Source organism: Amblyomma americanum, chromosome 2, assembly GCF_052857255.1.
Source record: "Amblyomma americanum isolate KBUSLIRL-KWMA chromosome 2, ASM5285725v1, whole genome shotgun sequence".
NCBI lineage: Eukaryota > Metazoa > Arthropoda > Arachnida > Ixodida > Ixodidae > Amblyomma > Amblyomma americanum.
The window spans coordinates 116680572-116752660 of NC_135498.1; the positions used below are offsets into that span (position 1 = coordinate 116680572).

Here is a 72089-nt window from a genome sequence, read left to right on the forward strand (position 1 = left end):
CTGCGATGAAGCCGATGGCATTTCCCACGATCGTTTACAACGCTCTTGCAGCATTCCTGTAAATGTAAATGAACTTGATCACAGACTGTCTGTACGCCGCCGCTGCAACTGCCAAAGTGACTGCAGTGCACGGGAACGACGTCCCCCTAACCAAGCCTATAAGCCGGCAAAGAGACTCAAGGCGGTGAAAACATATTGTAGCAGAGGAAACTCCGGCCGTAAATTGAAAGACGACGGTTCTTCTGGATGGTTGGAACTGCGATGAATCCGATGATATGTCCCAGGATCGTTAACAAAGCTCAGGCAGCACTCGTGTAAATGTAGATGAACTTGATCACAGATTTTTTGTACGTCGCCGCTGCAACTGCCAAAGTGACTGCACTGCATGGGAACGACGTCCCCCTAACGAAGCCTATAGGCCGGCCAAGAGACTCAAGGCTGTAAAAACAGATGGCAGCAGAGAACACTCCGGCCAGGACATGAAAGACGGTTGTTATGAATGGTTGGAACTGCGATGAAGCCGATGATATGTCCCGGGATTGTTTCCAAAGCTCTGGCAGCATTCCTGTAAAAGTAGATGAACTTCATCACTGACCCCAAGTACGCCGCCACTGCAACTGCCAGTGACTGCACTGCACGGGAACGACGTCCCCCTAATGAAGCCTATAAGCCGGCAAATAGACTCAAGGCGGTAAAAACAGATGGCAGCAGAGAAAAATCTGGCCAGGACATGAAAGACGGGTTTTCTGGATGTTTGGAACTGCGATGAAGTCGATGATATGTCCCGGGATCGTTTCCAAAGCTCTGGCAGCATTCCTGTAAATGTAGATGAACTTCATCACTGACCGCCTGTACGCCGCCGCTGCCACTACCTAAGTGTCTGCAGTGCACGGGAACGACGTCCCCTGACGAACCCGATAAGCCGGGAAAGATGCACCAGGCGGTGAAAACATACTGCAGCAGAGGAATATCCGGCCAGGACGTGAAAGACGGTAGTACTGGATGGTTGGAACTGCGATGAAGCCGGTAATATGTGCCGGGATCGTTTCCAAAGCTCTGGCAGCACTCCTGTACAAGTGGATGAACTTGATCACAGACTGTCTGTATGCCGCCGCTGCCACTGCCAAAGTGGCTGCACTGCACGAGAACGACGTCCCGATAACGAAGCCGATACGCCGACAAAGAGGCTCAAGGCGGTAGAAACAGATGGCAGCAAAAAAAAATCCGGCCAGGACTTGAAAGACGGTTGTTCTGGATGTTTGGAACCGCGATGAATCCGATGATATGTGCCGGGATCGTTTCCAAAGCTCTGGCAGCATTCCTGTTAAAGTAGTTTACCTTATTCGCTGCCACTTCCATGGTGCCTGCAGTGCACGGGAACGACGCCCCCCTGACGAAGCCGATAAGCCGAGAAAGAGGCTCCAGGCGGTGAAAACATGTGGCAGCAGAAGAATATTCCGCCATGACTTGAAAGTCGGTTGTTCTGGATTGGTTGAATCTGCGATGAAGGCGTTGATAAGTCCCAGGATTGTTTCCAAATCTCTGGTAGCACTCCTGTAAAAGTAGATGAACTTGACAACAGACTGTGCGCCACCGCTCCAACTGCCAAAGTGATTGCTTAGGTAATTACGATATTGATACTTCGCAGTCCGCATACTGGGAAACTAACTGCGCCGACCGAAGGGTCCTCGTGGCGGCGCTGGCGCAAATCGAGGGGACAGTCCTGAAAACATATATATAATAGCTCGCAGCTGTAGGCGTTGAAGGCGCAGTATCCGAAAGAGGAGTGCTCCTGTTCTGCTTCGGGGTAGCGGCTAAGTACATGGCGGCGTAGCGCTAGTTGGCTCAATTTCTCCTTTCTCAAGTTCTCAAACTGGCTTCTTGCTCCTGCTCTAGGGTGATTGGGTGCAGGATGGAGGATTAATGTCTACTACTTTTCGCGGCCAGGCGTTTTCTCTTGGTTGGCTTCTGTTCCTTACGACCAGCTCACAATTCATGTCTTTTTCCGCAGAGGTATTTCCATCAATCCTGTTTATTTAGTGTCATGCAACGGAGGCGCGGTCCGGTTGGACAAACTGAAGGCAGTAAAGACGGCCCTTCAAATTGCGTCGCCTTACTACATGCGAATCACTGATGTGCGGCAGTTCGGCAAGGGTGGTATCTTTTGCACTTCACGGGACAGGGATTGTGTAGAAGACCTGTTAAAGTGTACCTCCTTCGCCAACCACCCGTTGAGCGGATTCATTCTTCATCTAGTGTGTTCCAAGGGCTTAGTCCGAGCGGTCGACTCTCGACTGAGCACTTTGGAAACGCTTGGAAACCTCTCGTCTGCAGGTATGTATCAATGTCCACCGATGCAGCAGCATGGTCGACGGAGTAAGAATTCCTGAGCAGTCCGTCGTAGCGACATATCAAGGAATTTTGCGCCCTTCAGAGATAAAAGAAGTGTGGCCATTGGCCTTTCGAGTCGAGGCATTAAATGCTCGGCCCCTTCGGTGTCAGAACTGCTGGAGATTTGGCCACAGCTTGAAACCTTGAAAACCTGGCTTACGTTTTTGTGCATGTGGAGAAAGTCATGGTAGGGGCGAATGTCTCGAACAGCAAGAGGAATGTTGTTTGTGTGGTGGTTCCCACTTTGCTGATTTGCCTGACTATTCTGCACGAGCTCAAAGAGTTCAGTGCTCAAGCTTACGTATTGATATTATTGATATCAGTATTGATATTTTGTCACCTCCTTTATGTATTACAATCAGCATGGCTAATTGCATTAGTTCTCGAAATGTATTTTGTTCAAAGGCTAAGTTATATCTACTAGTCAACACTGGAGCGATGATATTATTAATGTACTTAATTGTGGTAATTTTCATGTAAATCGCGTCACGAAATTTAGAATTCTAGAGGTTATTATAGACATAAATCACTTTACTTTAATCAGTGGGGAAAAATACCATACTTCAAGAGATATTAGGGATGCAATCTCGAGTGGGAGAGTAAGCTGTACCTGCGTGGTCAGGTTCCCCAAAGGAGACAAAATGCATAATAAACGCATTAGATAGATCAGTGCCGCTTACATCTTCATTGTTGATTTTTATCCTGCTAATGGTGGAATGAATGATTGGTTTAATGATGCTATTTAGTCGTTTCCATAAGAGTTCTACGTTTTTGGATGCCTCATGCAGATAGGTAGCAAAGTATTCTTCCTTAGCAACATTGAGCTCTTTATTTACCTTATCTCTGTATGTTTTATGCGCTTGTAATATTTTTATGTCCTTGCTTTTTACAAATTTTCAGTAAAGACGGTTTTTATGTTAACTTTATTGACCAGGTCACCGGTTCCCCACGGTTTCCTTTCACAATCAGAGAACAAAGGACCTTTCTTTAATTTCATGACGAGCAAAAAAGTGATTCCACCGGCTGTCAACCCTGAATCCCTCGTTGAGTCCCCTGCTAACATTGCCAAGGCCTTAGATGACATTGAGTGTGGCCTAGACCTTCGCTTTACATCTGCTCTAATTCCTCCAGCTATATTCACAAGCGCCTCAAGTGATTTTATTTAGGTCTTTTTGCCTGAGCTGTCGCAAATTATTCTGCGCCTATCCCTAGGAGCTACTGGCCCCGATAAGGTCACTTAATCTATGATCAAAATTTTGTTTAATGAATCTCCTGAAGTCCTATTGACTCTAGTTAACCATTCTATTAAAGGCACCTGGATACCCCATAAGTGGCGTCTTGCTAAAATAGTTCCGTGGCTTAAAAAAACAAGCGGAGGGTTTTCCTTTTGACAATATACGGCCTATTTGATCAACGTAGAAACAAGTGAAATTCTTGGAAAGGCTCCTGCTCAGCGGTGTCATGCCTTTCATTTCTGCGAATGCTCTCTTGAATTCGTGTGAAATTGGTTTCAGGCCGGGCTGTTCGATTCGGTGTGCTCATACTGACACCGAGAGCAGTATTAACTAGCTGGCAACAAAAAACAGTTTGCAGCGGCTGCTACTTTCGATGACAATAAAGCCGACGAAAGCATTGAGTACTCAAGGCTGTTACTAAGAATACAGGAACTTAACTTCCTAAACTATTTTGTAGGAGAAATGCGCATTGTTAGTCTTTCCGATCCTCTACATGGTCTATAGAAATCACATAATTGCTCAAGTTCAGACGGTGAAGTATCTCGGAGTAATATATGACACTACTCTATCCTGGCGGAGAACACATTGAGCAAGTTTCTGCAAAATGAGTCCGGGCCATTGGCATCCTCCGCAGGCTTTGCAGTGCTAGGTCACGAATGAGAAGGCACACACATATACTGATTTATAAAATGTACGTGCCCCCATTTTGCAGATAGGTAGTGTTTTATTCGCAGTAGCTCCTGCCTATGAACTTCGGACTCTTGGGGTCTTGGAGCGTCAGGCGCTGCGCCATATCTGGGGCTTCGAAAATATATGCCGAATGCCTAACGGCGCCTTGAGGAGCGAATAACAGATTTATCAGCTAAGTTTCTGCTGTTAATTATTCAATCATTTCTAAAAATTTACGATTCGACTCTTCACGCCTCAAGTACTATATTTCTTTGTCAACCAGCAGTCTTTTTTTAATGCCGCCTGGTGACGTTTGCATACTCCTCAGATGTGTTGCGTGCAGTCTCTCCTTGATACCGCAAACATGAATTTTACAAATGTCCGCCAAATGCATAACAGCTCACCTTGTGTCCAGATTGCATTCAATAAACTTTTCCCACCGAATGCAAAGCTGCAGCCCTTTCCTCTCCTTCAGGGTTTGTTCCAGGGCCACCTAAGGTCCTTTCTCTCTCGTATACTATTGCTACCGATGCCTCGCAGGTTCGCGAAAACGCAGGCGTGGGAATTTTTTCACCTTCACTGGGTTGCTCCTTTTCTCTCAGTCTACATTACTTCAGTCCAATTTATTTGGCTGAAATATTCGCACTAATCCTAGCCTTACGAAAATTATAAACTAACGTTTCCCAAGTCATGGTTATGCCGGACTCTGTCCATTTGCTCTTCAATATCCTCACCAACTGAGTCTCGAACATTACGCCTCATTAAGTTCTTGATTCCGATCCATCTAAACTCGATAAGATTGCCTTGGCTACCAGCGCACGTGGGATTTGACTTAAACGAGGTTGCAGGCTCCTTAGCAATGGCATCTATTTGCTTCCCAATTATAGCTGTCTTGTCAACCTGTGCATATATACCTTCGGGGAGGTTTCGCAGGCACACGATATTTCAGGAATTTGCTGCCTCGGCTATTACATCATCTCCCGCATATGACCATGTTCCGCATCCTTGGAGTAGCAAAGACTGGCGCTCGCTCAGACAAGAGGTCTCTTTCACGCGTTTGCGTTCCCGGGTTCCTCCGCTAACTTACTGCCTTCAGAGATCTGGCGTAATGGTTTCCCCACTGTGCCCTTTATGTGCCCAACATGAGACAAAAGATCACTTCCTCCTGTTTTGCCGCCGCTTCTTTTATTTGAGGAGGTGCCTATTGCAGTTTGCATTTCACCAGATTTGTCTGCCTGTAGACCTCTGCGGTTTTTCTTTCCATTATCGCTTCTTTGCTTGGACGAAGCGACAGGATTGCAATTTCTGCTGTGAAAAATTTTCTTCAAGAAACGCAGCGACAATCATTCTCAGTTTTTTTCTTCCCGCTCTCAGTAGGTGGGAAATTGAAACATTACAGGCATTGTATACTAATATGCACATTAAGTCATTGTCCCGACTTGGATCTCCCAGTTAACTGGAGCCCAGTCTTTTGCGTAATCCAATCTCTCAGCCTGTATACTATTACCACTCCTTTTCCCTTCAAAACGCTCCTGATTCCAGCGCAATTAACCACCTACGTCTTGGCCACTCCCCCGTAGTGAGTATGTGCCATCTTTATTTGAGGCCAACCAACCAATATTGCTTCCTATTCCCGCAGTCCATTGATACATGCAACCATTTTAGCCCTTTCAGTCAATTCCTGCTGAACTTGCGTTTTAGCGAGAGGCGGAGCAGTAGGCCTAAGATTGAGTGAGAAAAACATTAAATCTACAGAATAAATCAAGGTTAGTTGGGTGGGCCCTTATTTCAGGAGCCCATTCTCTTTTGCCGCAACTCCTGCCTGGCTGAACACCAAAGCTCGTCTTCCAGTTGTGAGTTAGACAGCGCCGCCTGCCTGTGCTGAGTGGCTGGGTTATTGATTCCCGGAATTACTGGATTGCTCGGACATGTCCATAGAAAATCATGTAGTGCTTTGTGTCGCTTTCTTGGCGTGAAATCTTTCTCATGCTCAGCGTGAAAATGTGCGACAACTTGTATTTTTATCATTGCCTCTGAATGATGCGTTCACATTGCTGTGTGTTGCGCTCGAACCATTGATTACAACTCAGGCTCTTAGTTGGTCTAGTCGGCTTATGGATGCCGACGTTGCAATAACCGCTAAAAATACGCGGACACGTAGCATGGGTCCTGTCCCATCTTCCTACGTCCGTGTCCTTTTAACCCTAATTACGACGTCGGCATTAACTACTGTTATGCTAACTATTTTTCTCGTGCTCAGGCTTTTGTGTTTCGAAACATACGATGAGCACACTTGAATAAATTACTGTTTCAGTACAAGGTGTTCGCGTCTGTTTTTTCATGCACACCACAAACCGGAGTGATGCCCCCCCCCCCCCCCCCAAGTTGAGAGTATAATTTACTATGATAAAGAAGATCAAAAGACATTGGTGTATGATGTAACTAAGCTTGTCGTTAATAAAAACCACGTAATCCGACCGGGAGCGTTGCGGCCATCACCCTGCTATACGGCATCAGCTACGCGCGCCGAACTGCGCCGTTGATAAGGTCACAAGATGAACAAGTGAAAGCAACTTCTTCTGGGCAGGTATCACAGGTGAAATCGCGCACGCTGCACTTGAGAAATGTGAGGTCAGTGATGCCGCGCTACCTTCAACCAGCGCAACGCCTTGACCGCAGCTTCAGTTGAGCGCACAATATTAAAAGAACAAAATGGTACCACGAACGCGGAAGCAAGTTTTCCTCGTGTAACGACATCATACGTCATTTTTGCAGTCTAGACGCAGAAATCTCTGATGGGCAGTTGCGCCAATAGCGGTCAGTTTTAATTGTCCCCGAACCAGTCTTCCACGGGAGTTTCAAACAATTACGACTGCTCATTTCGCTAAAATTGCAGAAGACATGTGATGCGCTCTTTGTGGATGTTTTATAAGTGATGACGCCGTTATGATTCACAAAATGTAACTTAAATGGATGCGTGTAATGCCGAGAAAACGCCCTCCGCACTTCAAGCGGTTATGTTTGACAGCTCATTTCTGAAACAACGCTGCGTGAACGAACCCACTACCGTCCTGCACAGAAAGCAAGCGCAGCCGCCGGTTTGATACGAACCCACGACAGTAGTGGGTTCGTATCCTACCGGCGGCATGGGTTTGTTTTCTGTTCTGCTTTATAATCACTTATCCTGGAATATTTACCCTATTAATCTCCCATAATGAACACCACAAAAATACATTCCCTATGCTATTTGGTTTTGGTGACTGTTCGCTTCCGTTATGTGTGTTTATGTCTAGCGTGTTTTTCAGAACGGTATCTTTTGTACCGCGTAGCATGGGTGCTCAGCGAATGACAAGACACGATTGCACTGTGACAGACCCTAGAGGGCTCAGCGCAATTTTAGCGAGGGTTCTTATTAATCTGCACAAAGTACAGCTAGTAGGCATGCGGCTACTAAGAAAAGCGTTTATACACGCTAGACCGAAAAAGATCTGAAAGTCGCTGACACTTCCGCCGAGAAGTATTCAATAATCGTGCATTTCGTTTGTTCAGCTGCAACGGAATCATGCCCACACGGGCTGGATCCAAAAACGTAGTCTCTGCTTCATGGGCTATTGGTATTGCTTTCCTCTCCTCTGCGACCCTATATGGTCATTTCCTCACAGCATCGCTTAAATTGTAGCTAAAAGGCAGAGTCAACGCGCCCTTTACTTCTCTCGGCACTCCTGCGCTACCTCCTCCTATACATATTTCGATCTGTGATAATTCACACTCCAGAAGAATGCGTTGTCGATCGAGAATTGAACTTTATGAATAACATAGTTCCCTGACCCAAATTGTCCTTCAGTGCACAAGTATTAAACAAATAACATTTTAAGAGGGTTTGAGATGAATTTCCTGGTTTAATTTATTCCAACACAGCTTGCATAGAACGAAAACAAATATATCAATGTTTAAGGTTCTAAAATAAAATTTCCGTACGTTCACTTCAGTTTTATTCTAATGTCAATAATAATTTTTACAGAAAGCAATTAAAGAAGAGTACACCCGCCGCAGCCTTGATTGCATTTCACTTCAGGGGCAAATGGCCTGACCGTTTGCACCCTAGTTTATTTGTAACATATTTAATCAGACGTTCCAATATAAAACCTTCTATCAAATAAATGGCGAAAAGAGAGTAAACTTAACTGACGTACGTGTTCCAGCCCTCACATGGTGAGTCGCGCCTTCGACCGCAGATATAAAAGGCGCAAATCTCGTTCCAGTTTCACAACAGGAACCCCTCTCGCTACTGCGTGTCAGAGCTCATCAAGACACCATGAACGCCCTCTATCTTCTTGGCTTCATCATCATCATCATCAGCCTTACTACACCCACTGCAGGGCAAAGGCCTCTCCCATGTCTCTCCAATTAACCCTATCCTTTGCCAGCTGCATCCACCCTTTGCCTGCAAACTTCTTAATCTCATCCGCCCACCTAACCTTCTGCCGCCCCCTGCTACGCTTACTTTCTCTTAGAACCCACCCTGTTACCCTTAAGGACCAGCGGTTATCTTGCCTTCGCATTACATGCCCTGCCCAAGCCCATTTCTTTCTCTTGATTTCGACTAGGATGTCATTAACCCGTGTTTGTTCCCTCACCCACTCTGCCCGCTTCCGATCTCTTAACGTTACACCTATCATTTTTCTTTCCATGGCTCGCTGCGTTGTCCTTAACTTAAGCTGAAGTCTTTTCGTTAGCCTCCACGTTTCTGCCCCGTAGGTGAGTACCGGTAAGATCATGCTGTTGTACACTTTCCTCTTGAGGGAAATTGGTAAACTGCCACTCATGATCTGCGAGAATTTGCCATATGCGCTCCAGCCCATTCTTATCCTTCTAGTTATCTCCCTCTCATGATCTGGATCAGCTGTCACTACCTGCCCTAAGTAGACGTATTCCGGCACAATTTCTAGGCTCTCGCTGCCAATTGTGAACTGTTGTTCCCTTGCTAGGCTGTTGAACATTACCTTGGTTTTCTGCATGTTAATTTTTAGACCCATCGATCTGCTCTGCCTGTAACTCGTTGATCATGATTTGCAGTTCACCTCCTGAGTGACTCAGCAAGGCAATGTCATCAGCAAATCGGAGATTATTTAGGTATTCTCCATTTATTCTTATTCCCAACTGTTCCCAATTCAGGCTTCGAAATACCTCCTGCAAACATGCGGTGAACATGCGGCATCTTCTTGGCTTAGCTTTTGTCATCGGAATGATGACATGTGAAGGGTAAGGGTTCTCGTTTTTTTATTTTTTTGTAGTGAAAGCATTTACGGAATTTGCGCTTTTCATGAAACGCGAGTGACTTGGGAACGAATTTTTACAACAACGCCTCCATCATGTGTGTGTAAACGTGCGATGACCAAATAGCAAAGCACTTGTCTAGGTCCCGTTGAGGGGCCCGCCGAAATCACAGGTTATTGCACCACCCGACTTCGTTTCTGTGTTTAACTATCGCCGAGCTGTTCAAATCATCGAGACGTTTCCACATCTTCCAGTTATGGAGAGGTGCTCTCGCACTCGTAATTGGTGTAAGGGGGATTTATGGCGTTATTTACGCCCATTGCATCGCTTACATTCGCTGCTCTTACAAAGGTCAGAATTATACTGAAAGCGTTGACGAAGTCCTCCAATAGGCAAGGACTGCAGAGCGCAGTTTCCATTTGCCTATTTTTCTCTTCGTAGATTGCTGTGCTGTAGTTAGCTTAAGTTTAATCATTAACGCCACGTCGTGGGAGATAGCGTGAGTCGCTTTGCAACGTTATTTCCTACGAAACTGTAAAGACAAAACAGTAGACTGCCAAGTACAAACAGCAGTAGACCTAAAACAGTAGACCCGCAGGGGTGTCTCAGTGGTTAGGGCACACGACGACCGACCTGGAATTCCCGTCTTCGAAGCCGACCGAGGCGGCTGCGTTTTTATGGATGCAAAGCGCTAACGCACCCGTGTGCTGTGCGACATCTGTGCACGTTAAAGATCCCCAGGTGGTCGGAATTATTCCAGAACCCTCCACTACGGCACCTCTTGGTTCCTTTCTTATTTCACCCCTCCTATATCCTTTCCCTTACGGGGTGGTTCAGGTGTCCGCAGATATATGTGACAGATACGGCGCCATTTTCTTTCCTCAAAAAGCAATTATTATTAGTATTAGACTCCCAAGGAGTTACCTCATCAACGACTCTGAACCAGGCTTATTGAAAAGAGCGTTCTGAGCAGTCCTCCAAGTTCGCAGCATTCCTCTAAATCAGACTGCCCCTTGCAACCGACGAATAAATATGAAGTTAGAAACGACTCAACAAAAGATTGAGTGTAACGTTTAGTTAAATATTAATATATGGCCGTGCTTTTGCATCTACTTAATATGTTTTATTGTACATCGCTCCAAGTTCCTGAAGGAATAGAGGTATGAAGAACAGTCGAAAATGAAACATCAATACAGAAGAAATGTTTAACCTTCAGCTGCAAAAAAAAAAGAAAGGGGCATTCTCACTAAAGGTTGATAATAGCGTTCTGTCTGAAGTATCTGAAGATAAATTAGTGATTATAGCCAATGCTGTTTATGCCCTCCAATGGGCGCCTGTTGTGTTTGTTGGCTCAGAGAAGCACATATAATTTTCACGCTGGCAATGCAACGTATGGAGTGAGCGCCTCCAGCGTTGCTGATGTGGCGATAACAGGTAAACTGCTTACTTTTCTTCCTAGGCACTCAAAAATGAGTAAAAAAATGCTTCCTTTACTAATCGGGGCGTCTTTTTCGTATTGCAAAAATACGAATTACCCGTGTATTGATGAAAAACACAATAGGTCAGCGTAAAGAATTGTATCTCCAGCCGTGCTGGATATGCCCAACTAATGCTGTAATGTCATGCCGTTATTCTGGACCAGCTACACCATATGTTCTGCATTTACGACCAAGATACAATTATAAGAACGTCTCAAATGTGCTACTACAATTTCGCTACGATAGAACAAAATGTTGCTATATTGCGAGTACTGCGCACAGCTTCCACGCCTCTGATGTTATTCATCGAGAAGCTGCAGCCAAGTCTGCAAAACAGAGTTGCCCCCCAAACCATGTGGGCACCACTTCGCAAATAATTCAACCGTCGCCTTAAAGGGTAGCCCTCATTTATATATTTCTCAGCTTTTGCCGAACTTCATTTCTTTTCAGAATCCTTACTGTGGCTTGGCAGGAAATACTGTGCATGTTCTTCTGAACTGTTTTTTAGCGTCACTAATTCGTGTAAAGTGCTCCCCGGGATTGCAACTGAAACTTTTACTCTTTTTACTGTTTCAGAATAGAGATTCCTGGCTCTGTAGTTGCGGAACGCTCTATGGTGTGCTTCCTTGATGTAAGTCGCGATGAGAGCTTTGAATGGCTGTGGTTCTCGTAGCATGAATTCTTATATCTTCATAACGAGAATTTAGAATCTTTTTATTTATCTATTGAAAAACCTGCAGCGCCCGCGAGCTTATTGCAGGAGGGGGGGGGGGGGGATGATGAAAACAAAACCAAAAATGAAGACAAAAAGACCACAGAGCAACTTAAAGAAGTACAAAATGAATACCACTGCACACATTTGCACACACTATAACAGAATATGCATAATTATACTCATAATCTTATAACACGTGTTATAGTTTTGAAATCAACTCGAACAATAAAACCCCGATGTCTTCTATGCGACTTTCCTTCAGAAAGAAACACGTGTCCAAGAATTTTCCTTGGCTATGTATGTTTGAATTTTCAGCGCCAAATGAATCAGAGCGAATTCAATTAAAACGGGGACATCAATGCGAGGAGATGTTTGCCCAAGAAGGCCGGATACTAGCTGATTACATGTTCACTTCGATGGTGCCAACACCACGGCATGGATGTTTTAAGAGACCCTACCTGAACTGCCCCTCCAGCAGCTACTAATTTTCTCTCTTCTTTTCGAGTTCCAGCTTTTCTTTTCGCGCTTCATTACACGCTGATGTTTTGTGCCTGAGGGCGTGTATGTAAATGAATGAGAATCTTAACGAGAAAACAAAAATAACGAAAAATGAAAAACTACCTAATTACTCTGCGTGGTGTAAGATGTGAAAGTTTTACAGAGAGCTGTAGTTTGTTTAACCACCTGTAGAAACTTATAGAAATTTGATTGAAGCTGCCCTATCAAGAAGTTTCACAGTAAAAGTCGAGACAGAGTTCTTGCTTGAATTTCGGGATCTGGAAAGCATCACTGCATATGTTTAGTCTTTCAGAAGGTGCGTGCACCACGCATCAGCCGTGTTTGCGATAGCGTCTTGATTATATATGAGTTGTAGTTTTCAGCGCCAGTGTCGAATCGTAATTCTGAGAACTGAGGACGCAGTGCTAGTAAGTCATTTTTACAGCAGTAGATATTAGTGCAAAGTCTCCGCGAAACACAGTGTCCGATCTCACACTCTGAAACCCTTACACTCCGGCAATCTGCGGTAGATAGAATAAACTTTTTGTTTACAGGTTGCAAGATTTCTCGAGAGAGCTCCTCAGTTCCTGGAGCCCTCTGGCCTCACACTGGCTATAAGGGTGGTCTCCTAGTGCGTTGGGGTTAGTTAGTGAACGGGAGGGACGAGTATCTGAAGTGGGGCATTTTCAGATGTAGTGATAGACCGTCGTGGGAGAGAAGGAAGATGATAGGTGGGGGGCTTGGCTCCGGATGCGCTACATTGTACAGGGAAGAGGGCAGGGTGGAACAAGTGGGCAAAATGGAAGAAAGGGAATGAGTTGGTTTGGTGTTTGTTTGGTCTAGGACCAGGCCGGCTCCCAGCCCAGTGATGTTAAAGTCATGCCGAGGGAGCGGCTGTGTGTGGGTATCGGCCACGTGCTGTGGTGGTGCGTGCCTTGACCGTGCTTCCTGGTCTTGTTCTTCATCATCAGCAGCCTGACTGTCGATGACCAGAAGCCAAACTAGAGACAATCAGTTTACTTCATCGATTAAAATATATGATTGTCTTTTTCACAGTGTTCACGGCCAAATTACTGTTATCGTTCTCGCAAGAAGTGCCTTTGCTACTACAGGGGAGATTACAGAGACACCTGCGTCACCAAAAAGGAAGGTTTAAAGAAGCGAGGAATTCTTGTAGCAGTTTAAGAATGACTACAACCCTGGCTGTTCAATAAAGCAACAGGAAAAAACGCATGTGTCCAGTTGGTCTACATTCACTAAACTACCTTAAGTTCCCATTCTCGAAATATTTCAGCGCAACTTTCTCAAACCTGGTGTTTCTGTTTGTGAGCAGGCTGTTTACATACAACTGGCGAAATAAAAAGGTAGGAGAAAAAAAAAAGAGAATACTACGAGAGCTTGCTCGAGAGATCGAGGGCTTGCCAGTTCGTGCAGGCAGGATGCTAAGATTTCTCCCGACCGGCTGTTGATCTGAGGGAAGTTTATGAAGCGACCGACTTTAAACCGGAGTAGCACTCCCTCTCGGTGATATGCTCAGCATAACCTTCCGTCTAGTGCTCTGTTGCTCGTTTTTTCGCGTTGCGTTTCGTCAGCATCGTCATAATCATCATCAGCCTGACTACACCCATCGCAGTAAAAAGGCCTGTCCCAAGTCTTTCCAATTAACCCTCTTCTTTGTCAGCTGTGTCCACTCTATACCTGAAAACTTCCTAGTCTCATCCGATCACCTAACCTTTTGCCGCCCCCTGCTACGCTTCCCTTCCCTTGGAATCCACTCCGTTACCCTTAAACACCAGCGGTTATCTTGCCTTCGCAGTACATGCCCTGCCCAGGCCCATTTCTTCCTCTTGATTTCGAGTGGGATGTCATTACCACGCGTTTGTTTTCTCAACCATTGTGCCCCCTTCCGGTCTCTTAACGTTACACCTATTATTTTTCTTTCCATGGCTCGCTTTGTTGCCCTAACTTAAGCTGAACCCTTTTCGTTAGACTCCACGTTCTTCCACGTAGGTGAGTACCGGTAACATACCGCTGTTGCACACTTTTCTTTTCAGGAATATTGGTAACCTGCTATTCATGATTTGAAAAATATGCCATATTCGCTCGATGCTATTTTCATTATTCTAGTTGTTTCCCTCTCATGATCCGGATGAGCTGTCACTACCTGCATTATGGAGACGTACTCCTTTACCACTTCCAGCCCTTCACTGCCAATTGTGAACTGCTGTTGCCGTGATAGACTGTTGAACGCTACTTTGGTTTTTTTGCATGTTAATTTTAGACCCACCTTACTGCTCAGTCTGCCTGACTGAATGATTATGATTTGCGATTCATCTCCTGGGTGACTCAGCAAGCAATGTCATCAAGGAATCGCATAATATTTAATTATTTTTCTTTAACTATTATCCCCATCTGTTCACAATTCATCTTCGGAATACCGCCTGTAAACAGGCGGTGAATAGCATTTGCGCAACTGTCTCTCCCTCCTTGCCTGTCAACCTTCCTTATTTGAATTTTATTGCTGACTTTATAGAAGACAATGATAGCGGTGCAGTTCCTATATATATCCTCCGCTATTTTGACATGAGGCGCGTCTATAGCCTGATTTTGCAATGCCTGTATGACTGCTGATGTTTCCACTGAGTCAAATGCTTTCTCACAATCAATGAACGCTATATATAGGGGGTTGGTTATATTCTTCGAATTTCCCTATCACCTGATTGACAGTGTGAATATGATCTATTGTGGAATATCTTTTACGAAATGCTGCCTGATCATTCGGTTGATTAAAGTCTAAGGTTACCCTGACTATATAAGCGATTACCAAAGTAAATACCTTGTAGGCAATGCACAGTAAGGTGACCGGTCTGTAATTTTTCAAGTCCTTGGCATCTGCTTTCTTATGAATTACGATTATGTTTGCGTTCTTGAAACCTTTGGGTACGGTCGAGGTCATAAGGCATTGCGTATACAGGGTGGCTATATTTTAGAGCGCAATCTCCTCTTCGTCCTTCAACTGATCTGCTTTTACCTGAACCTTAGCAGCTGCTTTTCCCCTTTGCATAACTCCTAATGCTTTCTTTACTTCGTCTTTGTTACTGGCGGGATGATGCATTGCTGTGCGCTACTGTCTCTATGATTAACATTCTGGTTACATTGGCTACTGTATAGATTTGTGTACAGCTATTCAGCTAGTTTAACTATCTTATCCATATTACAAATTACACTGCATTTTTCGTCGTTTAACGAATAGATCTGGTTTTTACCTAAGCCTAGTTTCCTCTTTACAGCTTTTATAGGATACCTTCGTTCTTCGAAGCATACTCGAATCTCTCCATAATAAAGTTTCTCATCTCGGCTACCTTGCACTTATTCATTAACTTCCAAGGGCTCTACTAGCTCTATTCTGCCTGTAAGGTTAGACGCCCTCATGCTTTGACGTTTCTTAATCAGATATTTCGTCTTCAGAGATAGCTTGCCGGTATACTGTCGAACCGTCCTGCCGCCTAATTCCACCGTGCACTCCGCAATGATAGCTGTCAGATTTTTGTTTATTGTATGAACATTAAGATCGTCTTGCTCTGTTAAACCTGAATATCTGTTCTGCAGCAATATCCTGAAAACTTTTATGTTCCCTCTTACCGCTAGCTCGTTATTGGAATTCCTCTGTACTAGCTTCTTCCGTTCCCTCTTCAAGTCTAAGCTAATATTACAACTTACCATTCTGTAGTCGCTACAACGCGCTTTTCTGAGGACGTCCACATCCAGGTTGAGCGCATAGTATGAGGCCGATTTCATTTTTAGTCTCACCATTCGGGCTCTTCCAGGTCCACTTCTTGTTCTCTCGTTTGTGTAAGAAGGTACTCATGATCCGAAGCTTATTTCTGTCTGAGAACTCTACCAATAGCTCTCCCCTGCTATTCCTAGAACCCAATCCCTACTCGCCTACCGCCTGGTAGCCAGCCCGCTTCTTTTCCACCTTCGCATTGAAGTTGCCCACCATTACAGTGTACTGTGATTTTACTTTCTTCATTGCGGATTCCACGTCTTCATAGAAGCTTTCAACAGTCTGGTCATCATGGCCAGACTATATATGACAGCATGTAGGCGCGTAGGCCTGCACCACCCTCAGCTTGTACCTCTTATTAAGCCTCATTGCGATAGCTGCCACCCTTTCAATGATACTATAGATCTCCTCTACGTTGCCAGCTATATCCTGATTAATGAGGAATCCTACACCCAGTTCTCCACTATCCGCCAATACGCGATAGCACTGTATGTGCCCGTGCTTTAGGGCGGTATACGCCTCACCTGTCCTCCTAACTTCACTAGCCCCATGACATCCCATTTATTGCCCGCGACTTCCAACAGCTCTGCTAGGCTAGCCTGAATAGATAAGGTTGTAGCGTTAAACTCTGCCAGGTTCAGACTCTAATGGCGGCCTATCCCGAACCAGAAACTCTTAGCACCCTCTCCTGCGTCGCAGGTGTGACCGCCGCCTTTGTCAGTTGCTCCGCAGCCGCTGGGGACTGAGGGAGAGTTAATGGGTTTTTTCATAGAAGGTTGCGGCCAAGTACTACACCAGGGTGGCCAAATCCTGTTCTGTTGAAGGATTACTTTGTCGGTTCAGTTCATCGTGATCAGGCCGCACCGCAGTCCTGCTTATGCAATTTCATCGACACTGGGAGTGTCTTTTTTCAAACGCGGTGGAAAACTTCACGGCACCGGGATTCGAGTCCCGGTCCTCTGATACGCAACGCGGACGCTCTACCTCTACGCCATCACTGCACTGTCGTGGCGTTTCCAAAACATTTGTATGTAACTTAGCTATTGTGAATAGCGCATAATTTAAATGCAATAAATACCAAGCCTTAAAAAAAACTACGGTGATTGCGCAGTTGTCTGAAGCAGCAGCCACCGGAACTGATTTCTTAGCTCTGCCGCGGGTGCCCCCAGCTTTGACGCTTTTTATTTATTTAGTGAATTCCCTCAGTGCCATGCCGGCTTTCCGCTGCAGTCCTTTAAAGTAAAACATTATTTAGGACACTTGAAACTCAAACGGGTTGCTAAAATGCGGCAAATTTGGGCTGTATAGTGGTAATCACTAACTCCCTGTGTCTGGAATGAACGATTCATAGTGGTTGCAATTTTAGTATTCTAGTGCTTCTACTCGTCCGAAAAGCGGATGTCAGTCTCCCCGAAACCTGCTTCTAGCACGTGGGCCACCTTGGTTAAGTGACGTTATTACGTCATCACAATCTTTTCTCTGCTTTATGAGAAAACTGCCCACCATGGCAGTTGAAATATTGATTAGTTGCGAGACTTTCCTCAGGAACAACATGGGTCTCACAAGCTCCATTGATGGCAGCACCTGCCATAGCAGGGCAGTGGCGCATAGCTTAATGACTGAACCTCTGCGCCAGGAGCGCAGGACTCCCGGGGATCTGTGAATGTAGAGAATGACCAATTCTACGATAGTACAAGTTTGAAATGATGCAATATCCTGCAACCTTACAGCTCATGATATATCAAACAATGTAAACTAGTTCAGGTCAAGTAAAAGCATAAACAGCCGAGATAACACCTTGCAAAACCAGGGCTTCAAGTGCTAGCGTGCGATAATTTGTGGTTATTCCAAAGCTAAAAAGCACGTGATTTTTTTGCTTCCACATTTACGCATTACGCAAACGCTTATTATCAATTCCCCACCATGCCTGGAAGAAATTTGAAGAGTAGTGCAACTTTTGCTTTTTAGCATCTCTTACTGCAACGCGGAGCGAAACTGCTGCTTTATATCCATGGTAAGAATACAGTGGTTGGGTTTGCCCTACACACTGCTGCACCGCTTTCTATACCGCAACTGCAGCGAAAATAGAAAACAGAAAGAAGATACGGCTGTACTGAACAACCCACTGTATGAATGAAAAAATTCCACACCAATGCTGCCAACAGACTTTGAATTTACAGCTGAATTTCATAACCGTATTTTTTGCGCTGCAGCCAGTTCTTTGAAGCCTCACTGAGCTGAGACCGGGAAACAAAGGTTAGAACTTGGGAATTCAACAGCTTGACTAGGTATAATTTCTACATGTTTTACTCTGCACTCTGATCATGCGGCAGACTCAGGGCAGATAATGAAAATGTTGACTGCGGTGCCACGGTTCCCGTTGGACCTGGGACCCCGCACGGCCCGGCCAGCGCCCCCTTATTAGCGCACTAGACGGGGTGTTTCTCTTAAGGCTTTAGTTTTTTAATAGGGTTTTTAATTGAGACGAGCGCTTTTTTGGCATAGCATTGTCAGCGGTGTAGTATATCGCGGCCACGGAGAAGGCGTGCGGCTCCCCGCCTTTCGTGTTTGGCTCGTGTACCTCCAGTCTGCAGAAACTACTTCGTCCCCGTCAACTTTCACTCTAAAAACCAACGGTTTAAAACGTAAATTCATAACAAGCGTGAATTCATAACAAGAGGAACAGTGCGGACCACCGCCCTCGCCCTGAGACACTGCATCTTGCCCTTCCTCAGCCCCCCTCATCAAGTGTTCCCTCCCTGGTCCTCACCCCACATTGTCTTTCCTCCCTCGCCCTCGTCCTCACTAATTTTCATGCGCCCATCCTCTCTCACCCTCAGCTTACCTAGTGAAATCCTCATGAGGTTAGGGTGAGGACGCCCTCATGGGGGCTCGCCCTCGTGAGGATGCCCACTTCTTCTTAGCTCCAAAACTTTCTTGACAGTAAAAGCCCAGACTACCTCTGAAAACACGTCGAACCCATGCAGTAAACGAATTGACGTCAGGTGTGAGCATGGAACCAGACAAGAATAGCTGTTTGCTGAATTTAGTGAGGAACCTGTGGGCAAACGAACGTTTTTACTAGTACTTGCGCATTTGCACAAGAAACGACGAAAGTAAGATTAAAGGTAAAAAGTAAGACATTTAGAAAAAGCTAAGGAGCTTGTAAGGTCGTTTAATGTGAAATTAACCACAGTTTGGCTCGAGCACCTCTGACTTCATCCACAAAATTTTTGGTTCTTTATTGATCTGCGAAGGTAGTTTTGTTTATATAACAGCGGAAAAAATTGTGCGGTCAAGTGGTAGTCGTTAAATGTGTATATCCATTGTGCGGTCGTATCTAACAGAGAGAAATTGCTAGTGCAGAATTTGTTCTGCGTGTGTATTTCCTAATAGAAAAAGAACTTTGTTCCCTATTAAAAACGTGTATGCGACTTTTGCCAGTGAAAAACTTCTCTTCGGCTGCCAATGACATATACTACACGGTAAAATGGCATGAATTGGAATACAACAAATTTAGTTTAAGAGAAAATTGCGAAAATTTGAAAAAGTGCTTTTTGCCGGAACAGGGACATTATTTTCGTACAGAGGTGTTCCTTCGTCGTGCCGCGGAACCGCGTCCCTCTCCGCTTAGAGGCGCTAGTGCCACAAACAACTCAAAAAGTATTTCTCGCTGTTGCGCACCGAGAGCGGCGCTCCTATTTGCATCTCGTTTGCGCTTTGTGTTATAAGAGCGACGACACATAACCGCGAAACAGCCTCTTACCTGTTGTCGCTTTTTAACTTCAGTGCCGTTTGACCGGTCGTGGTTGTCAAGTAGCGCCAGTGCCCTGCACTACACGCTCTCGCCACTTCCAGAAATGCATGCGCTGACAGTCTTGTGCAATTTCTTTCACATGAGCGCTGAAAGCTCCAAAATGTTATGCCTGACAACTGTTCTCAGGCAGACTCTATTTTCTCTGGCTACGCTAGACTTCTGAAAAAGTAAACCATAGACTCCTCATGGATAACCTTTCCGCGTTAAATTCCGCGTTAAATTCCGCGTTAAAGTAGCATCAGGGAATCCTCAGGGCTTTTGGCCCTCTATTTGCCATAACATATATTAGTGACCTGCCAACTGTCTCATCTTGTATCCACTTATACACCGGGATCTGGGTCGTCTACCGATTTGAATGCGATCACGTTTGAAAGTTTGAAAGTTTATTGAAAAAGATGCATAGGTAAGATGTACATAAATTGATTATTACTGAAGGAGGTCCCAAAGTGGGAACTGTCAGGGGGACCTCCTGTAATTAATTGCATATTTGAAGTAGGATAAATATATGGCAGATAGCAATTACTTAGCGGAACACAGGTGCAATAAAAAGTAAGATCTGAAATGACAGTTTAGTCATGCTAAATTTTAAAAACACATTTTGCAAACACAAAAAGAGAACATAGAACAAGCACTCAGGCAATAGAAGTCGTACACAATACTAACAGGTTTCCCTGGCGTGGCAATTGAAGGCAATTATGCAGTACATAGTTTTTCAAGTTTTTATGGAATTGTGCTTCAGTGCGGAATGATTTGATGGTTGCGGGTAGCGAGTTCCAGACAGTGATTGCTGAAAATAAAGCGGACTGTTTGCCATAATTAGTTTTGACATTCGGAAGCAAAAGATTATGTTGTTCAGCGAATCTAGTATTATTAACGTTACACAAACAGGAACCTGTAAATATAGGGAGAGTAGTGCTATTGTGACGGGCGCGATAAATTAATAAACCTAGTTTCAGTTGGAGTGAACAAAGGAGAGGTAAGATATTGAGCCGGCGGTAAAGGGGAGCACTGGATGCGGTGTATGAGCTGAATGTCATTATTCTAACAGATTGGTTTTGAAGATGACACAAAGAAGAAAGATGGGTATAGTACGTGTTACCCCACGATGATAAACAGTAATTGAGCTGGCTATGAATGAATGCATAATAAAGTGAGCGAAGAATATGCTGTTGGAAATAATAACGCGTTCTAAATAGTATACGTATACCGAGTACAACTTTTTTGCTAATAGATTTAGTGTGAAGGTTAAATTTTAAATGTGAATCAAGCGTCACACCGACAAATGTTACAGGACTTGATGGGAGAATAATGTGATTATTTAGGTATACATCTAGAACGCTGACAAGTCGTTTGTGTTCTGAGTGAAATATCATTAGCTTTGTTTTAATTGGGTTTATTTGTAAAATATTGCTGTGGCACCATTCCATTACAATTATAAGGTCGGCATTAATTTTTGATGTTAGGTCACTTAAGTTATCGCTAGAAGAAAATATGGTAGTGTCATCTGCATACAGAATGCAGTCAGTGTTATTGAGGCATTTTTGCAGATCATAATGTAAATTAAGAATAGAAGGGGGCCTAAAACAGATCCTTGCGGAACTCCTCGATTAATTGTAATTGGTTGGGATAAAGTATTCGATATTTGTACAAACTGAGTTCTGTTAGCGAGGTAATTACGTAGTAAACTAAGAGTGGGCCCACAAATTCCCAGCGCTTCTAGTTTTAAAAGGAGTATGGCATGATTGATTGTATCAAATGCCTTCGTAAAATCAATGAATACAGCTGCCGCCCAAAGTCCGTTATCAATGAAGTGTTTAATTTTGTCAGTAAATTGTATCAGTGCGAGCTCAGTGGAATAGTTAGGGCGAAAACCAAATTGATGAGGTATCAGAAGGCTGAATTTTAGAAGGTAGTTCATTAGACGGTTAACAACGAGCTTTTCGATTGCTTTACTGAAAAATGGAAGAATAGTTATCGGACGATAATTAGCCAAACTGTATTTATCGCCTCTCTTATGTATAGGAATAACTTTGCCGTTTTTAAGTTCATCTGGAAAGTCACCAGACTTAAACATCTTATTGATAACATTAGTGAGAACGGGCGACAGTTCGTGTGCAACAAGTTTAATTTTAGATGGAAGGATAGAATCTAAGCCACATCCGGTATTTTTTAAGCTGGTTATTACGTTTATAACTTCATCTGGGGATGTTGGACGCAAATAGAAAGAGAAAGGACCACGAGTGGGTCGCGTGATTTCAGCGGTAGGCGTTTTGACAAGCTGTAAAAAGAATGAGTTAAACGCATTTGCTATGTCCGTAGGGTTAGTTAAACTTCGCGTACCATCATTAATTTCTGTAATGTTGCCGTTTTGGTCCGAGAGATTTAAAAACTTAATCAATTGCCAGTTCTTATGAGTGTTGTGTCCATTTTTAAGTATTTCGTTTTCATAGTAACTCCTTTTACGATGTTTAATTAGAGAAGATAGCGTTTTTGAGTAGATTTTGAATCTTTGTTTTAAAGCGAGATTGAACGGTTGCGCTTTCACTTTGTTGTGAAGGTTACTTTTTTTCTAATAGAGCGTAGTATTCCGTTAATCATCCATGGATTTCGCGGTGCGGAATACCATTTTACCAGTGACGTTACTGTTGTGCATGCGTCAACTGTATCGATTAATTTCTTCGAAAAAATGTTATACGAAGCGTTAGCGCAGTTTTCTTGCAACACATCTGTCCAGTCAACATTGGCTATCAAATCAATAAATCTGTTTTTGTCGAAGGAGTATCTATTTGATTTTTTCGGTGCGCTTTCATTTGAGCTGTCTATAAGCAAGAATACCGGGTAGTGATCAGTTATATTGAATCTAATGACTCCGAAGGTTTGAGGTAAAAGGACGTTAGACAACACATGGTCGATGAGCGTACCGTGTGAATCAGATGCACAACGAGTTGGAACGTCTAAGAATGATGTGGGATGGTCGACTTTATATGCAAAAATATAATAATAGTGGGATGGTCGACTTTATATGCAAAAATCGGGTGTGTGCATAGGTGCCAAGGTAGCTCCCATTCTCAGTGACATTTATGTAACCCGGGTTGATGTGAAAGTTGACTCTGATCTAGCCGGTTATTGCGTACGCGTTTTCCGTTATGTGGACGATTACCGGGTATGGCTAGGTCAGTGAATCCCGAATTTGTATCAAATGTTCTTGTTGTTTTTGCACGTAATAGGTGAGGGCTGAGGTTCACACATGAACTCCCTCAAGAAACAGTCTTGCAATTTCTTGATTTATAATTGTCTTCCGAACCCAACCATGTCTGTTGGCAGTATTCCCCTAGGAGTGAAAAGCCCCTTTGAATTACAGGTTCTTTCATTCAAACCTTGTAAAAAGTGGCATCGTTACGGGATGCTTATGGCATGGCAGTAAAGAAATCTTGTTATCATAAAATGATGCCCAGTCTCTTAGGCCAGGCAGACGGTTGTAGGAAAGCTGGTTTGCCGGACTCAGTTCTCGTTTTGAGTGCAGACAAAGTCCTCCGTGAGCATAAATCGTCTGCAAGTACCTCGGGGCTGGAAAAAGGTTCGGAAGAAGGGAGAAGAAAGGTAGTAGTTATGCCATATGTCCACACACGGTCGCACCGGATTAAAAGAGTGGGGAAGAAGCATGAGGCAAAGGTTCGGTTTTTTGCACCTAACAAGCTAGAAAGAGTGGGGTCGGCGGTTCAAAAATGCATGAAGGGCGCAGAAGAAATGCTTGCAACATAAATCATGAAAATAGACATGTTCTCTTTAAGACTGGCGTAGTATCAAATCCTCCTGTCCTGTGGCCTTAACTACATAGGCCTCACTGGTCGCGGAGTTAACGTGCGGCTTATGGAACACGCTAATTCTTTAAGAAAGAAAGAAAGAAACTAACCTAGCTATGTATTGTTTCACGTGTAAATGTACGGCGTTTTTTTATGATACTGATGTCTTGTTCGCTCAGTCTGACCAGCGCACTAGAGAAGTAGCTGATGCGCTTCATATTATTAGGAAAAGTAATGGGTGCGTGAGTACACCATTTGTTATATTATCGCTTCGAGAAATCAATGTGCTACATAGTGGGTAGCGGTTCTGAAGATAAACACATGCTTTTAAAGCGGTTTCTTTCTTGTACTTGGACTAGGAGTCTTGTTGACATTGCGCATGTGCGCTGTTTTTTCGTTTGTGTATTTATGACGTGCTTCTTTCTAATAAAGAATCTGTTGTAAGTACAGCGCTGGTTTTTGTGTCTCGTCTCTTACTTGGTCCGTGTGTGTTTGCGCTTTTGAACCACCACTTTGCATCAACGCCAACTAGCCCATTGTGCAGTTCTTCTACAATTTAATTTCTTCTTGACGCTGTTTCGGTTTCTTCAGCCGAACGATGACTGTGACGTGTAGTTTGTGTTTAAGTCACATGAGGCGTAAAAAATCGGTTATATAATTGCTGACAGGTCGTTTTTTGTCATTACAGGTCTTGAAAGTGGCTGCATTAAATGTCTTAGTGAAATAAGGATACATATCATTGATTTTATTACTTGTTATAGTTGCATTATGTGACCAAAACATCAACTTGACGACAGTCGACGTTCGGTCGATGAAGCCAAAACAGCATGAGAGAAGAAATTCAATTACAAAATATATAGCCGGGTTGTAGGCAAATACCACCTGGTAATCTATGTATTTTATTATCTAACGCATCGTATGAGAAAAGCAAACACGCAATAAATTTAGGTGTCTATAGTCCTTAAATGACTCATTCATCTTTGGGTTATTCTTATTATAGATATTTATGGTTATGATGGTTACGCATATTAATAGCAAAAGAAATTTGCTGATATTTCAAGCATTGCACATTGCATCATTGCATACGGTTATGAAGCATTTCTTGGAAGATTGGAAAGTAACTCTGTGCAAATTTATTTTTATCCACCATACCGCATATCAATTTCATATGTGCGTTTCTATGTTCACTTTTACATCTGCTGTGGAGCACAGAATCCCAACAGACACCATTGAAGGCATCAACTACAGAGTGGCTGCGTTCCTGCGGGGGGCGAGAGACCGGGATGGTGGTCCGAAAGCTGTGTTGAAAGGGGTGGACCCTTCACCCCAGTTATTGGGGCTTTGTAAACAAGAATGCCCAAAATGTCTTGCAAAAACAAATAAATAAATAAGAAACTCTTGCACTGTACATAATGTCAGATATGTGGAATGTAATTTCAGTAGTAAAATGTGCACAAAAATACTGATGAAGTGAAGAAAGCCTCTCTGGATTGGAAAACTGGGCCTTAAGTCTAATTGGGTCGGTGGGCTCAAAGTCATACAGCTATGGGTTCTATATGGGTTACCTTTGTTGACTTCCCGCAAGTGTCACCTAAGAAGTCCACCGGGACCAGAAAGGGCTAGCCCACCCTGGGGGCTCAGGACAGGCTAGCCCAAAGGGGCCTAGTACGGGCTAGCCCAAAGTCATACAGCTATGGATTCTATATGGGTTACCTTTGTTGACTTCCCGCAAGTGTCACCTAAGAAGTCCACTGGGACCAGAACGGGCTAGCCCACCCTGGGGGCCTAGAACAGGCTAGCCCAAAGGGGCCCAGTACGGGCTAGCCCAAAGCCATACAGCTATGGGTTCTATATGGGTTACCTTTGTTGACTTCCCGCAAGTGTCACCTAAGAAGTCCACCGGGAGCAGAACGGGCTAGCCCACCCTGGGGGCCCAGGACAGGCTAGTCCAAAGGGGCCCAGTACAGGCTAGCCCAAATTCATACAGCCATGGGTTCTATATGGGTTACCTTTGTTGACTTCCCACAAGTGTCACCTAAGAAGTCCACTGGGACCAGAACGGGCTAGCCCACCCTGGAAGCCCTGGACAGGCTAGCCCAAAGGGGCCCGGTACGGGCTAGCCCAAGGGGGCTCGTTATGGGCTAGCCCAAGGGGCCCGGAACGGGCCAGCCCAAGGAGATCCAACGCGGAGCTTTGTGGGGCTATGCAGCAGTGTTGTAGGCATTACCGAAAAAAAGTAACTAAATCCGTTACTCGTTACACTAAAAAAAACGCGTTACCGCCCTACGTTACCTAAAATCAAAGGTAACGCGTTACCGTTCCTGTTACCGAAAAAAGTATCGCACGTTACTTTGCCTTTACTCCATGGTCGTAAATTTTAATCAAGGCGTCTTCGCTTCAAGACAATTTTATAAAGCTCATATTTCACATAATTCTAAGTTCACAAAAGAAAACATAGCTGAACTGAACAAATATACAGTAATTCTGTTACACTTCTGCTAAAAAACCATTCGCGCAAACTGTGGGGCAATAAGAAATGCTTCCATGGCATAGTTCCGGAAAATATATATTTCCTCTCATAAACATTTTTTTCACTTGAACCTCTATAATTATCGCAAAAATTCGAGTGTTTATAATAAGGTGTTCCAGGTCAGCCTCGCTCGCTCAGGAACTCAATACCCAGAAACGTAGCCGCAGTTGCAGATAGAAAGAAGCAAAATTTATTTTGAAAACAATGTTGATAAACAGCGGAAACTTTCCAATAACTACAACTTACTGTTGAATTTAAGCAACAGCTGCATTTCAAAGCTGTCATCGGACAGCTTGCCTCGCTTCTTGGTGAATACATCCGCACCTACGCTAAATAGGCGCTCGACGGACGCACTGGATGGTACTCCTGTATTCACTTTCAAGAAGAGCTGGTGAACGCGTGGAAAGTTTTCCTTCAGGCCACTCAGCGCAAAGTTACGCGGCACCAAAATGTACCGCAACAGTTCTTCATCTTCACTTGACGACGATGTGAAGGAGTTCCCAAAGAAGTCATTCTCTGTCGTGCTGGAGCTGAGGCAGGTCGCTGTCTGGATGCCCGCAAGCCGAGAAAATCTCGGCAGCTCGCTTTTGACGGTCTCGACGACAGCATTTGGCTTCGCTTCATCGTCACTCCAGGACAACTTGAACCTCGGCAGCAAGGTAGCCGCAACCACCATATCCTTCCGATTCATAACAGTGTTGAATCTGCGTCAGCAAAAACTCGCTTCAGAAAAGTTGCTTTTATCGACAAGGTGACTGGAAAGCTGTCGAATAGCTATTCACATTTGTAAATGGCACCCCCTCTATCTTGCGATATCTTACACCACCTTCAGCAGATGAAGTTGAATTAAGTGATAATCTTCAACAGCACGAAATACGGTTGTTACAAACGGAAGAGCAATAGGGGGAAATGAGAACATATACAGCATTTGGATATGCGAATCACGTTTGCATGATGTCCACAACATGAGCGCACAATTCTTCTCACTGGCTTCAACTTTTACATATTTGCGCCAACAAATGTAGTGCGACTCGAAAAGGGGCTTCTAATCGCACGGCCAAGCAGACTAGCAGCACGCACCGGAGCGGAAGAGTCGTCTTCCTCACTCCGTCACGAGCCAGGTCATGCCGCTCGGCCGCATGACGGCGCCCGCAGAATGTTAGCAGTGTGGCAATATATAAGCAGTTCATTTTCTCATAATAAGCCTACGACGTGTGTTAAAAACTGACCTCTTGTGGATGCCATCCAAGACACACTGAGCTAGAGGCCCGCAGAAGTGCAGTCACGAGATTTTCTCGTGCTCGACCTTTTTGATGAAAACATCGAACGTCGGAAGTAGGTAACCACTCTAGTTGTTACCTTGCAGGACGTCCAAGGCACAGCACACGGGCTTCATGGCCTGCAGTGTAAAAACCGGATGTTGAATTAAAAGCCGCGGGTATTATACCTGGGAGCTACATACCTTGCAGTATTCCGCTATGAACTTAGGCTCATCAGGTTTCTGCAGCCTGGGAACTCCAAGCTTAGAGAAAATAAATTCCAAGTCCTGCCCTTTTTCTAGCAAGCAATTGATAGCGTCCACAGCCATAAATGTTGAATTCCATCTTGTAACAGCCGGGTGCGGCAAGTAGATCCCGCATAGGGTTTTACGTCAGCTGCTTGCTCTGACTGTCCTTGCATGTTCAAAAATTTCTGGCACTTCCTGAACACACTCTGTTTTAGCCTAGCGTAATCCGCGTCAACAGAATCCGCCCTCGCTGCGTCAACACTTGCAATTAGGTTCATGGTGTGCGCAGAACACCAATGATGCGGTGGAAGCCGGTGTTTGCCCTCCTCCACGCTGTCGATGAGTGGACATAAATGTATGGGCTCGCAGTTCTCCTCGCCTTCATCGTCTCCTTCATCTTGACCGTAGAGCCTGTGCAGCGTGAAGCCAATGTTTAGCAATGTGCACCAGAACTCAGTAATTCACAGAGAGGGGAAAATGCTTTAACTTACCTAAAAGCTTTCAAAAAGTTCCATCCACTCTCCGTGTTCACCTTGATGACCTTTCCGTGAAGCACGAATTCACTGAACACCTCTTCAAGTGTAGGGGCCAGGCTTTCATAGTTTACGCTCCCTTTCATTCGGCGACAAGCTAAGGCCGCAACCTTTCGGTCTAAAGTCTCCGGATCCAGCCATAGAGCTGTCACTCCAAGGTAGTACCTAGAAACCATATTTTAATGAAACATTACACTAAACAAGGTCGCAGAAATACACGATTTAGAAAGTGGGCTTGGTTTGGGCTAACGCGGAGGGACAACTAATGCGCCAAATATGCATTTCTTCATCATGAAAGTGATACTGAGCGCGAAGGGATAGCAAGGGACACGATAAATGCCTTCCTTCTTCTGTTTATATTTAAACCTTCGCGCTGAGTATTATTTACACGATGAGATGAACACCAACGAACCAGCACAACGCTTTATCCTACGGACTTGTTTCTAAACAATTATCAAAAGCTAAAAGATTCACCTGTGAAAGTGAGTGCAACAGTCCGCGGTGACAGCCACATGAAGGATAGTTTGAAATTTTGAGTGTAAATTTCCTTTCATCGTTTCGAGGCGCGCATGGAAACGAGTCATGAGCATTGGACGTGTAAGAACTGTTCTTTCTGGGGCTGTTTCTTTGAGTGACTTCACAAACGATGGCTCCTCTACGACCGAAAACGGCTGCGCTGCACTGATGGCAAACTCTTCCACAAGCCCGTCAAGCCGCTCTTGTGTCATGAATGAAGTTCAATTTCCCTTGAGTCATCCGCTTGGGCGAATTTTGTTCCGGACTGAAGTGTTCTTCGCACAGTATCCTTTTTTGCCGGCATCTCAAACTCGTGGAGGCTTTGCCTCTGCAATTTGTATTTAAAAAATTAATAAGCAGTCAACAGAAACATTGAAATACCAATAGAGGGGCTGGGGTGTTGTTAATCTGCCAATATCGCCAAAAATGCATCAGTACTGACACTCAACGCAGGAAACAAAGTAAAATTAAAAAGATGGATTTAAAAGGTAGGCATACCTTCACATACCCTTTAAATTTGGAGTTCGAGGACTTTCCGCCACTCAGCAGCTTCAGTTTTGGCAAACAAAGGAGGCACTTGAAAGTGAAGTTTTCGTCTTTGCTATTCTCTGAAACAAAAATTTTACTCAGTGCAGGCCACGGCGAAGGGTGCAGAGTTGTCGCGGCCATCCTTCCAAGTTACACAAAGGCCGAGATGGGCAGACGACGTAGCCCGAAGGCGCCTCTGCTTTTTATACTCTTCCACACCTCGGCGGTCTCTTTCCCTCATCGCATGTGCCTGGCGTTTTCATTTCGAAAAGCGCGTGTTTCCTATTGTCCCTCAAGCCACCTCTTGATTTCGGGATCCCGACTACAGGTTGAATCAAGCGTCAATGCCTTCTGAAAGTATTGTTCTTAATGTCTGCAGCTCTCCACCTTCAGAAACCGGATGCGAGGAAATGGGCTAATGTTATTCTTCCATGAGGAACACGGACAAGGCACAGGTGACAGCAATTCACTTGCAGCAGTCCAGTTCTAAGAAAAGCGTCTACGTGTGGGCCGCATGGTGGACTCCGCTGCTTTCGTCAAGCTTTGAGCGGTGGCGGCTCTACCCGCCCCACCTGGTGTCAGCGCTTCTCAAGAAATTCTGTGCCATTTTTCCCAGAATCGACCATTTGCGGAAACCTGTAACTCGTCTTCTCTGCCAGGCTTGTTTTCCAACCAAAAGTCTCGAACCCAGTCCACACGCGCATATTATTCACGCGAATGAAAACTCCAGATGGTCGCATTCCGCCTGCGACAGAGTCTAGGTAGGAAAAGGAGGGAGACCGTCCTTTGTCACAGAGCTGTCGGCAGTTGGCTGTTCCTTGTTCTGAATAGAGGAGAAGAGGGGGGAGGGGGGAGAATGGAGGAAGTTGGAGCGACAGTGTTGTTCAGCAGAAAATTTTTAGAAAGTTTAGTAGAGGTAGCTTACGAGTCACAACTACCCGCACAGGAACAAAGGCCCATTTCCTTCTTTTTCCTCTACTGCAGTGCTACAGCCGGTTGACTGCAAAACCTTTTTCTGCGCTGTACCATTGTACTCTTTTGACAGCTCTCTCAAGGCCATCTTGAAGTAAACTGGCGACATTCCTGAGTTTACCCAGTACAGCGAATTTGACTTCCTTCGCTTCAACAAAGAATGCGAGAGTGTGGGCTTGGAACGAGACCTTTTGGTTGGAGAACAAGCTTAAGGAGAAACGGTCGTGCTTTTTTTTTAGTTGTGTGCGTCGTCAAGCGCAGGTCTTTTCTGCCATAGATGCGAGCCGAAATAAGGGTCGTCGAGAGTAGCTTGACAAAACTTTAGGTGTTTCTTTTCTAAGAACGGAGACGAAGGGGGGGGGGGGGGGGCAACCGGAATAAAAAGTAACTAGCAACGTGACACCTCACGTTACCAAAAAATGCTACCGTAAGTACGTTACACGTTACAGTTTCGAAATGGTAACGAGTACGTTACTAAGTTACCGAAAAAACTAACGCGTTACCGGTAACGCCGTTACTTGTAACGCGTTACCGACAATACTGCAGTATGCAGTAAGCCCACTGGGCTGCCCTTGTGGGTCGCCCCCAATGCCGAGTTGCAAATCCCGCACATATCCCACGTCGGGCCCATATGGGTAGCCCGTGCCGGGCCAACAATGATCCGCAGTTCAAAGCCTCATTTGTGCTAGTGGGGGCAGTAATATTTCTGGTCCAAGTGTACCCAAATTAGTATCAAAATGCAATGTGGTGCTTGACAAGCTCTTGCTCTGGTCGCTGCGCAATAATAGAAACATTAATACAGCAAAAACAAAATCAATTTCTTCCGGGCAAAAAATAAACGATTTGAAATTCAACACGCGATTAAATATGCTGATAATGAAATTGAAAATGTTCATGAGCACAAAATTCTGGGAGTTTTCTCATCTGAGCTCAGCTGGGATACGCAGGTGAATAACAACTGTAAAAAGCTCGCGGCGAATATAGGAGCACTGTCACGATACCGAACGCGGCTACCCTCAAAGGTTAAGAGACAAATATATTATGCACTCTTAGAATCTCATATTAATTACTGTAGCTTAATATGGACACCCACTACGAAAACAAATATCGCGAAGATTCTGTGCCTCCAAACGTAAAACCCTTCGTCGCATCGTGAACGTGCACTACTTATCCCCAACAAACGTTCTGCTTCAACTGTATCATATCAGCACTGACCACATGTATTACTTCCAGATGCTACGTTTGTTTTCTTTTTAGAATAGTTCTTACAAGGCCTTTATAACTGAAACAGCTTTCCTAAAAATCAAACATACTTCTGCTAATACCCGCATAACGGGTACTTGGTTTGTTCTTCATTTTAGAACAAACTAAAAACTCCAAACTTTGCAACACAATCTTCTGCATGTAGTCAACAAATATAAACATACCACAAATTTCAGATTTAAAGAACTTTTACGATATTTTGTCGAGTTGTGAGGAATGTTTTAGATTCATTACTTCTGATTCTCTAGGTGCACTGTCATGTACAGAGAATTTTTTGCATTTCTGTAAAATTTTGATTATTTCATGGAACGATGTATATATATATATGTTCAAAATATGTATTAGTGAACATTAAGTATATCTTTGTGATTCTGTTACATGTGTGTTTCTTGATTACGTATTATTTTGCATTAGACGAGCATAGAAGCTGCAGTTTTAACCACACTATTGTATTTATTGAGTGTACTCATTGTTTGTGTTTTTAGTGTGTATATTTGTTCTATTTATTGTATCTTTCTTATGTTTATTTCAGTGACCTGATGTGTCGCAGCCACTGATATCTAAAGGATTCCCGGGCCCAGTCAAGCTGCAAAAACAGTTTTTTGCCTGGAAATCCTACTAGTTGTGTTTTAGGAAAAATAAATTATATTCAATTCAATTGAATTATATCTCATGTAAAAGATTTTAGTGTGAAAAAATGTGTAATATTGGACCAGCCTTCCTTGGAGACTTGTTCAGTGTACCAATTCAAAGAGCGCAAAGTTTTAGTGGATCACCAAATAGGCTCTTTGTGTGCGCTGGACCCGGCGTCCTTCAGGTGAATTTTGGTTTGACGTTCCTTAAGCAATGAGCTCTTTTTCCTCCTCTTTTTTGTGTTCACGAACGAAGGGCGATCGGCATCTGCCTATTGAGCTCAAATATTTATTCATTGAGTAACTGCAGGCAGTTCACTGAAGTTTATTAAACAGGGCGCATTCGCATATTTTTCTAGTTTCTTTAATAATCAGCCAGGGTGGCAGTCATGCTTATCCCACTGCAAAAACTGCACATGGTTCTCTGCTACTCCACCTTCTTTTTAACTCTTGCTTGGATAATAAAACCCCCACACGTCCTTTTTCGCTCTGCAGAGGCTTTGCTCAAGTTCTTTTGGCAAGCACAGACACTTTTGGTTGGGACACGGGTTTGGCGCACACTGCAATGAAAAAGAAAGTATTGAAAAATCTTCTGTATGCTTGCACTTTCTTTACATTTTACACGTACAAGTGGCGAATGAAGGGAAACTAAAAGACAGGGGAGTAATAGGCAGTGCTCGAACGAAGCAATAACTTTTTCTTTTTGTCTAGTTATGGAATGCAGGGTACGCCATGACATGTTAAGAAAATGATTTAAAAAAAAAGAGGCGCAATAAAAACTTCCAGCGCTCATCCTTCGATACGGTGAATAGAATCGGTTACGCGAAATGTGTAACCAATTTTAAAGCGAAAGCATTATTTCGCCATGCTCCGCAAATTTCGCCGACTCCGTCGCTTTCACCTTTAGCGACCTTCAGACACACTGGAAGTGCTCTGGGTAGATCATGTGACTAGGCACGTCACACAACGCGGTGGTTCCGGCGCCGGTACGCGCGCTCTCTCCGCAGCCGCAGCTGGAGGAGCCGCGCATGCACTCTCCCGCTCTCAGACCGAGTGACTCCCCGCACGCATGGCCGCGTTTTAAGGAGGAGCGCACCGCTCGCCTACGCAGTGCGCTCTTCGCCATGGATCCAAGCGAAGCTGAGCCATTTCGGCACGTTACGCAGAACACCTTGGAACGTCGCCAGCGGGCGCCATCTGACCACCCTTTCGCTTTGTGTAACTAGGTGTAGAAGAGTTAAACCTTCAGCAATTTTTGTTTTCTCACGTTTCCAAACCCGCACATGGTATCCGCGCACTTCGTCTTTGCCCGCTTTGTGTACGCGAACTTCGAGGTTTCTGGCGAGCCTCGCGTCAGTGCGCAACGCTCCGAGCCCGAATATCGATGTCCCGCCTTCGTGCCGTTAGCAGAAACCGCACCTCATTATCCTTACCAACTGCTCGTTTGTTAGCGGCTTCGAGGGCTTGCCTGGCTTACACTTGATGTGCTGGTGCAAGACTCTTCCCCATAGGCCGCAGAGGCAGTCCAGTACCGAGGTGGTGCTTCTCGCTCACGCGCTGCGTTACAGAAGCAGAACTGCTTTCGCCGCTCTGTAGAACTAGCGGTAGCGACAGGGCGGAATGCGAGCGAATTCATGTTATTGTTGCCATCAGTAATCAGGCCACATACCCAGCCGAGAGTTCGGCCCAAGGTCCGGTCGTGAATGGCAAAGATAATCACATAGGCAATTGCGAGCAGAAGAGGGGCATGTGGCAGAAATGTAACAAACAAAAATAAAAAAACTTGTTTTGTGGAACGAGGAAAAATTTGCAGAATATTCAGACGTGCGTAAGAATTTTAAACACATTTAACAAGGAGACCTTCCAGTTGCAATAATGTAGTAGTGAAGTTATCCGCAAATGCTGCTAAAGCTAAATACCTTAGAGCTCCCGCCAAAAGAAAGAAAAGTTGAGCTGGCATAGGGAGCCCTAACCTCTTGTGAGGGGCCTCAAGATCAGTATTTCTCTGAAGCACAAATCGCCGGCAAGAGAGGAGAAAATGTATTATTGATTCTTCAATGTACGTGTCACAAAGGCTTGTCATAGCGAAATCGCATCTTTGTAAGTACAAAATCAGGCTGGCAATTAATTCATACTGAAAAGGCGTGATTGACACCTCACGCAGCCGTCGTTTACATCACCGTACATTGCAAATGTGAGTTACCTCCTTAAAATACGCGATATTGAGCAACGAATCTTGGAAGCTGGTCGAAATACAGTATGTTTGAACCGCTGGAAACGGGAAATCTCCAAGATACTCTAGTGAGTATTGAGATATTCTGCACGGGCACTGAGAGCCGACCCTGCCAAGAAATTATTCACCATGTTAAAATAGACGCTAGAATTACCAGTAGCCAGCCAAAACACTTTTCTCAATGTGCGTGGCAAAATTCATGTCAAAGGAGGCTATTCTTTTTCGCTTCACGCGCATGAGCAGTTTTACACAGCGTGCGTATCGTGTATTTGCCCACGTAAATTTTGACGGACCGTACGGATTTAAAGCAGCCTATGCGGGCACCGTGTTTTGCTGAGACGCGGCTCAAGCAACGTTTGCTGTAAAAACCGCTTACTAGTAATGGGTGACAGTTACAACAATAACGATTCGACACCGGTGATAAATGCTAGACGGCCTCTCATTTCAAGAGACTTGCGTCAATTTCAGTTATGTGGACTGCAAATATTTAATTAAAGACAGCAGGATAGGCCATGACGTTTATCTGACCCTGAAAGTTACCAAGGAATTTCTCTTAAGCCTTACGAGCATCTCCCCCACGAAGATAGCTTCGGCAACGTTTCAAGGAGGTTCGTCGTTGCACTTATCAGACAACACCCTTTGGGTTGAACATATCAGGACAGTTTTTCACCTTTTCCTCGTATTTTTTCGTCGAGCAAGGCACCTTGCCATTCATTTGAATGCGCACATACAGAGGTAGGAGTAGCATCTACCAAATGTAACCGGCAAGGTGTTCGTTTCTTAGCTGCGCAGGGAAGCATTCATGGCACCCCTTATCTCTGAATATGTGTACGATAAGAGAAATACCAGTTCTCATCCTTCGTTGCGTTGCGTTGTTTAGTGGAGCAGTAAGGGCTCCACTACACGGCTTGGAAGCAAAATGCGTTGCCTTGTTTTTTGACCAGATAAGTGCATGTTCTTAGGCAAGTATTTCCAACAGAACGTATGGTCAACAGAACATACCACAGGTCTTTTAGTTTACACGAACTTAATACCCTTATCACAATACTTAATGTAAATACTCCATTGCCGAGCTCTAATTATGACTGGCAATTAGTTTAATTGGCGCGATAAAGCGTTGAAGAATTAGTGTTAAATTCAGATGTAATCAAAGGCCATATCGGGACTTACATAGAGGTGGCATGGATTAGACGAATCTTCAAAGCCATAGCGGACATCTCGTTTTCTAAAAAAAAGATACAAGCCAAAGTCATTGCTCCGGGCATTAATCCACACGAATTTGTTAGTGAAGATAAAGGACAGTTCAGAGGAAGATGCACAGTGTTTTGCGCCAAGGTACTGTTTAAATTTGTAAATAAATTAATTTCAGGTAAAGGAGAGGAATTGATAGGTGCAAATTTTGAAGAGTAGGCACGGCACTTTTCCTAAGCTTTAGCACATTGTATGCAGGTGCAGATCTGAATCGCTGTTCAGGCGGTTCTTTATATTACTGTTTCCCTTATTAAGTGCGGCACTACGATAATACTGAAGATGATACCGGATTAAAGTAAAATTCCATGGAGAAGAGTGGATGCCAGCACAATGACGTATGCACCAAAAGTGCTGTGGCTGCTCGCGCTACGTATGCCATGACAAAATTTATCACTCTCTAAAAAGATTGTTTCAGCACGTTAACGGTCCTTAAATAAATTGTAGGAGGCACAATTTATGGACACGCGGGAGAAGGTGTTCAAATATAACGGAGCCGCATAAAAGAAATAACATAATAGGTACAACGCCTTTAGGGACTCGAATCCTTGATGTTGTCTGGTTAAATTAATATTTCAGTACATTGATTTGAATACAAAAATAAGGCTCCATCTCACAGCTAACAATTTTTTATATTGTTGATGAGTGCAGACCAAGGCAAGTAAATATCTTAGCTGAAATTCTGACCTCGACGAAGGATAAAGAGAAAGGCTGCTCTACAGGTGGGCTATTACTCAAAATATTTCGATCCCGCGTAGTATCACGCAAGAACAGGAGAGGCTCACCTTAGCCGGTGTATCAAGCGTTTGCCGAAAACACTAACTTATCATGTGACACTTCAGGCGGAACTCTGCTCGACCTGCTTGATTGGTTGGGAGCCTCAGGATCCTTGCCCAGCCAAGGATAGCTGCTGAGGCTACCTGGCCTTCTTTAAGCCTTTTACCATTATCCATTTCCAAATTTCTGCTAGTTTATTACTAGGCAGTACAACCTTTTTAGGCCATCTTCACCGTCGAAGATTCTCCACATTTCCAAACATCCTACAGAAACTATAATCTATACCTTGAGCTTGGCGCATGATGGCCTTAGCTGCCTATGTGCCATAACACCCAACACAACACAACACTCTGCTCAGCCTGCTGTCAGGATGCTCCTTTCTTTTTGGAGAAATTAATGTGCAGGAGGTTGTCGTCTGTGCCAAGCAGTTTATGTGCAGGCGTGGCGTAGAATCAGTACAGTCCTAGCAAAGGAGTCTGCGAAAGCTGTAGCTTCGGCTAAACTTCGCAAGCCATAACTTCGGTTAATCTCACGGAAGCTTTCCCGCACGCTGCTCACAATAAAGAAGTCCAAGTGGGGAACGCGTAGTAATTTTTTTCCGACCTGCGCAAAAGGTTCGCTTATACATACGTTCTCTATAGCTTTCCTTTAAGCGTACAGAGCAATAAAAATTATTTTTCAACCATACATCCAACAATTCTTCCTCTTTGACTTTACAGCTTTGATAGTGCTACAGTCACCTATGCATTCAGAAATATGCAAAAACGTCTTATAACGCTTATTTAGTACATAAAGATACGTATAGGTATATAAACCTGTATCGAATGCGTGAGAAATCTAATCCCAAAGCGCTAAATTGATAGAAGTAATTTGGCAGTTGGGAGCGGGAGTCAGACATAGACAAACGAACAACTCGAATGACTGCTGAGACCTCCCTATCATAACATCTACTGCAGAGTTCTCGAAAAATTATCTACATGAGAGCACAATCAATACTTTCTGACTTACGAAGGCAAGTTGCCAAATTGATGCTTTTTTAACAATGCCGCCAAAGATAGATGTGGATTATTACCTAGCGAGTACCGGCAATGGAAATTAGATTTTGTCCACCATTCTGGACAAGCGTATCAGAAGCGCATAAGAAACGGAAATAGCTTTAGTCCCGTAGAAAAGTGCTTTCCGGTACTTGCAGATCCTGTGCTGTCATTAGCACCATTAAAGTAGCGTTCTCGTCGCATAGTGAGGATACCGCGCACCGTGTCAGATGGCAATTAAATTACTGATTGGTCGCGAGAGGTGGATCGGGAAGCACTGCCTGGCTCGCACATGGCACCGCGCCTTGGCAGCATCAGCCATCGTAAGGAAATTGCGCAACGATTAACCGTTGCACCTGTGTTAAGAAGCCCCATGAGTACCCTCAGAAATTTGTTTGCGTCCGGCTGCCCTTAAACGTTAACACGTTGAGGAGCGTTAAACGTTGAGGAGCGGTACCGCTTATTACTGTAGCAGTGAAACAAAGTAGTCGGATTTAAGTGCCTTTTAACCCGCGGTGAAGAACATTTAACGTTTTCTTAGCAACTGCAACATTTACAGCACGAGGACTGCGGTTATCTGATGTGCCTCAGAAATGTCGCAATTAACTATGCACTAGACATCTTCCAGCACATGCACAGTATTTCTAAGTTCAACAATATATTCTTCAACCATGTTCTGGCCCTGATGTGATAATAACCTAAATGTTTTAAGGAAATTTTGAAATTATTTACACTGCTAGCTTCAAGAGGGTAACGTTTGCGGGCTCTGACGAGGGTATGAACAACATCTGAATACTGCTCTATACTAGAGCTCATCATGATTTTGGTGTTATTTATTTGAATGAAGAAAGTGTGGAGGTTGCATTATGCAGAAAGGCGAACATATTATTCGCTGACACCGAATGGAACGAAATGGCAGTGCTTTAAATCGGGTGTGCAGGATTTTCTAACCATTTGCAGTCCCTAACTACCCGTGCTTATCTGAGCAGCGACAATTTAATGTGTACTCTCTTCAAGGCCACGAACTGGCCAGGCACCGTACTCTGTAAGTATCACTATCTGAATTACTTAAACAATATCTATCTTTGGGATTCATCGCCTGGAGAGGCTGAGCTGCGCGACTCGGCATCGGACTAAATCAGCAAAAGAACCTCCAGGCTTCTGTCTTCGCCTTTACCATGTGACCCCGTTTCTAGTTGGATGCTTGAATATTCGAATACGGACCATGAAACGGCTTTTTACAGTCCTGCGCTATGGAAGAATATTGACCAGGCTACTGATATACTTCTGACCTGCGCCGGAGTTATGAAACTATGCTACTGCAATTGCCGTAACGCGCGCCATAAACCTGCTCATTACTCTCCCAAATTAGTGAAGACCTTTCTGAAAATAAAAAAATTAGCAAGCATCTTGATGATTTCTATAAGCCAGACTTAGTATAACATTTGAGACGGGCAGTTTATGGAAGAGAGAGTGCTTCTCTTTGTTACCTGCCCCTCAGCAGCAGAGAGACGTGTTGTTCTATTTGGTCGTCCTAAGTTTACCCATAGATTACTTTGGCGTCATTGTAAAATATTGAGTGTGAATCACATAAACTCGAACTGAAGTGCAAATTTTCCAAATAATGTCACTTCAAAGCAAGGAGGAAAACTCACCCTTCACATGTTATCATGCCAATGACAAGTGCGCAGCCAAGAATATACAGGGAGTTCATGGTGTCTAGATGGGCTTTAAAATCGCAGTACTTGGAGCGGTTCTCGAAGTGCAAACTGGGACAAAATTTTGCTTCTTTTATCTCCCTTGCATAAGGGTGAACTCAGCTTGTAAGGGTTTGGAAACTGTCCACATTTACATTTATTCTTTACTCTGCCAAGTATTTGACGAGTTTCTTGACCTTTCAGCATCGTTTAAATAAAGTAAATGAGGAAACCGATGTGTTACCTTCCAGTTTTTTTTTTTTGCGTCTGAATAAATTTCCACAGAGCGGCTGCAGATCTGTCTTTTTATTTGCAAGAAAAGTTATTATTAAAAATTAAAAAAAAGTTGTACTGAACAACCGGATAGTGTACTTTTGAAGTTAGAGCAAAATTACTTTCGTTTCAATTTTATCCAGGTTGTAATACCAAAGAAAAAGCTGACAGTTAGACTGAAACTCTCCGTAAATATCAGTTTTTCAAGATTCGAACACTAAGGAGCGTTTTGATGAGCGGACGTTATCCATAAAGTTCATTGCTCGCTACAAAACGCTTTCCCCAACTAACAGGCGCCTAAAAGCAGGAGGAGCAATTAAGAGGGTCCGAAAATGGGAAGAACGCGGTGGCACAACCTTCATGTTAATGTTTAAGAGCAGCCGGACGTTAACAAAACCCTGAGGGTCCTCATGTGGCTCCATCACAGCGGTTGAACGATTAATCGTTGCGCTATTCCTTTGCAATGGCGGGTGCTGCCAGGGCGCGGTGGCATGTGCGAGCCAGGCTTTGCTTCCCGAACCACCTCTCGCGACCAATCACTAATTTATTTTCGCCTGACACGGTGCGCGGTATGCCCACTATGCAGCGTGAAGGTTGGGATGACGCCGCACGGTTATGTGACCAAGGTTCTCGCCTTCCTCCCCGGTAGCATCTCTTGGCATTTTTCTTGAAACTTTCGCTGACGGTCAGCAGCGCCGACGAAGCCCATAACGACGCCGGTTTCTCTGCGACATGAGCAACTTAACGCTCTCGCGTTGAAATTCTGAGCCGCGTATGCGTAACCATTTACACAACCCTCTGTTGGGATTATGTTCGAAATAGAGTTACCCGCATACAGACTAGACAGTTTTGAGGTGGCTGCGGTTATGTGCATCGGGTGCAGACGTGTAAAGCCAGCTTCCAGACTCATGGAGCAAAACATTGATTTCACAGGCGCAAATTTAGAAATATTCTATCACCTAACAGTGCTGAGCATACTTGTGAATACGCGGGAAAAATGTAAATGACACTGCGTGAAGAAGTAAATTTGACATTCCCCATTTCCACACGACCATGCAAAAGACGGAAGCGCCGTTGAGATAAACAGCTTTCTTGACGCCCCGGAGGAAGGTCAGATGCAAAGGAGCAATGCACTTGCTGCACACATTGACGATAAGCTCGGCATTTTCATCTTAGCCTTGTTGATTTACAGCGACTTGGGGCCGCTGACATTTTTGCCGAGTGGAATTCCTTCCACACATTCAGTTCATAGGGTTTTTTTCTTTAAGGAATTTACTCCTGTTTTTCTTTTCTGAGAATGAATGCCCGTGTGCGCGGCCGGATTGCTGACATGCTCACAAAGCAATTTGTAGGCCATTTCTGGATCAGCAAGGGCCGTATTCAGTTCATAGATATCTTATTAGAATTATATGGCAACACAAAGAAAAGAATGTTCGGCGTTAGGGCAAAAAGAACCGTAAATGGAACACGTAGTCTTAGCATTTGTGAAACAGCGAAAATTGCGTTAATTACTTAAGACATGTATGCTGTCAGCGCTAAAAATGTCTCTTATACCGCCCAACCTTTTAATAAAAGGGCAATGCTAGTCAAACAAATGTTGATGTTCGTTCCACACGAAATTTGTCTTGGTTTTAAGGCGACCAATGTCCTGACACTTCTGATATTTCCCGTTTAAGACTTTTCGAAAACCGCGAGTTTACCAGAAAGTTAGTGAACCGCAGAACGATAGCAATAATCCTGCATGTATGCTGTCCTTTTTCCAGTAAAAAAGTTATTCAGACTTCTAGCGATTAGACTAATCCTGATCTTTAGTCAAATCGCAAAAATGCTTAGGGCACCATCGACCAGTATCGATGCAATGGGGTGTTTTTCGGGTCGTGCAATATGCTCAAGTCGGACTATAACCACAAGCTCCCGAATATACAGAACGACGCACGAGATGAATTCCACAAAAAATGCTGTGCAAATATATGAATAGTTCGGCTAGTTGAACAAGGATCGCAATACATTTAAGAACCTCTCTTCTCACCGTTGGGAATGGCGGCCTTGCAAAAATCATCTCAAGAAAGTTCACTGAGGGGGTTCGCAGGCTGGTAAACACATTTTTCCACTACCTAGAAGACAGGAACGAAGTAAGAATTTTCGTTTTCTTATAGAGTTCCTTCCTGCACAAAATTGGTTCTTGTAATATCAGGCGTGGAATGCTATTCGCTAGTAATTAGAGAAACGGTTTTCGAAGAAAATGCATCGGCCGTCATCAACGAGTGTTTTACACGTGTTGCGGTTGATTGTGGGAATTTAAAAGAGAATGCCATTCAAATTCTGAATATATGCAATCTTGGGTCTTTATCCGCGTGGTAATCAAAGGAAGGGTAAATGAATTGAGCTGATTGTTTTCAGCAAAGACGGTTACAATTTTATAGGTTGACGTTTACAGCCGGCACTTAGAAATATATTGCTTACAGATACCTACACACATATCTTCGAACGTTAGCCCCTGAAGATCATTTAGTTGTGGGCAGTTCAGATATGCTGGTCGAGTTATTTTTGAAGCACCGATATATTGGACGGTGTTCGGGGTTCAGCATTGATATAAAAGACTGAAATTCCAGAAACAAGTGTTAAGTGTTCCCTCCAGCATTCAATATAAGTAGAAAACGCAATTGCACTTGCCTCGAGTCAAACAGAAGGCATTCGTGCCACAAGTCTATAACCCATAGTGTACTTTTGTGAAAAATCGCTGCGGGCAGCACAGGAGGGCCTCTCATACCCAAAAATGAACATGAAAAGAAAGATACAAAATGGCAGTCATTCCATAACTGCAGCTCATAGCACAAAATGTGAATAATGTGGCCGCACATTTTGATAGCACAATGGTATGCTCCGCACCGCACAAGTTGTCGGAGCTCCACGATATCATAAGGAACAACCCAACCATGCGAAAGCAAAAGGATTCGCCCGTCACATTGCCAAGTGTTGCACACATTACGGTCGGTGGAATTATCATGTTCAATGGTTTAAGAGCTCCGTTTATAATCGAAAAAGTATACATAAGAAAGACTAACCGATAAACATCTGTCCAGGGAAATATCTTAAATGACTAAGAATCAAATTATTGAAAACTGAAAGACCGACGCCACGACTGTGGAAAAAGAAACAATAATGAGTGCAAGTCAATATTTACCCACACAAGCATTTAGTTTTTTCACAGTGATCAAAGAAGAAAGGAATTATGGGGTGTATTTACTTCCAAAAAGCAAGAGTGCTGAAGTCGCCCATGTTTTCTGCTAGTGCCAACATAATGCTATTTTCCAGATGGAACATTGATGATTATTTCCCAAAATATCTGGTGGGTCGTCTGAGCTGATAATCAAAATTTGATGAGGACCATTTAACCTTTACGAGACGGCACAGACTAGACATCTGTACGAATAGTAAACATGCATAATATGTTGCTTTACAAGAAACGAGAAAAAAAAATTGCAAAACGACAAGAAAAATGAAAATGAAAATTGCTTTTTTGGGGAAAGGAAACGGCGCAGTATCTGTCTCACATATCGGCAGACACCTCAACCGCGCCTTATAGGAAATGATAAAGGACGGAGTCGAAGAAGAAAGGAAGAAAAAGGTGCCGTATTGGGGGCCTGCGGAGTAATTTCGGCCACCTGGGGATCTTTAAAGGAACAAAAGTCTAGATTATGACTTCAAAAACTTAGGAACAAAAACAATTGCATAAAATAATGAAAGGACATCATCGTGAGCAAATGCAAGCAAAGAATAACAAAAAGAAACATCTAAAGGGGAACGTAGTCAAAGAGCAACATCTGGATTACAAATTCAAAAAAAAAACAAAAACTGTAGTGATTCAAAATTTTCTGCTGCTGCTGTGCTGGTGTTCTTTTTTAAATGGACAGAAGGTTGTGATGCAAAGAGGAGCTTGTAATCGGTGCGAAAATAGGGCTTGAAACCTATTTATTTTTTCGGTTGCTTAGATTGTTAATACGGACCAGCAATTTTTATAAACGTACCGAAAGCTTTCAGGTGAAAACTAATGTAAGCTTAAAAGTCTGTATTTACAGATATGGTTTATGCGTAGCGTTTTGCGCTTCTGAAATAAATGTAGGCTGAGAGGTAAGTTGGTCAAAGCAGAATATGTAACGAATTGTTTTTTTCTGTGAAACTGAAATTTTGTTTCCCTTGCAAATGAAAGTTTCCTCTCAACGTTTCAATCTCATATGAAATGTGAGAACAATGTAACGCCGATAATGCTGTGGTTCTCAGCAACCTTCGATTTCCTCTCAGGCGATTTGCCCTTCTCCGCTATTCTTAATTCCAAAGATTGAAACTGTGCCTAAAAAAAGTTTGCTCACGTCTTTGTGGTTTTTTTTTAGTTTCGCCACATTTCTCATGTGTAGGTAGGTTCTTGTTACTTGGTAGGGGGAAATACTACTGTGTCAAATATACAAAAACTTTTTACACTACAGAAAAAAAGGCTGCGGGTCATTACAAATGCTTCCTTGACGCCTAGACTCGCCCCATAAGACAAAGGTATAAAATTATTCCGGTTAATAAGCTATTTTATTACAGGTTTGCCTGCTTTTATAAAAAAATCACGGCACGAAATGACCCTTTTTTGGGCCGCATTGTTCCTCTTGTACCATATACCACATACTATGCAACTAGAGACCATGGTATGTTCGCAATACCCAGATGCAGAACTACGGTTGTGAGATGTTAAAATATATTCTTCCGAAATGTTTGAACACCCCTCTCTATAGCAGTCTAACAAAAATGACTTCTGCAATTAGGGAACTGTTCATTGACTAGGTTGTATTTTGTTACTGTGTTGAAATGTTTTTCCGTCATTTCTCTTTTTTCTTCTTTCCATAACAATGTCTAACAATGTATAATGACTCTCATGTGTAACTGTCTCTGCTAATGCTGCCGACTTCTATGGGTGACGAAGCTTGTCAAGCGTTCACTGGAAACCGCTTTCTTTTCGTCACGCACGGTTTTTGTACGACAAAAGTTGAAATAAACTTGACTTGACTTGACTTGGATGGTGATGTAGTTATAATTGTGCTATGACCACTTCCACCGCCTTTTTAGGTACTATAGCTTTAGGTTATGGTGATTAAAATTGTTAGTTGCGATTCATGGCTAGTATGTGTGTTCTTTTTTCTTTCTCTTTACATTTAGGTTTAAGCTAGCATGCTGTAGGCAAACGAGTGTTTCAGCTTTCGCTGCAACCATGACTGCCGACTTGCGCCTTTAGCCCATGCGCATTATTTCTCGCCCCGTCCCTTCATTGGCTCCCATGATGCAGGATGAGAAGTGTAAAATTTCCGGAAATTTTCAATGTCCACTTACAGTCAGCCGGTGCTTCAATATACGAGGGCTTAAAAAATGAAGCTGCAACTCTCCCTCAGTCACACCTGATGAAGGAACCCGGTAGGTTACGAAAGGTACATTTTCTCAATTTTCTTGGCGTTGTTTTTCCCATTTCAAGCGGCAGTGGAGAGAATTTAACATTTTGTTTGCTCAAAACTTGAGAAAAGACGAGGAATTAAAAGAACAGAGACAATAAAAGTGTTCAAAATAGGAAATATATGATTAATGTTTTATGAACGCAAAGTCAACGTAAACAAAGAAGGACAAAAAACGCGCGGCCTTCTCACAACTGATTTATAGGAAAGGAATCGAATACCTATATATAATTCTCTAATATTTACCCCAAGCATCCTTTTTTTTTACCAATAAACCGGTACAGGTGGCATCATGAAGAGCTTCAAACTCGCCGCTCTTTCTGAACTGTTGATATGGCATTGACAAGCAAACGATTTTGTCTGACGTTCCACGCAAATTTAGTTCGTTTCTGGTAGGTGTCATGTCGGCCTACTTTGTGCCACTGTTATTCAGTATCGTGAGGCTATGTTCAGGTTCCTCTAGAAATGCATTTTATGATAACTCTTTTTTTAATATTAAAAGGGCGGCTGGAATCTTCGGACTCATAGATTTTACAATTTATTAAATGTCTGTTCCTTTTGTTAGGTAGTGAGTCACCCCAAATGGCAATGGCTCATGTTCTTTCAAATTTGCTTACCACTAACTCCCATTTAAGCTCATCAAACAGTTCTCCCACGAGTTAACTGAAGCTTTATAGTTCGTCATCTTTTGACGATTTCGAGAGAAGCACTTACTAATCGGGTACTTAACTTTCCGTAACGCCAAAAATGCTCACTACAGGTGCATCTTTCTGCATTTCAGTGGAAGTTTTAAGAAAATGTTTATCAGATACTTTCCTTTTTACAATAAATTTCCTGAAGTCCATTATAGGCCTCATGTCTAGTGTCAACTGGTTTTACTGTCTGAAAATGATAAACATTGATGAAAAGTTATAAGGAATATAATTATTTCGTATTGACTAATCATTCGATACCAGACAAAACTCTTTGCAGAGTTACACACTGATGAGTGACGGATGTTTTCCATTATTGACAGAATCAATGGCACATTATCGATGAATTCATCATTACGGTTGCTATGGACGCTTGTTCCATATTTAATCTGTTGTGCACAAGCCGGTTGAAAACTCGACAGGAAGTGCAGCTACGCATGTTATTCAAGATATAGACAACAACCACGCACTGCATCCAACCAGCAAGGGAATTGAAGTGTGCCTCAATGCTGTCATTTGGCTTTGCGAAACAACGATGTAATTGAAGGCCGTCTGTATGTCTTCTGTTGACTCTGACAAATGACGTGAAACTTGCTTTATTGGGAGCACGGCATTTCTAGCCGTTCGTGAACTAAGCTACCAGAACCGGGCTCCTACAGTTCCGGAGCACAGGTCATTCGTGTCTAGAAGAGGTGATTAAAAATGAAAATTTGCCTTTATATTTCAGGCTGTTTCTAAGCAGATGGTTTAAAGTACAACCAAATAGAAGCATGCGGCATCGAAAGAGATTGCTTGGTAGTCCTAACTGCTTTTTACAGGGCTGAATAGTTACTGCAGAATTCGTACTTATAGAGGTCGCCTCAAGATGCAGTGCTTCTTTGATGCAATTAGACTCTACAACCGGTTTAGTTTGGACTATGCTGTGTCGGCCTGTGACAAAAATGCAGTCTCTAGTTGTAGAGCCTCATCCTAGTGTGTTTCCTCCAGAAATGCCTCAGTAATGCTGAACCAGAACATCTTCCGCACACATCAGACCAAAGTGGCAATTTAATAGCACTCCTAGGAAATCTCCGTTCGCTGCCGTAAGCAATGACTTAGCAAATTCGGTCAATCGAGGCAGCTACGAATCAAACCAGAGTAATCGTTTGGTTTAAGGGGATTTAACGCCCTAAAGATATTCGGGCTTTGAGAGACGTCGTAGTGAAGGGCTCCAGAAATTGCCACAACGGTGAGTTCTTTAAGGTGCACTGGCATCGCAGAATACACTGGCCTATAGATTTAAGCCTCCATCGAAATCCCACACTTATGTTCTTTATGCGTTTTGCGTGTGAGTAGCCGAGTGCCATAACCACTGAGCCACCGCGGCGGGTAAGCTAATAGTAATAAATATGCTCATAGATATATGGACTAAAGGCGTTGCATTATTTCGTATTTCGTGCATCGCAGTTAAAGGATAGATGCTTGTGCTAGTTTGTATTTCGTTTTTTCACAAACAGTGGGTAGTCTACAGAGTTTGTGCTTCCCGTTTCATCCTCGTAGAGTACGCGCTGTTCACATCAAAATCAATTATAGAGCGCTGAGCGAGCACTGCACCGAGACCAATACCACTGGCATCCGTGTGAACTTCAGTCGGGGCCGCCGGGTCGAAATGACGCAAGATGGGAGGTGCCGTGAGGAGACGAAGTAAGTTGTTGTAGGCGTCGTCGCAGGCGGGTGACCAAGCCGAAAAATCGACATTGGCGCTGAGGAGCTCAGTCAAAGGGGCAGCAATTGAGGCAAAGCTGCGAATGAAACGCCTAAAATAAGAGCAGAGCCCTAGGAAGCTGCGAAGTTTCTTAGTGGTGGAAGGTTTAGGAAAGTCAGTCACGGCACGAAGTTTCGCTGGGTCAGGGCGTACACCGTATTTCGACACAACGTGACCTAAAATTGTCAGTTCACGGGCTGCAAAGGTGCATTTTTTTAAGTTTAGCTGCAGGCCTGAATTTTTGAGGCATGTCAAGACGTCCCGCAGGCGAGATAGATGCATTTGGAAGTTAGGTGAAAAGATAACGATATCGTCCAGGTAGCAGAGGCCCGTCTTCCACTTGAGGCCACGCAAAACGGTATCCAGCATTCGCTCTAAAGTAGCAGGAGCGTTACACAGGCCGAAAGGCATGACGGTAAACTCGTAGATGCCGTCAGGGGTCACGAACGCGGTTTTGGCACGATCTGCAGCTGCCATTGGGACCTGCCAATAACCAGAGCGCAAATCAAGGGAAGAAAAGAGCTCCGCGCCTGTAGACAGTCCAGGGCATCATCAATACGGGGCAGAGGGAAGACGTCTTTGCATGTGATCTTATTAATGCGGCGGTAATCGACGCAAAACCGAATGGAGCCATCCTTCTTTTTGACGAGGACAACCGGGGAGGCCCAGGGGCTGGTGGAAGGCTGAATAATGCCGCTCTGAAGCATGGTGTCTACCTGTTCTTCAATAACTCTTCGTTCAGCGGCGGAAACACGATATGGGCGCTGTCGCAGAGGGGCATGGGCGCCGGTTTCAATGTGATGCTCGACAGTCGCCGTGCGCCCCAAACCGCTTTGGTGGCAATCGAAGGACGAGCGAAACTCCTCAAGTAGCGCAAGAAGGTGGGTTCGCTGAGTTGGAGGTAGAGTGGCGTCGATTGAGCGAAGGTATAGGTCGGTGAACAATGGCGCGGGCGCAGGAGTAGGTGAGCTGAGGGCGTCCATGGAGACCGGCGGTTATTCTGCGGCAACGTCGGGATGGTTGAAAACAGAATCAAAGAGCTGCACGGTGCCGAAGCATTCTCCACGGCGCAAAGTGAATGGGCTTGAGAACGGGTTGAAGACCCACAGTGTGGTGAGTCCGGCGGAGAAAGTGAACAGGGCATAAGGCAGCGGCAGGCAATGGCGACGCAGAAAAGTAGGAGACGGCGTGAAGAGGACACTGGCATCGCGAACACAAGCACAGGAGAGAGGCACAAACACGGAAGAGCACGGAGGAATATCGGTACTGTCGGCGACAAACGCTTTAGCAGGAACAGGGGCAGCGCAAATTTCAGTCTCTGGCACGGGATTCGGCAACGTGGAGAGCGCTACTTGAGCCCGAGCACAGTCGATGACCGCGTCATGAAGCGATAGGAAGTCCCAGCCCAAGATGATCGAATGCGAACATGACGGCAGAACGATGAACTCAACCAAATATAGAATGTCTGCTATGACTACTCGAGCAGTACACGCTGCTAACGGCTGGATGAGGTGCGCACTTGCAGTCCGTAAAGACAGGCCAGAAAGGGGCGTCTTCACTTTCGTCAAAGATCGGAAAAACGCTGCATCCATGACAGAAACCGCAGCACCGGTGTCCACAAGCGCCATCACAGATACGCCCTCTACAAAAACTTCAATTAAATTGGCGGCAGACAGACGAGGCCTTTCAAATTTTCACGACTGCGCAGTTCTCGCCTCGGCAACTGCGGCCTAGTTTTCCTCTTGAGTGGTCGAGGGACGCCATCGCATCGGAGAGATTGAGCGTCGACGTGGAGAAGGCGAACGGTGTCCAGAGAAGGCGGTTTGCTGAGGAGACAGAGAACGGCTTAGGGGCGGCTCAGCAGCAGGTGAGTACTGACGCTGGGACCAGTAACCGGAAACTTCAGGAGGTGTTCGTGAGATGTTCATGCGTCGACGGCAAAGCCGCGCCACATGACCTGGAAAGCCGCAGAAGTAGCAGATCGGGCGGTTGTCAGGCGTGCGCCAGGAGTTTCCCATTTGAGCAGGCGGTCGATTATTATCAGGCGGGCTCCCGGTGGTTCGCAGATGAGCATGCGGGGAAATAAAAGCAGCGGGCTCTCGAACGGGACCAGGAGGCGGAGCATAGCTAGGTGGACGAGGTCGCGCAACAACGTCCGCATATGTTCATATGTCAGCGGGGCCGCAAGAGGTGTGGGTTGAGGGGCTTGCGGGAGAGCTTCAGCGACCTGTTCTTGAATGATGTGCCGAAAATTCAGAGTTATGTGCGGTGATGGCTCTTGATGGCGGGAAATAAGCGAGAGCTGGCGAGCAACTTCTTCTCGGATGAAGCTCTTGATGTGCGGAAGGAGCGATGACTGGTCTCTTGCATCGTTCAGTCCAGCAAGCGAGTCGACATTCGTGGTGTGTTCGCATGTCAGAGTCCTCTGCTTGCGTAGTTCGTCGAAGCTCTGACACAGGGTGACGACTTCCGCAGAGGTGCGCAGGTCTCGCGCCAACAACATCTGAAAGGCGTCGTCATCAATGCCCTTGAGAATATGCCTGATCTTGTCGGCTTCGGGCATCTGAGCGTTCACCCTCTTGCACAGATCGACGACATCCTCGATGTAACTCGTGAAGTTCTCGCCAACCTGCTGTGACCGCGCACGCAAGCGCTGTTCGGCACGGAGTTTTCTGACTGCCGGGCGGCCGAATACCTCTGAGAAGTTAGATTTGAAAACAGACCATGATGTAATGTCCGCCTCGTGGTTCCGATACCACAGATTCGCAACGCCCGTAAGATAGAAAATCACATTGTTCAGTTTGGTTTCCGCGTCCCACTTGTATGCGCTCACCCGCTCATACGATGCGAGCCAATCCTCAACATCATGGTCGTCCGTGCCACGGAAGACAGCGGGGTCTCGCTGGCGGAGAGAACCAGCACAGATGACGGCGGCCGGGCTCACTTGGACGGCTTGGTGGTTAGGCATTGCGGTAGGGGGTAGCGTTCGGTTGCGGAGTTCCAGGGCGAGAGGACGTTACCCGGCACCTGCACCAAATGTAAGGTGGGGTTTATTCTGAGAAGCTTCCTAACGGGAGCAGGGCCAACAGCGGGTCAGCTAGTCCAGCCGAGAGCGTGTGCCAGGCGATGACCATGCTGTTGTTGTTGTTCTTAGCCTATCAAAAGATGGCACATACCCACACTAGGGGATCGGCCAAGAATCGGGTGGCTATTCAACTGAACTCAGTTAACAAAAAGGAAAAGCACGTGGGAGCATAACACCGGTGAATTTTTCGTCATGAACAGAAAAGGGATGAGTGTTTTGATTTTAAAATTTTAAGAATAATATTAAAGAGAGTCATTAAATATTAATGATTTAGTCAAAATGTAATAATTGATAGAAAAGAAAAGGTTGAAACACTTAGCAAGGCAGTCGGTGAGAGATTCTATCAGGAAATTTTGAACAGTGGTGCAAACAGATCTGTGGCTGAACCCAAATGTGGTGGCCCCAAATGATAGCAAGAGCGGGCTGCTCAAACTAAGGCCAAGATGCTGCAAGGGCTCCTCCAGCAACCTTTTTCTCAGTGAGTTGAATCGGCGACAATACAGCCAAAAATGTTCAATAGATTCTGGCTCACGGCAAAATGCACAAAGGGGAGAGAGCGCCAAACCCGACTTGTGCAAATAGAAATTTAGAGGGGGGATGCGGCAGCGTATCCTCGTCAGTGATACTTCAAGCTGCCGAGAGCAACAAATTTTCCTCTTCCAATATTATTTAAGGTGCTCAAAAACCGCCGATGTTAAAAGTGATGTGTCTTGCGTGCTTAAAAACGCACGTCGCCGAAATCTAGATGCTGTAATGTAGGCTGTAGCCGGAATGATTGGCAACACGGGGCCGCTGAGGGAAGCCTTTGCGAGATTATCAGCCATCTCATTTACTGTCACACTGCTGTGGCCGGGAACCCATACTAAATGAACAAGGCTCAAATGCGGAGGAAGTAGGGATAAGAAAGTTGATAAAATGGGACCGTCAACCTGTGCAGCGAGGGACGAAAACAAAGATAAAGAATCAGTAATTACTGCAACTGCTGTAATAGAGGGGTCTAGCTTGCGTAGAGCAAGTACAACTGCTAGAAACTCTGCTTGAAAAATAGGGGTGAAATCTGGAAGGCGCAGAGAAAAGGACCAGTCCAAATGGGAGCAAAATATTCCCACACCTGCTTTTTCATTGCATTGCGATGCATCAGTGGCTATTGCTATATCGGTTGGTAGGGTCCTCAGATGATCTTCTAGAAGGCCATTTAGAATACTCGGTGGCAAAAGTTTTGCATTTTTTGGGAATATGTCGTCGAAAACAATGTGTATAGTGGGCCCATTCCGAAGCGCAGGAAGGATATCATAAATGTTTACATCTAAAGGCTGAAGTAATCTTTGCACAAACACTACCTGAGGGGAATTGAAACGAGACCAGGGGACACCAAAAAAGGAGGTCGGCTGAGAACAGAAAATGCTTTGGGAACGGTGGAAATGGGATTCATAGATCCTGAGGTAAGTTTGCACAGTTGAAAATTGAAGTCGTGATAAGAGAGACGGAATGCGGGCTTCAAGGTACAGCACATTGATAGCCACAAATTTTGGAAGGCCGAGGCACATGCGAAGTGCTTCCCTCTCTAAAAGGACGAGAGGGCGAAGTTTATATGTAGCCGAGCCTGAAAACAACACTGATCCAAATTCTAAAATTGACCTGACATACATTATGTAGATCATTAATAGCGCATCTCTGCGCATGCCGTACCGGTGATGACATAATCTCCGTAACATGCCCACGGCACGAGCCCCTTTCGCCGCGACATGGTCAATGTGAGGTCGCCAGGTGAGTTTGTTGTCATAAATGACCCCTAGGTATTTTAGGGATTGAACCTGCGGTACTATTTTTAACTGGCAAGTGAGAGAGACCACTACAGGAGTGAATAGAGGAAAAACAAGAGTGGCGCACTTGCCAACATTTAACTTCAGGTGTAATGAGCTCAACCAGTGCTCAAGCGTATTCAAATATGACTGCAACAGACCATACAGAGAATGTATATCCGGCGCAGCAGCAAAAAACGCAATGTCGTCCGCATAGACGTAAGTGCGTACATGGCGGTGGAGAGGAATTGAGCTTAACAGAATATTAAAGAGCACAGGAGAAAGAACAGCTTTTTGCGGTACACCTCGCGTTTGTCTATACCTCTCTGAATGAACACTATTATGGACGCAAAAGAATTCCCTGTTATGAAGAAATGCAGATATCCATGCAACTATATAATCTGGAAATTGAAGAGACTGTAGCCTATGTATCAGGATGGAGTGTTCTACACTGTCGTAAGCTTTGGCGACATCTAACGTAACCAAAGCCGCGACCAGGCGTTGACGACGAGCAAGGAGAATTCTGCTCTCAAGATCAGCATGTACTTTCCATATCGAACACCGTGGCCGGAAACCGAGTTGGCACGGGCTGAGTATACTTTTGCGGTCCACAATGGCTGACACCCGAATTAGTAACAACCTTTCTATCAACTTTACCACGTTTGATGTTAAAGAAATTGGCCTAATATTATCCAATTCATAGCCTCCACCCTGATTTTTAAGTAAAGGGATCACCTTGGACAGCTTCCACTCAGAAGGTATCCAAGCGTGTTTGAGAGAGTAGTTTATTAGGTGCAATAAGGAGTTGGGAGACTTTACGGCTTTCCTCAATAGCCAGACATATGCTTGCTCACTGGTGGACCTCGGCGATGTTAGACACTGGAGCAAGGGCAGAGCGCAACGCCGTCTGAAATCTGTCATAATTTACATGTGACCGCAACTGAGAAGACGCCGGAGTAACACGACTTATGATATCAAAATGAATAAGTATATGATCACTTGAAGTGCCGCTATCAACTGTCGACCAATTCGTTACGCCAATTCTAGGACTAATGAACTTGAGATCTAAAACAGATTGAGTGTGTGAGCGAAGATAAGTGGCCGATCCTGAATTTAAGCACATCAAGTTGTGATCAGAAACCCAGTCCCAAAGGCGCTTGCCGCATGAATTAGTCCTAAAACCCCAAGACACATGGTGAGAATTGAAGTTCCCAGCCACGAGAACTGGGTTTTTACAGCTTTTTTTTCTGAATATTACTTTTAATTAAGAAAATGAGGTCGCATTTAGGTTGCTTGCTATTGTGTCTGCAATGACTGTGTTACGTTCGTATTGCAATTTTTCCGCAAAAACTCTGGTTGGAATCCGTTTCATTGTTCTTATTTGGTACCCACGAATCACCGCCTTTATATTGTTTGAATGCCTTCAATTCGACTTTCATATGGAATTATAGCTATCCACCTTAATGCACCCGCTTATCCACCTCAATTCATTTTCTTGGTGGGGCTACTTTGAAGCCTTTGAGAGTCCTTTGGAATCTGTATCGAGGCGTTAGAATCTCCAAATTTTTGGGCACCTCACACACAGTTTCAAAACATCACTCTTGCTTATTATTGCTACACTGATAGTCACGTAATGTTTACGACATCACGGCACTCTCACTCCATTTCTAGATAGCGGGGAGTCCTCATATGATTACTGGAGCGGTGATGCAGCGTTTAAGCCATGCGCCACTGCCCTCGGCAGGTGGCTGTTGGAAAGATGGGTAACGTTGGGGCTTTGCGACCCAGGTTGCTGTTCTCGACCTCCAGTGAGGCTGATGTACAGCTCCACGATGGGCAGGTGGCAATGACATTGAATTTTGGCCACAGTGGGCAGGTCACGCGATCTCTGATCTCTTTGGAGCAATCAGAGAATATCCTTGCAGAGAAGCCAGAAATTTTTGTAGCGATAGCTACATTACGGTAGCATTCCGAGCCTTCGGCGTGGCGGCGCCGCCACCCAGTGGCACCGCTGCCTCCCTGTGGCTGCGCCGCCACGCTGTCACGGGGTTGGTCACGTGATGCAGAGCAGCTGCCGGCGACGCTGCGCCGTGGCTGATCACGTGGTTCGTCACTAGGTTGGTCATGTGTTCAAGTTCCATTCGGCCAGCTGTAGCTATCTCGTCACTCCAGGTTTAGCCTGAGCTAAACCACCTCCAATTTTTGTGAGCCTGCAAAATACTCGCTATCGCATTGATATCTAACTATAAGGGCTACTGGTAGAGAAAGACAAAAAAGCAGTGCACACTATGTGTCCACGGACACAAATAAGCCGAATAACGTGTTACACTAAACACGTCTCCTGAGAGAACCTCGCTCTAAATTAAAACGATACCCTGCACATCACAGGGTCACTAGTGACTATAGTTACTAGCAGACTGACATGCCACCTACCCTATTTGAACCTCCCTAAATATAAGTAGAGTGCACTTAATACACCGAAAAGATGTCAACATGGCCCTAACTCTACCCTAGCATGCTAAGTCCACGAAAATGCTACAGCATTGATTTCATATTTGAAGTCCACTTAGCCACCAGCAGCGGAGTCTCAGACAACCACTAGGCCGCACCTCTTCAGAACGTCGGGCTGCAAACCACTAAATACGTCCACCCTTCCCTCAGTCCCTACGATAACAGCCCTGACTCCTCACCTGCAAAGCGACATACAGCTGAAACAACCCCCACGAAGCATGAACCACGACTGCAGCAAAGGTCGCATGAGAGCACGCTTATCGCAGCTCACAAGACTATACAAGACAAGACTTGCTATGTGGAGATGGAAGAGCGCGCCTCCAAATCCCAGGCACCCGCACCTAAACTCCGGCCCTGCCCGATGACTAGCAACCTTCAGAAGCACAAACATCGCAGGAGCAGAATGCCTCGCCATACCTCTGTATACAGCACACATCGACACCATGGTCACGGACCATACGACCATCTGTACCGTCTGACAAGCAGCAGACAAGCTGTTCCGTAAAGATCCTGTACCTTCAACCTCGGCCCACATATGTATGCTATCAGCACGCGAGCAACAAATCATTATGGAGGCCTGGTCGCGCGCATTCGCTTTTCCCCAATGTATCGTCCTACCTCAGGTGCATGGCCTCCCCTACGCACAACCATAAGCTCACACCCAAAACGAGCCTTCAGACTGCCGCACCAATATACAGCGCTAGAGTCCATGCTGCCTCATATACCCTCCTTCTCACTCAACACTAGACTACTTACAAAGCACAGACAGGAAACAACTTGACACCAACTCATACTCTTCCTTCCAGTTCGCACACTTTTTCATCATCCCACTCTTTCCCCTGTACAATATAGTACACGCGGAGCCATGCCTCCCCATCCCCCTCCTGCCCTCGACGCTCTATCATTACGTCTTAAAATGCCCCACATCCGATAGGTGTCCCACCCTCTCACTACCCCGCCCCAACATATTGGGAATTCGTTCTTCTAGCCAGTGTAAGGCCAAAGCCCTCCCGGGAAGGTTTCCAACTTTCTACAAAATAAATTTTATTCCATCACTTCTCTTCGCGCGTGCACAGTTCGCCGCTGAGTACGGACTTCAATGCGTGAGTTCGGGCTCCGTGTCTCGAGGAGACGTCGCACTATTAGCTATGATTTACTAGTCTTGCGTTCCCAGTTCTCAGAACTCCGATTCAACACTGGCACTGATCGTTGCAGGTCCTATAATTTCAAGACACGATCGCCAACGCAGGTTGTGCGAGGTGCACGCAACCGAAAGATTAAGCATATACAGCGGTGCATGCGACGGTCCTGAAATTTGCGCAGGAACTGTCTCGATCTTTGCTGGGAAGTTTCCTTAAAAGGCAGTTTCAATAAAATTTCTAGAATATTCTACAGCTGTTTCAGCAAACAACAGCTCTCAGTAAAAGTACTATACAGCGGAATTAGGAAGATTTTCTTTTTTTCTTAATTTTGTTTTCTCGAAGAGATTCTCATTCATTTACATACACGCATACTTAGGCATCAAGCATGAGTTTCAAATGAAAAGCGAACAGAAAAGCTGGAACTCGCAATCTATTCGTGGGCAGCATTTTGCTTGCTTGTATCTTGAAATTTCGTCATTGAATGACTTCCCTTCCTATGCATACATTCCTGTGATTATTTTTGAGTCAGCATCTCTGTAACATGATGAATCCATCTGAACTATCACCAGCATCCGTACAATAAGTGTTTCGCAGCCCCTTTGAAACATACACGCAGCTTTACTCGCGCAGTAGTGCTCGCGCCATCGATGTCGACATGAAATCCGCTAGTATTGGGTATCCTTGACTAACACCTTTTCGCTTTGATGTTCCCAGTTTAACTCCTTTTCCTGCATTTTACTTGAATGTGATAACGCGTGCATACATACCCAAAGAATATTTTTGGCCAAGCGTTTCTATCGGAAGGTATAAGCAGTATAAAAGACGTCGGTGGTTTCTCAGTTTGAACTAATTTAAGAACTATAATACCATATCTGAAAGGAAGAAGCATACAGGGTAGCAGGGGAGAGGAAAGCAATAGCAACAGTGATTGGCCTAGTGGCTATGTTTTGGATCCAGCCCATGCGCCTGCGTCAGTTCGAGTTGGCAAAGAACAATGAACAACAACATTTTTGGCTTGTGAAAATGCTTCTGTTTGTAGCTGCCTACTAGCTCTTTGCGCAGATTAACCAAGAACCCTAGCTAGAAAGGCGCATAGCCCTCTAGGGTCTCTCATAGTCCCCTCGTGTTCGGTTTTGGTTTTATGGAGATGAACATCTGAAAGCGACTAAGCCTATGAGGGATGCCGTAGTGAAGGGCTCCGGAAAGTTCGACCACCTGGGGTTCTTTAACGTGCACTGACATCGCACAGTAGACGGGCCTGCCGCATTTCGCCTCCATCGAAATACGGCCGGGATCGAACCCTCCATAACCATTGAGCCACCGAGGTGGCCATTCCACTCGTGTGTTTTCATTTCCTGAAAATCCTTGCTACGCGTTAAAAAAGATACCGTTCCAAAAATCTCACCACACATAGATACACATTCCGGAAGCAAACAATCACCGAAACCGAGGAGAATAGGGGATGATCTTTATTGTGGTGTTTGTCAATGACAGGTTAATAGATATAATTATTGAAAAATTGTTGATGACAAAGCAGAGAAAAAACCAACCTCATGTCGCTGCTGGAATCCGTACCCATGGTGGTTGTGGGTTTGTTCACGTAGCGTGGTTTCGAATATCCGCGGCTGAACACATTCTCTCAAAGTGCGGAGCGTGTTCTCTCGGCCATACGCACATCAATTTAAGATCCATTTTTGTGAATCATAACGGCGCCATCACTTATAAAAGATTCCCAAAAAGCGCGTCGCATTTCTGCTCACACTTTTACGAAATGAGCACTCGTAATTTTCATAAAACTCCGGTGGAAGTCTGGTTTGGAGACACTTAAAACCGGCCGCTATTGGCGCCACCGCCTTTCAGAGTTCTGTGTGTCTAGACTGCGAAAATGGCGTATGGGGTCTACACACGAGCAAAACTTGCTTCCGCGCGCGTGGTACCATTTTGTTCTTTTAATACTGTGCGCTCAACTTAAGCGGAGGTCAAGACAACACGCTGGTCTATGGCACGCGCTGTATCACTGCTCTCGGATTTCTCAAGTGCAGCGCACTGGATTTTGCTCGTGAGACTTGAGCAGGAGAAGTTGCTTTCACTTGTTTATCCTTTGACTTCATAAACGGCGCAGTTGGGCGCGCGTACTTGATGCCGTATTGCAGGGAGAGGGCCGCTGCGTTCCCGGTCGGATTGCGTGGTTTCTAATTGCGACAAGATTAATACATTATGCAGGAATTCTTAGTGCTCTCTGTTATCATAGTATTGTAAATTATATTCTCAACTTACTCATTAGTGCCGTTTGAGTTGTGCATGCAGAAAATCAAGAATGCGAATACCTTGTACCGAAACAGTAATTTCTTCAAGTCTACTAACAATATGTATCCAAACACTAAAAGCTGAGCAAGAAAACAAAGCTTAACATAGCAGTAGATACTGCGGACGTAGGACAGGACACAAGCTGTGTGTCCGCGTCTTTTTCGCGCTGGTTACCACGTCAGCATCCGTAATCCAAGTAGCCCAATTAAGATCCTGAGCAGTAATTACTGGCTCAAGCCCATCACACAGCAATGTGAACGTATCATTCACATCCAATGATAAAAATACAAGCGTTTGAACTCTTTACCGTCCAGCATGAATAAGATTTCAGGCCAGCAAAGCGACTATGCACTACGGGATTTTCTTTGGGGATGCCAGAGGAATCCAGTAATTCCGGGAATCACTTACCCAGAAACTGAGCACTGGGAGGCGGCGCTCTAGAGCTCTCACAAAGGAGGCCAGATATGGGTGTTCAGTCTGGCTGGAGATGCGTGAAAAGCCAGTAGCTGCTGCAAGATTAGCCCACCACACTAACCTAGGTTTATTCTGTGGATTAAATGTTTTTTTCACTCACTCCTAGGCCTTGCGGTCCGCATCTCGCTAAAACGTTCCCCGCACGTTCAGTAGGAGTTGACTCAAAACTAGGGTTAAATTGGCTGCAGTATCAATGGACTCCCGTAATAGACAGCCTAACCTGCTATTTCACTTCCAGTTGATATGTTTCCATCATCATTACCATCTGGATATGCCCCAGCGCCCCTGTGCGGACCCTTCGGGTGGCGCACCAAGGCCTCCGATATGGGGACTGAGAAGTTTCATTATCGTAGATATCTATCCACATGACTGCGACACAGGGCTAGCAATAATGACTGACTGTGACGCATATCCCCTATAGAATTGATTTTAACGTGAACAGCGCGCACTCAGCGAGCATGAAACGGAAAATACAAACTCTATCGACTACGCGCTGTTTGTAACAAAACAAAATACCAACTAGCACAAGCATCTACTCTTTTAACTGCGATGCACGAAATACGAAATAATGCAGCGTCTTTAGTCCATATATCTATGAGCATATTTATTACTATTAGCTTACCCGCCGCGGTGGCTCAGTGGTTATAGCACTCGGCTACTCACACGAAAAACGCATAAAGAACATAAGTGTGGGATTTCGATGGAGGCTTAAATCTATAGGACAGTGTATTCTGCGATGCCGGTGCACCGTAAAGAACTCACCATGGTGGCAATTTCTGGAGCCCTTCACTACGACGTCTCTCAAAGCCCGAATATCTTTAGGGCGTTAAACCCCCCTAAACCAAACGATTACTCTGGTTTGATTCGTAGCTGCCTCGATTGGCCGAATTTGCTAAATCATTGCTTACGGCAGCGAACGGAGATTTCCTAGGAGTGCTATTAAATTGCCACTTTGGTCTGATGTGTGCGGAAGATGTTCTGGTTCAGCATTACTGAGGCATTTCTGGAGGAAACACACTAGGATGAGGCTTTACAACTAGAGACTGCATTTTGGTCACAGGCCGACACAGCATAGTCAAAACTAAACCGGTTGTAGAGTCTAATTGCATCAAAGAAGCACTGTATCTTGAGGCGACCTCTATAAGTACGAATTCTGCAGTAACTATTCAGCCCTGTAAAAAGCAGTTAGGACTACTAAGCAATCTCTTTCGATGCCGCATGCTTCTATTTGGTCGTACTTTAAACCATCTCCTTAGAAACAGGCTGAAATATAAAGGCAAATTTTCATTTTTAATCACCTCTCCTCTACAGGAAGGACCTTTGCTCCGGAACTGTAGGAGCCCGGTTCTGGTAGATTCGTTCTCGAATGGCCAGTAATGCCGGGCTCACAATAAAGGAAGTTTCACGTCATTTGTCAAAGTAAACAGAATACATACAGGTGGCCTTCAATTTCATCGTTGTTTCGCAAAGCCAAATGACAGCATTGGGGCGCACATCAATTCCCTTGCTGGTTGGATGCAGTGCGTGGTTGTTGTCTATATCTTTAATAACATGCGTAGCTGCACTTCGTGTCGGGTTTTCAACCAGCGTGTGCCCAACAGATGAAATCCGAAAAAAGCGTCCTTAACAACCGTAATGATGAATTCATCGATAATGTGCCATTGATTCTGTCAATAATGGAAAACATCCGTCACTCACCAGTCGATACCTCTGCAAAGAGTTGAGTTTGCGGCAACAAATCATTAGTCATATATTTCCTATCGTGAACCCTTATATTGTCTCTGTTCTTTTAATTCGTCTTTTCAAAGTTTAGCATAAACAAAATGTTAAGTTCTTTGCATTCCCACTTGAAGTGAGAAAAACAACGCTAAGAAAATTGAGAAAATGCACTTTCGGAACCTTCCAGGTTCCATCATCAGTTTGACTAGGGGTTGTTGCAGCATCGTTTTTTAAGCCCTTCTATATTCAAGCACTGGCTGAATATACGTGGGCATTCAAATTTTCCGGAAGTTTTACACTTCTCACCCTGCATTATGGAAGCCAATGACAGGACGTGGCGAGAAATTATACACATGGTCTATAGGCGCAAGTCGGTAGTCATGTTGCAGCCAAAATTGAAACACTCATTTGTCAACAGCATGCAAGTCTAAGCCTAAATGCAACGAGAAAAATAGGAAGAGCTCGCATACTAGCTATGAATCGCAACTAACAATTTTAATCTCCATAACCTAAAGCTATAACAACTAAAAATGCGGTGGTGATGGTCATAACACAATCATAACTACATCACCATCACCTACCTACACACGAGACATGTGGCGAAACTAAAAAAAAACAACAAAAACGTGACCACACTCCTTTTAGGCACATTTTCAATTTCTGAAATTAACAATAGCGAAGGAGGGCGAATCGCCGGAGAAGAAATAGAAGGTTGTTGATCACCACAGCATTATCGGCGTTACATTGTTCTCACATTTCATATGAGATTGAAACGTTGAGAGGAAACTTTCATCTGCAAGGGAAACAAAATTTCAGTTTCACAGAAAAAAACAATTCGTTACATATTCTGCCTTGACCAACTTACCTCTCAGCATACATTTATTTCTGCAGCGCAAAACGCTACGCATAAACCATATCTGTGAATACAGACTTTTAGGCTTACATTAGTTTTCACCTGAAAGCTTTCGGTACGTTTTAAAAATTGCTGGTCCGTACTAACAATGTAAGCAAGTGAAAAAATAAACAGGCTTCATGCCCTATTTTCGCACCGATTACAAGCTCCTCTTTTCATCACAACCTTCTGTCCATTTTAAAAAAGCACCAGCACAGCAGCAGCAGAAAATTTTGAATCACTACAGTTTTTGTTTTTTTTTAATTTGTAATCCAGATGTTGCTCCTGACTACGTTCCCCTTTAGATGTTTCTTTTTGTTATTCTTTGCTTGAATTTGCTCACGGTGATGTCCTTTCATTATTTTATGCAATTGTTTTTGTTCCTAAGTTTTCGAAGTCATAATCTAGACTTTTGTTCCTTTAAAGATCCCCAGGTGGCCGAAATTACTCCGCAGGCCCCCACTACGGCACCTCTTTTTTCCTTTCTTCTTCGCCTGCGTCCTTTATCCCTTCCTTTACGGTGGGGTTGAGGTGTTCAACGATATATGAGACAGATACTGAGCCATTTCCTTCCCCCAAAACCAAGTCTCAATTTCATTTTTCTTGTCGTTTCGTAATTTTTATCCGCTTTCTTGTAAAGGAACATATTTTGTATGAGTACAGATGTCTAGTTGGTGCTACATTGTAATGGTTAACTGGGCCTTATCAAATTTTGGTTATTAGCCCAGACGACCCACCCGATATTCTGGGAAATAATCATCAATAGTCAATCTTGGAAATAGCATTATGTTTGCACTAGCAACAAACATGGGCGACTTAAGCACTCTTGCTTTTTGGAAGTAAACACTCGCCATAATTCCTTTTTTCTTCGATGACTGTGAAAGAACTAAATGCTTGTGTGGGTAAATAATGACTTGCCCTCATATTGTTTTTTTTCCTTGTACCGGCGCCGGTTTTTCATGTTGGAATAATTTGATTCTTAAAGTCATTTAAGATATTTTCCTCCACAGATGTTTATCGGTTAGTCTATCGTATGTATACCTGTTTCCATTATAAACGGAGCTTTCAAGCCATTGAAGGTGACATTTCCACATACCATAATCTGCGCAACTTTTGGCAATTTGACGGGTGAATCGTTTTTGCTTTCGCATGGTTGGGTTGTTATTTACGATATCTTGGAGGTCCGACAACTTGTGAGGCGCAGAGCATAGTACTCTGTTATAAAAATGTGCGGCCACATTTTTCACATTACTTACTATGGGCTACATGTATGGAATGACTGCCATTTTTTATCTCTCTTTTCATGTTCATCTTTAACCCCTTCAGGTGCGAATTAAGAAATAAGTAGAAAAAAAATTTAATTTCATTTCAGCATGTTTTTATAAGTCACTGCAACACATTGCAATCGACAAAATAGATTTTATTGCAACTCGGAAAAAATTAGTTCGCGTGCACAATTGTGCACAGAGCGCCCCAATGGCAGTTTTCCAGGTTTTGGTTTTGGTCAATGTTTAACAGTGAAAAATGGATTTTCTTGGCAAATTTGCGGTTACAAGGCACATTTTGTAATAGGTTTGAGGCCTACATTACAGAATTTCACATTCTATTATGAAATTCATAAAAGCAGTCTTTTGCTGAAGACAAACAAAGAAAAACATCGCACTTGCGGCAGCAGATTCGGGATCTCGAGCTGCATCCATCATTCCTGCAGCGTTGTGCAAAGTGAGTAGACATGTGCCTTGGCCAGTGGTTGATGCCATCATACCTGGTGGAGTTTGTGGGCATTGGGCTACAATTATGTGCCTTCCGAGAAGTACTTCGAGGCGCAGCGTTGCTCGGCCGGCCCCTCTTTGGCCGCTTGCTTTTGTTCGCCTCGATGAGACTGCGGGCTACATCCATCTGAAAGGCCATGACGTCTTTTATGTCCTTCTTGGGGATTCCTTCTTCATTGGCATCCCGAACATACTCTATCCATCCATTGCAAATAGCAAATGTCACAAAATGTGAGATAGCACGGACGGGCCACTTCCTTGTCTTGGCTTTCAGGGGATACAAGGACATTAAAAAATTAATTTGTCCACGCCCCCCATGAAGCTGTTATATTGAGCAATGACTTCAGGGCAATCAATTTCAATGTGCTGCTTCTGTGAGTCGCTCCACCTTTTCACCTTTGACATCACCCCAATGCCGACAGTAGTCGACACCATGTTCACCGGCCCATTATCGTGCCACCTGACAATGACAATGTCCTCTTCTTCGCTTATTTTTCGGTCGTAGCTGCCTCGCCCAATTCGCTTCAGATCCTTATCACTTTTTAAAGGGCATCCGAGGAGTCGGTTCGATCAGATGGTTCCAGTGGCTAAAATTCCAACCTCCTTTAGTTCCCGGAAGAGAGGCACAGATGAAAAATAGTTGTCCATGTACACTTTCATGTTGTGCCCATGTGGAAGATGCTGTACAAGCCGCATGACAACAGAACCCCCAAGACCAAGATGGGAATGGTTCTCACTTATGCCTGTGCCCTTCCCCTGGTAAAGCTCCAAGTCGTGCGCCAAGCCATCAGCACTGCAGCGAACGAAGATTTTGACACCCTCCGGGTTTGGCTTCCCTTTGATAAATTGCTTCGCGGCAACCCTTCCGGTGAATGGCATTATCTGCTCGTCGATGCTTTGAACGGGCAACGGGTGAAGGTCAAGACACCGGGTTTGTACTGCTTTGATTATTGGCCTCACTTTCCAAAACTTGTCTGTTGTAGGGTCCCTTGGGCTGTTGACATCAGTGATATGCAGCATGGCCCTGAGTTTGAAAAACCGCTTGGATGACATCATGTCAGCAATTCCAGGAATCCTTGTACCCTCTTGCCAATACATGCGTATCCTGGGAAACTTTAGGACTGCCATCCGCATCATTATTCCGAAGAATACCTTAATTTCATCCGCTGTAGTCTGCAGCTCTATTCCATCTTGCTGTAATGCGTAAATGTTTGTGAACTTGGCCAGCTCACTAAATATGTCCTGCGTAAAATACTTGAGAAAGTACTGAAGAGGCTCCAGCAATGAAGTTATAGGCTGCTGACTGAATGTGCAGTCAGTATTTGTAGGAGTAAACTCCTTAGATATCCACTTTACTTCCACTTTCTTTTTTCGTTTTGGTTGGGGCGGTTGGGGCAGCAGGGGCTCTTCGTTCTCGCTATCCTCACCAAATGTACCTGTTGCTGTCTTTTCACTCTCTTCAGGCTGTGAGAGAGTCTGTTAAAGTAAACAAGATTTAGACGATGAATGTTATTTGCAGAAATGTTAGATAAATAGACACTTACTGTTACTTCTGCGGTCTCATCCAGCTCATCGTCGGAGAAGTCGCCATCCGAGGCATTTCCATCGGCAATTTTTAGCAACAATTGCTCCGCTGATGATGTGGTGGCCTTTAATCTTGACCGCGAGTGATCTTGGAGACCTATAACACACAAAACACACCCTTCAATCCACTGTAACATACGTAAGGCGCGTAAGCAAGCGGTGTGTGTTTATCGAGATTGTGGGTATTCAGGCGCGGTGTGCACTTTTGTGCACGCATATAACTTTTTCGTCGTCACGCCAGCCTCGCTCCACAGATGCAAAAACAAATATTATTAGCAGAAACCTGATATCTTATATAACAACTGACCACAAAATGCAGTTACTATTGAACAGGCACGATGGCAAAATGAGGAGATTTTTCGGAGGTACTCACGTGTCAACCCGTAGAACACGGAAGCATCCATCTTGACTGTTTGTTTGTGGTTGAGCTTCGCACTCTTAAAACGAGATGGCGCTAGTAGTCCATGCGCGAGGCGTACACAAATGTGCACACAGCGCCTGAATTCCAGAAAAGTCTTTTTACTTGCGCCGACCGCTGTTAGAAGTTAGCGTGCACAAATGTGCACACCGCCACTGAAGGGGTTTTAAGTATGAGAACCCCTCCTGTGCTGCCCGCAGCGATTTTTCACAAAAGTACACTATGGGTTATAGACTTGTGGCACGAATGCCTTCTGTTTGACTCGAGGCAAGTGCAATTGCGTTTTCTACTTATATTGAATGCTGGAGGGAACACTTAACACTTGTTTCTGGAATTTCAGTCTTTTATATCAATGCTGAACCCCGAACACCGTCCAATATATCGGTGCTTCAAAAATAACTCGACCAGCATATCTGAACTGCCCACAACTAAATGATCTTCAGGGGCTAACGTTCGAAGATATGTGTGTAGGTATCTGTAAGCAATATATTTCTAAGTGCCGGCTGTAAACGTCAACCTATAAAATTGTAACCGTCTTTGCTGAAAACAATCAGCTCAATTCATTTACCCTTCCTTTGATTACCACGCGGATAAAGATACAGGATTGCATACATTTAGCATTAGAATGGCACTCTCTTTTACATTCCCACAATCAACCGCAACACGTGTAAAACACTCGTTGATGGATGCCGATGCATTTTCATCGAAACCCATTTCTGTAATTACTGGCGAATAGCCTTCCACGTCTGATATCACAAGCCCCAATTTGTTTCAGGAAGGAACTCGTCAAGAAAATGGAAATTCTTACTTCGTTCCTGTCTTCTAGGTAGTGGACAAATTGTTTACCAGCCTGCGAACCACCTCAGTGAATTTTCTGGACATGCTTCTTGCGAGGCCGCCATTTCCAACAGAAAGAAGACGGGTTTTTACACATGTTGCTATCCTTGTTCCACTAGCCGAACTATGCATATATCTGCAGAGCTTTTTTTTGTGGAATTCATCTCGTGTGCCGTTCTGCATATTCAGGAGCTCGTTGTACTAGTCCGACTTGAGCATACTGAACGACCAGAAAAACACGCCATTGCATCGATGCTGGTCAATGGAGGGGTAAGCAATTTTGCGATCTGAGTAAAGGTCAGGACTATTCTAAAGGCTTGAAGACTGAATAACCTTTTTACTGGAAAGTGGACAGTATACATGCACGATTATTGCTATCGTTCTACGGTTCACTAACTTTCTGGTAAACTCGAGGTTTTTGAAAAGTCTTAAACGGGAAATATGACAAGTGTCAACCCTTCAATTCGTCGTCTTAAAACCAAGAAAAATTTCGTGTGGAACGAACATGAACATTTGTTCAAGTAGCATTGCCCTTTTATTGAAATGTTGGGGGTATAGGAGTCCTTTTTAGCACTGGCAGCATACGCGTCTAAAGTAATTAACGCAACTTTTGCTGTTTCACAAATGTTTATACAACGTGTACTACTTATGGTTCTTTTCGCCTAACGCTGAACATTGTTTTCTTCGTGTTGCCATATAATTCTAATACATTATCTAGGCGCTCAATACAAGCCTTGCTGATCCAGAAATGACCTACGAATTGATTTGTGAGCATGTCAGCAATCCGGCCGCACACACGGGCATTCTTTCTCCGAAAAGAAAGCAGGAGTGGATTCCTTCAAAAAAACAAAAACCTACGAACTGAATGTGTGGAAGGAATTCCATTCGGCAAAATGTCAGCGGCCCCAAGTCGCTGTAAATCAACAAGGCTAAGATGAAAATGCCGAGCTTATCGTCAATGTGTGCAGCAAGTGCATTGCTCCTTTGCATCTGACCTTCCTCCGGGGCGTCAAGAAAGTTCTTTTTCTCAACGGCGCTCCCGTCTTTTGCATGGTCGTGTGGAAATGGGGAGTGTCAAATTTACTTCTTCACGCAGTGCCCTTTACATTTTTCCCGTGTCTTCGAAAGTATGCACAGCACTCAAAGTATTTCTAGATTTGCGCATGGGTAATCGTCGGTTTCCTCCATGAGTTTTGAAGCCATGGCTGTACAGGTCTTCCCCCGATGCACAAAACCACAGCCACCTCGAAATTGTGTCGTGTGAATGCGGGTTAACTCTAATTCGAACATAATCCCAAGAGAGCGTTGTGTAAATGGTTACGCATAAGCGGCTCAGAAATACAACGCGAGATCGTTAAGGCACTCATGTGGCAGAGAATCCAGCGTTGTCGTCGGCTTCGTCGGCGCTGTTGAGCGGGAGCGAAAAATTCACGAAAAATGGCAAGAGATGCTACCTGAGAGGAAGGCGGGAACCTTGGTCACGTAACCGTGGGGCGTCATCCCAACCTTTCCGCCTCATAGTGAGGATACCGGGCACCGTGTTAGCTGGAAAATAAATTATTGATTAGTCGCGAGTGGAGACTCGGGTAGCACAGCCTGGCTCTCACATCTCACAGCTCCTTGGCAGCACCTTCCATCTCAAGGGAATGGCGCTACGATTAACCGTTTAACCGCTGGGAAGAAGTCACATAGGACCCTCAGGGATTCATTAATATTAGGTAGGAAGCGACCCATTATGCATAAATTAGAATTAACCCATTACGCTATCGAGGCTTACCAGTAAGGTGAAACTTGAGTGTCCTTTCGAATTTAAACTCGATTGCTTTGAAGGCCCCGTTCTCAAGAAAATCTTGTGTCAGCTTTGTCGGCGTCGGCGTTGGCATTGTGAGCGAAAAATCACGGGCATGGCTCTAGCAGGTAGTCCCCACAGAGGAACTTAGGAGGCAGGGGGGCCCACCAAGGTCACATGACCTCGCGGAGTCATCACAACGTGCCCACTGGATAGTGAGCAACAGTGAGCAAACTACCAGGTGGCGGTTAAATTATTGATTGGTCACTCGGGAAGAGTAACCTGGTGCGAACAATACCCATCGCTGGGAGCGCCTACTAAGCCAGCGCAATGACGCATCGCTGAATCGGAGCACTACTGTGATGGGAAGGGTATGACGACTCCCAATGACTAATGACTGGAAAGCAGGGGACAGGGGATTACCTTCCATATATATGAGGACTTACCCATTACGCTATTGGGACCCTTTCCTTAACGGTGCAGCTTGAGTGACCGTTTCACATTTTTTGGGGTAAGAAAATACGCAGGCCCAGCTTTCTACGCCGCTTAAGGCGCATGTGCCGCTGTCATCAGGGGTTGAAAGCACCGAATTGAGCTTAGCGCTATCAGAAACGCGTGTCTGTAGCGCCTGCGCCAGGTGTTAGACAGATAGACGGAATTGTGCAGCGGCCTTGGTCTATGTGTGAATTACCACCGGCTGCAGTCGTCTGTGCTAGGAACGCCGATTTTACTATAGCCACTCTCGCTTCAATTTTTACAGCCGCGAACACAGAGCCCCTGGGACCGCCATAAAACTGCCTCTTTTGTATGGTGTTGTGCGGCTGAATGTGGATGATTACGATGGCGATGGTACAGAGTGTTCGGGAGTCACAGAAGTACAAGCCTAATTATATATCTGGACCGAATTTACAAAAAGTGTCTGTGTTGTTGCCTGTGGCAACGCCTTTTTACTCACATGCGTGTACTCTGGAGGTTGAACCGCTTATTTCATGTAATGTCACACTAACAGCAACGATTGCTACCGCACCTTTTTCAATTTTTTCAAGATAACGGAGAGGATCTCGCATCAATGTCATATGCATCCGCTTGTTCCCGCTTTTTGAATCTCCTGCCCAAATATTGGCAGCGAGCTGCTGGTAGTGGTAAAGGTATAATTAGAGAAGGGAGTAAGACCTGATCCGGACCATGAGAGGGAAATAACTAGAAGGATAAGAATGAGGTGGAGCGCATATCGCAGGTTTTCTCAGATCATAAATAGCAGGATACCAATATCCCTCAAGAGAAAAGTATACAACCGCTCTACCTTACCGGTGCTCAAGTAAAGGGCAGAAACGTGGAGGCTAACGGAAAGAGTTATGCACAAGTTAAGGACAACGCTGCGAGCAATGTAAAGAAAAAATGATAGATGTAACGTTAAGAGACCGCAAGCGGGCAGAGTGGGTGAGAGAACAAACGCGTGTTGATGACATTCTGGTCGAATTCAAGAGGAAGACATGGGCTTGAGCACACCATGTAATGTGAAGGCACGATAACCGCTGGTTGGTCCTTAGGGGTAACGGAGGGAATTCCAAGAGAAGGCAAGCGTAGCAGGGGCGGCAGAAGGTTAGGTGGGCGGATGAGATTAGGAAGTTTGCAAGCATAGGCTGGGCGCTGCTGGCAAAGGAGAGGTTAATTGGAGAGACATGAGAGAGGCCTTTGCCCTGTAGTGTTTTTAGTGGGGCTGATGATGATGATGACGTTGAAAGCTTCGTTTTGCAATGGTAATAAATAGCGTACTAAGAAAAATGAACGTCTAACCTCAATTGCCGTTCAGAAGATAACACAAATACATCATGCTGTCCTTATTTTGAATGAGGTGCGTAGCGGCATTTTCCATTGAATTTTAAACCAGAGTGTGCACAACCTAAAATACGGAAGAGAGAGCGTTGACTTACAAGAAACAACCTAATAGATTGCCACCGCGGTGGCCCCGTGGTTATGGCGCTCGGCTGCTGACCTGAAAAACGCGGGTTTGATCCCGGCCGCGGCGATCGAATTTCAATGGAGGCGAAATTCTAGAAGCCCCTGTGCTGTGCGATGTCGGTGCACGTTAAGGAACCCCAGGTGGTCGAAATTTCCGCCGCTGTCCTTTATGGCGTTCATCATAGCCTGAGTCGCTTTGGGACATAAAAATCGCATAAACCAAAAAAAAAACGAGTAGATTTTGATGATGAGTCAACAATTTTTTTAATAATATATATCACCTATCACCCATGCCGGGTTATTTCACTGCGAAAGCATTACTTGGTTATGTTCGCGGTTTTCTTATCCGCCGAAAATGGACGCGAAACGTGTCGGCAGCTATTTCATCATTCCAGGAAGAGTTAACACTAATTATAATTGTATGTGATAGAGGACGGTAAAATATCGTCGCTCGTCAAATTTGGTTGATGTGGAGTAATTAGTTAATTAATTAGAGGTAAAATAGTCGATTACACGTCGCAATAGAGCCGGACGACGATATAGTGAAAGGACGCCAAAGCAACCTTGGGCGTCGGAATTGTGAAAAATTATGAAACAAAGCCGGATGAAGGTTTGAAATAGATTAAAATGTGATTATTGAACGATAATTATTGAAACAAAAACTTTGGGTAATGTGGAGTAATTAGAGGCGAATAAAAACCATGTACGTCAATGTATTGGGAGGTTATGAAATCAGCCTCGGGCGTCGAAAGAGTATAAAATGAAAAAAAAAAAACAAAAAAATTTAACCAGGTTAAAAAAGGTAATTGGTGTAAGAGTAAAAAAGAAAATGTTAATCAATGAAACAAATGCTGAAAAACAGAAGCGAACGACAAAAAAAAAGCGCTTAGACGTCACAATAGCGAAGCGAAGAGAGACGACGAGTGTGAAAGAGACGTCAATGCTTTCACATTCTCTCAGTGCGGGTCGCCGCAGTGATCTTTAACGTTTTTTTAGTGCGTAGGCACTAATCCGCTTGGTACCAATCCCGAGCGAAATCGTCCGTTGTTTGTTCCGTTGACTGCTCGCCGAGCGCGCTTCGTCCCGCGGGACTGCCTGCTCTTCTTCGTCTTGTATGTGGCACTAAACCGGTGGTTATGACCCGAGCAAATTCGCCACTTACGTGTCCGCAGCTTGCGCTAGGCCAGCTGCGGTCAGTTAGGCCAAGTAAACGAGCGTCCAAAGGCGTATTTTTGGCGTCCCATATTTCGAACCACTTGCCCGATTAAGAATATTTATAAAGAGGCGCTCCATTATATTCACGCCCAATGATATCGCAATATAGTAGTGCCTAAAAAATTGCGAAATAAGAAAATTAATTAATTAATTCTAATTAATTAATCATTTAATTGTTACATTTTTTGCGTACATGATGTCCTGCTTGGTCAACAATTCACCTGCAAAGACCGCAGCGACCTATCTCTTACAGTTCTTGCGAAGAAAGTGCTACTTCACTAGTAAAGCAGAGAGAGAGAGAAAGGCAAACGGAAGGCAGGGAGGTTAACTAGGCAGCGCCCGGTATGCTACCTTACGTGTGTGGAGGGTAATGGAGGGAGAGATAGAAAGGGGAAAGAACAAAGGAAGATAACCACTTTTCCACATTTCCGTTGGCCATTATTTGCAGGGTACAGAGGGCGCACACTGATAGTTCACCACCTTTCACTCAGTCCTGAGTCTTTCAAGAACTTGAAAAGTGCCTTCAAAGTTATCCTCTACGATAAAGACTTACTCCAAGGACCCAGAATCTTGGCTTCAGTAAGGGGCCGAGGATCTAAACGGCGGAGTGTTGCAGCCAGGAGTGCACGCTCACGCTGAAACCGAGAGCAGTTACAAAGAAGGTGTTCCATAGTTTCGTCGCGCCCACAGTTCTCATACGCAGGATAGTCGGCCATTCCGATTAAGTGGGAGTAGCCATTTGTGAACGCCACTCTCAGCCACAGGCGACACAACAGCGTAGCATCGCAGCGGGAGAGGCCGGACGGAGGACTGAGTTGAAGTAAGAGGTCTACGCGGTGCAGATGGCATGTGGACGGCAGGTAAAGCAAAGAAGTCCGACTTATGCATGAAGGCTAAGCCTTTGACGGAGCGCCGGCGCCAGAGGCCTTGTGCAGCTGTTCCGTCAATATGCGTCAATGCCCCACCCCGTGGGGCATTGACGCGGGGCAGCCGTGCGCGTTGTGTTACCTCTAGTGTTTTTGTGCCTCCTCCTGGTTTACTATTTTGAAACCCTATAATTTCTAAAACTAGAAATCTCTAAACTTTATAAAAAATATACCCAGTATATGCATGTTTGAACGGTGCGAGGTTCCCGCACAACACACTGTCCAGACTCCATCTGGGAAAACTTCGGCTCTATTGATATCGTTTTCGTGCATATACTCACATACAATATCCGAAATATGATATGAAATCCGGTATTCA

The 72089-nt window shown here is 44.6% G+C and overlaps 1 pseudogene; it reads right to left on the reverse strand.

Moving 5' to 3' along the window:
- Positions 1 to 13102: 13102 nt before the first annotated feature.
- Positions 13103 to 28326, reverse strand: LOC144120015 (uncharacterized; annotated as a pseudogene).
- Between the last annotated feature and the right edge of the window lie 43763 nt (positions 28327 to 72089).